Here is a 72,089-nt window from a genome sequence, read left to right as displayed (position 1 = left end):
GTTAATATCACGTGTGACCCCTCTTCTGAGGAGTGATTGCTGGGTATTGCATTGAAGTGATCCATATTAATTATAAACTTAGGACCCCCCCTCACTTTATTTGCTTTCATCTCTTCTTGTGAAACTATTCAAATCTTTTTTTTTAATAAATTTCTGCCCTATTTACTTACCTTCGAAAGTTTCAACCTAAATGCAATGTTATATGTGAATCATTATTTGAGCCTTGATTGTTTACTTGTAAAGTCATAATTGGAACATGGCCAGGAACCACACTAGTGGATCTTGAAGGGTGCCTAACACCTTCCCCTCGAGATAATTTCTAGCCCTTACCCGAACTCTGGTTTTCCAACTCAAACTCTTAAACAAAAGTGTCCTAATGCACTATAATCATTAGGTGGCGACTCTTCAAATTCCAAAACCCAATTCTCAAAAGGGAATAGAGTTGTCCTTCCCAATGTCGTATACCCGACTTCTGACCCCACGGTTAGAGGAAAAGGGGGCGTCGACACCATATTCAATCCCTTACTAATCGTCTTCCTAAATGTAGGCATCGTCATATTATGAATAAGATAGAGTTTAAGAAGGTGAGTTCTTACAACTAAGCTCTACCACACGATCTAGAGTAAGAAGAAAGAGTGATAATCCTAAATACCCTGTAACCTCCTTCTTATAAGTGTGGTGCACAACACACCCCATAAACAAGACTCTACTAGGCACGGCTTGTAGACTCCCTAGGACAAAACTTCTCTGATACCACTTTTGTCACGACCCAAACCGAAGGGTCACGATAATCACCAGGTGTCTTACTCAACCGAGTACTAGAGTAACATATCTTTCCTATTGTACTATCATTGGTAACTGGGCTAATATGGCCACAACTCGTAATGTATAACTATAAATGGGAAAACACTATATCAGTGAACCATATTTCTTAAAACATGAATACATATGGGCCGTCAAGGCCTCTGACATACAGTACAAAATGAACTTTTGTCTATGAAACCTCTAAGAGTATTAGACATCAAATGGGATAGGGTACCAGCCTACCATTAAGTCTGTAGCAAAATTTGACACGATAACTCATAGACTCGGCTATACTCCAAATGAGGTGGAGTCTTACCGATCCTTCACTGAATGCTAACCTCGTCTACTATGAGGGCTCATCAAACTGATTGTCTATACCTACAAGAATGAATGTACAAAATAATGTACCGAGTATGTAAGGCAATAAAATAACAAAAAGCTGAAACTGATAATATAATAACTGAAAGTAACTAGGAGTCAAAGATAATCTGAGATATGCTTACCCGCTGATACAGACTCAGCTCACTCATGAGGCTCGATTTGTGTAACTGCTCTACCATAGTAGGCTCACTCATAGGCGCTTGGTCATACAAAGCTCTGTATCTCAGCCATTCTAGGCTCGCTCATAGGTGCTCGGCCATAGTAGGCTCAGTATATAACTTACCATCTGATTAGAGGTTTCCCAATAGGGGCCTGCCCATCGATTATAGCTCGACGATGGTAAAAATACTATAATACTGTATATATATAGGCTATCCGATCTCTTGGCTGGAAGGAGACAATACTTAATTGAATACAAAGTCCCGATAAGGGAGAATACTGTGACATATGAGACTAGGATAATGTATATAAATTCGGGAGTATGAACTTCTCTTTATGCCTCGTTATCAATCACATGTAATTATGAGATCATGCCAAAATTAAGGAAGGGCTTAGCCTTAACATACCCGAGCCGATTCTCTTGACGATCCTTCCAACACCCGTCAAACATGACAAAACATGTAATGGCGGATCGAAGTAGGGAAAAATCCGTATGATGTTCTTGAGAAAGATTATACCGGGCTCCCTTAGAATTGCAATTCTTGTTGCTATTACGTAGTATAACTTCTTAAGAAATTTTATTGTAGCAACTCCAGTTGCTATCATCTAATCTTGTATGTGCACATATGCGATTCTTCTCTCCTCTTTCCTCCCTCTTTTAGCTAATGTCTAGGCCCCACATTGTGAACATATGGATAACTATAACAAGTTGCCCCCTAGGAACCCATAGGTGTACTAAAGTTCTTCTTTCGGTACTTTGTTGAACTTACGAATATTGTTATACCTAATTTCATAGACCCTTTTTATCCATCCGTATGACTTTATTGCATCTAGGTAGGTTATATTATACCATAACTCTTACTTCGATTTATCGTTATTGAGGTCTGCTACCAAACTTCAGGTTACTCTTGTTGCTTATGCTATATGCATAAATCTAGGTACATTAATGCTTCTTCATTACTGTTCATCTTGAGAATGATGGCCTAATCTTATCTCATACTTTGTAGCTTTTATCCATCCATTTTTGATTCATGTCAATGTTGATCTGCAATCTACTACTTATAACTTAACCTTTTTATGTAACACTGCCACTAGGGCTCACGTTTCATAGTGGAACATTTGAAGTGATTTTCTGATCCACCTGGGGGTGATGCGATACTATACTTCCATAACCATTTTTCATAGCATCCCAATGTGGTTTACCTTACGTGGGTATTTTAATCTTGTATAATTCATGAAATCATTACTCAATCGAAGGACCAAACATCATCTTTTATCTACCATAATTACACCCTCATTCTACTACCAGGGCATCATTCCATCTCTTTTAAAAGCTACTAGTTTTAGACTCCTTTGAGTTCATTCAGGCTATACTGAGCTTTCTATAAATTAGAGAAATCTTCAGCTCTCTTATTCTTATGGGCTTAATCCCAAAGACTTATCCATTCTTGACACCTTCTCACTCGCCTTTTCTTATCCTTACTCCTGCCGTCCTAAACCCTTATCTCTTTATCATACTTTAGCTTGCGACCTACACATATCTATTTATATTACTCACAACCTTTCTTCAACTTTCTTACACCATAGATTTCCTTGTGTTATTTTGGAACATCAAGCGCGACATCACATCGTCTCTAATTCTGGTTTACTCTCTTAACTAGATCTCTTGGTACCTATAAACCATAGGCTAGAAGATATGCCACTGACGCCATCGCTATCATTCCTGGATACTGAATCCCCACAATTCTAGCCTTTTATCTGAAGTATGGACTATTCACAACCTTTTGCATTTGAGTATCTCGTACGTTATTCACATTTTCCTTACTTACCTTAAAATCTCGCATTATATCTTCTATCTCTTTAATGACCTCCCTTCCACATATGTGTAATTCACATCCACAACTTGAAGCTCTTTGATAGAATATATGAGTCCACCAAACTCTATAAAAACCAGGTCCTATATAGGTTTCCATAGAGAATGCTAATGTAACAGTAAGTAAATGGAACAGGGAACATTTACATGGAAAACTCCATGCTCAAGGGGATAAAAAACACGACCTACACTGGTAGGATGTCAACTTCACTATGAGAAAGCTTTAGATTACAACCTATACAATCTAGGAATTAAACTTTTAATCCCTCAGTAACTTGTAATACACTTATTATAAGCCACTTTGCAATACACCTATTACAAAGACTTCAACTCATGACTTACACTGAAGGTTTATGGCTTTCAAGAGGCTCCTAATTAAAGCTTCTAGATAAGCAAAGTAGTAATTACAATGATGAATAATTACAAAGTTACAACTCAACTAAGTACATACAAGAGACTAGCTGTAGAAACTGGTCCGTAGTAGCGTTGTACTTTGTTCTTGATGCACTTGAAAATTGAATGCTTGATTGAGTTATGGTTGGAGAGCTTGAATGAATTATCAAATGTTCAAGTGATGTTTTGTTGTAATACTCTTTGTTAATACAACTTGGATAACATCATTTGAATGATGTAATTACTTAGTTGGTCAAAGGGGAGTGTCTGCAGTACTGTGCTACACTATTTGCGTGTACAATGCAGGCAATCACTTTTCAGCTGTAGATAGTTGACTTCGTACTGCTGTCAGGGAAACACAAGGGGATCAGGTCCCTGTGTTGATTCTTTATCTTCTGAAGTCATAACAACTCATATTAGCTCGAGTCCGTTGATTGAGTTATGTACCAACTGTGACAAGTCACTTATCTGGTGTTTTGACAGTAAGTTTGTTAGATCATCAAAACATAAAGCTAAGGTACTGTAAACCATCACTCTATTATAACATTTGCACCTTTAGTGCATATACAATCCGGTGGGAGCTTCATACTGACTTCTTATAAAGTTGGTACTCTTCTAACTAGCTTTACTGTAAGCCGTTATATAATATGGCTACTGTATTATCTCTCTTGTACATCTGATATTAAGAGTGGTTCTGAAATGTTCTCAATCATGATGTCTATAATTTTTTGGGTCCAATAATCAAACTCCTAATTTACTTATGGTTGGAGAGCTTGAATGAATTATCAAATGTTCAAGTGATGTTTTGTTGTAATACTCTTTGTTAATACAACTTGGATAACATCATTTGAATGATGTAATTACTTAGTTGGTCAAAGGGGAGTGTCTGCAGTACTGTGCTACACTATTTGTGTGTACAATGCAGGCAATCACTTTTCAGCTGTAGATAGTTGACTTCGTACTGCTGTCAGGGAAACACAAGGGGATCAGGTCCCTGTGTTGATTCTTTATCTTCTGAAGTCATAACAACTCATATTAGCTCGAGTCCGTTGATTGAGTTGTGTACCAACTTTGACAAGTCCCTTATCTGGTGTTTTGACAGTAAGTTTGTTAGATCATCAAAACATAAAGCTAAGGTACTGTAAACCATCACTCTATTATAACATTTGCACCTTTAGTGCATATACAATCCGGTGGGAGCTTCATACTGACTTCTTATAAAGTTGGTACTCTTCTAACTAGCTTTACTGTAAGCCGTTATATAATATGGCTATTGTATTATCTCTCTTGTACATCTGATATTAAGAGTGGTTCTGAAATGTTCTCAATCATGATGTCTATAATTTTTTGGGTCCAATAATCAAACTCCTAATTTACTTAGTTGATGTAACTCTTTAGTTTCCTCTCAAATTTGGTCAACCTTTATGTAGGCTTGAGCTATCTTCCGATCTGCAGCTCCTGGTATTAGTTATTACTTTAACCTTTCGTGGATGCTATAGAATATCTGTCACGACCCAAATCCCGGTCGTGATGGCGCCCAACACACTACTAGGCAACCCTGACTATTAGTCACACTTAACCCAATTTGTCAAAAATAGCGGATGGAAATATCAATTAATTCACGATCAAAGTACTGAAGAGTTTACCAAAATACACGACATGATCTCTCTAGGACTCGGTGTCACGAATATGAGCCTCTAGAATACAAAATATCACCCTAATACATAGTGTATCCAAAGTCTGATAATGCAGAAATAAAAAGGATAGGATATAAGGGAAGAAATCAATGTTGCGAACACTGTGCAGCTACCTTGATACTCCCGAAATGCTGGAATCCGTTGATCAACTAGATCTACTATGCCTGAGACTGCCCTAGATCTGCACAAAAGGTGCAGGGAGTAAAGTGAGTACTCCGACCCAGTGAGTAGTAAAAGTAACTAGAGTCCGAAGATAAGAAAATCCAGTAAATACACAAAGTAAGCTAAAATCTAAATATACAGCAACATATGGAACTGAACAGCTAAACAACAGTATAAAGGCAAATACATGAAAGCAATGCAATGCATATGATGGTACATTCCAATACCCACTGTGGCGTGCAGCCCGAGCCATCCATATTTATTTATCGTCGACGACGCTCACTGGGGGGTGTATACAGACTCCGGAGGGGCTCCTACAGCCCAAACGCAATATCTTGATCAGTCATTGTTACCTGACCGGTCAGCCATTGTTACCTGACCAATTTATATCACACAGTGCCATTGTTACCACTGTTCCAAGTATATATTACAGTGTCATTGTTACCACTGTTCCAAGTATATATTATAGTGTCATTGTTACCACTGTTTCAAGTATAACATACGGTGTCATTGTTGCCACTGTTTCAAGTCACTTTATAATCCGTCCAGAAAATAATATAGTAATCCCCTTGGGCATTTACAAAGTAGAAGTTCCCAGCCCGAAATACATTTAAAATGTCATTTAAGTTTTCAACACTTAGAATTATGGCTGAGTTTGCAAGGCAGCATTTAAAACCTTGGACTGAAATTAAATGATATGCAAATCATGCTAAGTAGTAATGTAAATCCTCGAAGGATTTTTCAAGTCAGCACAAGGCCCCAAACACGGCATCAAGCCCAGTAATATCAATAAAGTGTGTGTATCAATCACCAGTATAGTATAAACATCACACGGGATGGACCAAGTCACAATCCCAATAGTATCCGACCCCGCACTCACCATGGAGTGCGTGTCACGCCTCAATATAGCTTTACGATGTGAAAGTCCGGGGTTTCAAATCCTCAGAACATCATTTACATCTATTACTCACCTCTAACCGGCCGTAGACTAGTTCGCAATGCCCTTTCCTTTTGAATTGACCTCTTCGCGCGTCGAATCTAGTCAAAACCACAACGAATACGTTACAATAGGCTAAGGGAATATAACCCAATCGAAAAGACTCGAAAAATGTCGAAAATCACAAAATTAGCAAAACTCTAGCCCCGGGCCCACGTCTCAAAATTCAGAAATTTTTACATCAATACGACCCTTATCTCGCCACGAGTCTATACATACCAAATTCACAAAAATCGTAGTTCATTTGACCCCTCAAATCACCATTTAATTCTCTTAAGTTTCAAGCCCTAAACCACCATTTTTGTCGATAAATTACTTGAGTTTTCAGCTCTAATCCATGTATTTAACTTGGAAATAAGTAGAAACAACTCACCTTTGATGCTTGATGAAATCCCCCTTGAAATTCTCTCCAAAATAATCCAAGCCAAATGAAAGAAATGAAAGAAATAAGCCAAATCCGTGTTTAAAAGAATCTGCTCGTGCTTCGTCGAGTTGTACCTTGCACTTGTTCTATACAAGTTGTACATCATATTAAAAATTTTCCTTATCGGACACCTTCTGTTTAAACACCCATACCGTCTTGTATAAATATCCAAATGACAAACGGTTTGATAATTTAGAAACTAGACTCGAAGATATTTAATTTGATAGGTTGTACACCATATAAATCTTTATATATCACGAGATATGAGCTTCTAAAGTAGGCTCCCCGAAATCAGAAAATTCTGGAGAACGAGCTCCACCAGTCATATTCAATCGACCGTAACATTCTCTGCAGATTTCCAAATTACGATTTCTTTAGCTTTCTGGAAACTAGACATGAAGGGCTACAACTATTGTTTTTAAACCATCTCAAAGTTCCTTATATATCAAAATATATAGGCCTCCGAAGTATGCTACACGATTGCATTTTTGCTGTGCAGAGACAGCTTCTGCAACAGCTTTTCTTCTTTTTTTCGTTTTGGTCCGAATTTCATTTCGTTAACCTTACGAAATCCACTCGAGGCCATCGGAACCTTAACCAATTATATCAACATGTCCCACAATGTCATTCAAACTTGTTCCAAACCTTCGAAACACCCAAAATAACATCAAAACATCAAATCATCATCGGATTCAAGCCTATGAACTTTGAAACTTCTAACTTTCACATCCGATGCGGAAAATGTCAAAACTAGTCCGAATGACCTCAAATTTTGCATACAAGTCAAAAATGACATAACGAAGCTACAACAACTCTCGGAATTCCATTCCGACCCTCGGATCAAAATCTCACCTATCAACCGGAATTCGCCAAAATACTAACTTTGCCAATTCAAGATTAATTCTACACCGGTCATCACAAAAATATTCCGGACACACTCCTAAGTCCCAAATCACCTAAAGAAGCTATCCGAACCATAAAATTTGCATTTCGAGCTCTCTAACACATAAGTCAATATTCGGTTGACTTTTCCAACTTAAGCTTCCTTAAAAGAGACTAAGTGTCCCAAACCTTAACAAAATCATTCTGGAATGACCTTAAATTTTGCACACAAGTCACATTAGACATTACGGACTTGCCCCAACTTTCGGATTCGCATTCCGACTCCGATATCAAAATTTCCACTTCTGGTCGAATTTTTCTCAAAAACCTTCAAATTTCTATACTTAGCCAAATGACTTCAAAATGACCTCCGGACATCCGAATTCACTTCCGATCGCGCTACCAATCCTTAAATCATCCCCTGAAACTAACCAAATCATCTGAAATCAATTCCGAGACCTCTAACTCACAAGTCAACTTCCGGTTGACTTTTCCAAACTAATTCTTCATTAAAGAGACTATTTGTCCCAATTTCTACCAAACTCGATCCGAATTGACTCAAATTCACCAAGTACACATATTGAAGCATGAATAAGCATATAACGGGGAATACAGGACGGAATTACAGGAGACGACGGGTCGGGTCGTCACAATATCCATGATATAATCTTCTAATAATTCAATCCTTTGTCTATGACCTGAATCTATTCTTTCTTTTAACTTATATTGGAGTCTTCTACGACTGTATGATTGTCAACATATATGCTGCATGAATAATACTCTGAAATCTTGAGTCCATTCAAAATGTAACTAACTCTGGATCATTGATCGAATAATTCATTCCATTCCTTCTCAGCTTTCTTTAAATGTAAGCTATTACTTTTCCTGATTTTCCCGCCTCCTTGTTGCGTGCATATTTAGCTTATCTTAGTTCCCACACATGCCTGAATTTTTGTGTAACTCATATGATCTCGAATATTACTTTTGATTTTTCTTATCGTTCATTAGCCACGGTAGGTGCCATTTTTTTATGGAGTGCATACAATGTTGTTGTGATATTGTTTTTATAAAACCATTTCCTTTTTATGTCACTATGCTTAGGTTGAAGCCTTCTTTCTTATTTCCTCGACTAGTCTTTCATTGTAGTACTTAGGGAGGACCCACTAACTCTTGTAAAGCTGCGAGCTTATTATATCGTATTCCCGATAGAATTTTTGATGTTCGTACTCACTAGTAATTATTCCTAGTTAGTTACCTCCACACTTATCTCCTCATACGGATGCTTCTGAACTGAAGTTTTGAGTGTCTTCCTAGTGGAACTCTCTTTTCTTTCTGTAACACTCATACGGTACCTTTAACTACCCCAACTCCTATTTGAATTATTTCTCAAGGGTCACGATGTCATCTGCAAGGCTGACTTCCTCACGTTGGGGTTCACTATATTTATCTTGCATGACCTATTGATTTGTTTGTATCCTCTTGTCTACCATAACTAGGCTCTTCCTGAATCAACTACTAACTAATCGTTGGCCCGATTTCATATCAGTATTTCACGCAATCATTCTTAGGTTATTTCTTTTGTGTTAACTTACCTCTCGTACTAGCTCCTTATTTATCAAAAACATCCTGGGCCAGAACCCTTACTTCCTATTCTTGACTTCGTGCTTGCATAATGTTCTGGAGTCGTAGCAAAGTTGTAGGATTTGAATAAGTTCAACTCATTCCTTTCTCATATTTTTATCGAATTCTTCCTTTACTGATAAAATTTAAGGGTCCACCAAATTCTACAGAGAACCAGGTTCTCTATTAGTTCCCACAAAACACACACACACTGCAGTAAATAAATGATACAATGGAGTTTTACGTGGAACAATCCCAGCACACGGGATCAAAAACCACGACCTATCCTTGTAGGATTTCAACTTCACTGCTGAGCAACTTTAGATTACAACCTATTGTAACCTAGGAATTAACCTCTTAAATCTCTCACTAACTTGTAACACTCTATTACAAGCCAATTTGTAATAACTCTATTACAAAGACTTTAAACCTAGGAATTAACCTCTTAGTCCCTTATTAACTTGTAAAACTCTATTGCAAGCCACTTTGTAATAACTCTATTACAAAGACTTTACAACACGACTAACTCTAGCCAAGACATAAACATAAGGGTTTATGATTTACAAAGACTTCCTACACAATGCTTCTAACTAAGCTAAGTAGGATTTACAAGTAGAGTGGTTTAACAAAGGTACAACACAACTAAGGACATGTAATAACTTCAATACATGGAACTAGTACTTGGTTATGTTATTCTTCGTTCTTGATGCCCTTGAGAATCACTTGCAAGATAGACACAGACTTAAGAGAGTGCTTGATGAGTTCTTGAATGTGCAAGTAATTTGTTTTACCTTTGTTTGATGTTAATATCTTGTGACATCACTTGAATGATGTAAGCAAGTTAGGTAAAGGGCATTTCCCATAAAATTGTCTACTGCACTGTTTCTTTACTATAACGTGTGCAGGCAGCAACTTTATATCTGGGGCAGTTGACTTGTACAATCTCCCCGGGAAATGGTAGCTATCTGGTCCCTCTGTTGTTCCCTCTACTGTTCCTTTGACTCTGAAGAGTTGACTGTCTCTCCAACTGGAGACTTGGTGATCTTTAAGTTCCTGAGGTTGTGTATCATATTCCTTATCTGGTTCGTATTAATAAGTTTGTTAGACCATCAAAACATAATAGGGATACAAATATATTCTAGCATTTCCCCTTTTTGATGATGACAAACTTATAATTCAAGTCCCCCTTAAGAACCAAAATGTCATTCGCATTTCCTGTATTCCCCCTGAATCTGTTCTCCATCTTGTTCCCCCTCAATTATTTTTCCGCCTTTTGGCATCGTAAAATATCATTAACAAGCATTAAGCAAAAAAAGGTCCAGCTTGGTCAACTTATGCTACATGTGTGCACATAAACATGACTGAAAACAGAACATAAGAGCAAGGCATACACAACAAAAGGAGGAAGATTTCATTAATTTTAGATAATTAAGAATGTAGCAGTTCCATTGTTTCCAGACACATCCACAAAATAAAAATAGCAAAAACAATGTAACAGTCATAAACATCATCAGAACTAAAATAGAGGACAGACACTAAGAACTTGACACTTGAGAAAGGGACACTATTTAGCGAGCACTAGAAGGGAAAGGCATAGATGAGGAGGCAAGGGTTCAAAGAAGGATGTCCATTCAAGCATTGGCTGAAACCTGCTCGTTGAGCAGTCTCTCCTTCAGGTCCTCAACCTGTTTCCTGAGGTCGGCATTTTCTCTTGTCATATGGGTAACCACTGTGCTTTGAGAGTGACGTGCCGGAGAATTTCGTGACATTTAATATAAATTGCTTAGATTTACCTTGTTTTAAATGCAATAATCTTTTATACTTATGTAATTTTATTGTTTTTGCAGTGTATGAGGTTTAAGGACTTAAGATCATGGAAATGAAAGCAAAAAACAAAAAAAGGACAAGAAAAGAGAAAAATACATCGCAAATGTGGAAATGCGGACCGCAAATCCAACATGTGGGCCGCATAATGCGCAAAGGAATCGCAAACTGCAACGGTTTGTTGGCCAAAGTCTAGTGCAAGAAATGTGGTCCAGTGTGTGATCTCATAATAGGTGTACGGGCCGCATAATGGACCGCAAACTCATTGTAAAAGTTGTTGAAGGTGGAAAAAGCGATGAGAAATGTGATCACACATCTACAATGCCTACCACAAAACATGAATGCGATGAAGGACTCGAAACTAGGTTTTGAAGATGCGATGGCCATGACGAGAATGCGGACCGCATGTCTGTTATGCGACAGATATGCGGTCTCATAATTGACCTGAAAGGGTATTTTTTTCCGATTTGTTTCCCGATTTTTGACCCACTATAAATAGATTTTTTGGGGTTTTATAGGGGCATCTTGCCTGGTTTTTGAGCTACAATCCAAGTTTTTATTACTCCTCTCTTTTGGAAGCTTTTGAAGGAAGAATCTTACACTTTGTAAGCCTTGGCATTAAATATTCTCCTCCTTTTGTATTTTAGCATGTCGCTAACTTTAAATACTAAGGTTATGGACCCTAAAAGGGTGTTATGTTAATGGGTGTTTAACCTTGAATATATGTATAATGATTTTTTGATATATATTTATTTCTCATTCTTCATTTATTGTTGGTGGTTGCAAACATTAACAAGTGCCATTAAATTCTTTCTTTACTTGGAAAAGTGAGTTAGGATTTGGTAGAGATAAATATCAAAGACTCAAGGCTTTAAACCTTGTTTAATAGAATCGCTTAGGAATAAGTGGGTTTTATTTGGCATATATTGATTGCTCTTAATTGCATCTCTTTTATATTTGGAAAAATCATAAAGAGGAAATACTACCCAACTATTGAAAAATATTGGGTAGTCATTTAGAAATCATTTGCATATCTAAAGAACCTTCCATTAGAAATATATCATATTAACACCGATAGCACTACACTTCATTGAAGGGCACACAACCTTGGTTTCCATAATCAAATTATTAACATTCTCAGCATTACAATTAGTTGTTTCTTCAAACCAAAATCATATCATACTCTTGTTACAATTAACCGAATAGAATTACGACTTTAGTCAAGTAACACACTACTTGAGTAACTTTTTCACGCCTATTCCCTGTGGGATTCGACCCCAACCTTGTTGGGTTATTATATGTGACACCGACCGCCTTACACTATTTAATTGAAGTGTAATTTGAGCGTATCAAATTTTGGTGTCGTTGCTGGGGCATAAGTGTAGGACCCAAGCCCCTCCAATGCATTTACCGATTCCATATATCCTTCAATATCTTCACCATCAAAGTTCACCAAAATAGCCGTCAACGCCTCACCGAGGCATTTTTCTTCCATCTTCATTTCAACCGCATCTTCCACTTCATCAACAACATCAATCACTGCGATACTCTCATATTCATGTGGTAGTTTCATACCCTTGCTTGCTTGGAATGTGACCTCCTCATCATTCACATGAAATTTGATCTCATTCCGTTCCGAATCCATTAGTGTTCTTCGTGTGGCTAGGAATGGTCTCCCTAAAATGATAGGGATCTCTTTGTCAACCGCACAATCAAGGATTACGAAATCGGCAGGTAAATGAAACTTTCCAACTTTAACAAGCACATCATCAACAATTCTCACCAGTCTCTTTATGGAACGATCGGCCATTTGCAATCTCATACTTGTGGGCCTTGGCATACCAAAGCCTGTTGAAATGGCAAGAGGCATTAAGTTGATACTAGCCCCATTATCACAAAGGGCTCTTTTACAATCATGTGCCTCAATAGTACAAGGAATGTTGAAAGCTCCCGGGTCTTCTTTCTTTTGGACGGTGGATGTTGCAATGATGGAACTAACCCGGTGAGTCACATTCACCACTTCATTTTTGGTGGTTCTCTTCTTGGTAATCAAGTCTTTCAAATATTTACCAAAACCCGGTATCTCTTGAAATGCTTCCACAAATGGAATATTCACCAATAATTGCTTGAGAATTTCATAGAACTTTTCGAGTTTGCTGTCATCAACCTTCCTAGCAAGTCTTTGAGGGAATGGAGGAGGAGGTCTTGGAATAGGTGGTAGAGTTTTTGGTGTCTCTTTTACCTTTTCCTTTACCTCTTCCCGGTTTTCTTCTTGCACTTTCAATTCTTAAGGAACCTTTTCAACTTCAACAACACTTGGTTCTTCAATCTCAACCTCTTGTTCGGACTCTTCAACTACAACCACTTGTTCACTCTCTCCTTGTAGTACCTTCCCACTCCGAGTAGTAATTGCCATGACATGAGAAGTTGGACCACCCCCAGTACTCTTTGCGTTCGCAATTGTGTCAATTGTAGGTGTACCTTTTTGCTTTGGATGTTGCTCTCTAGAGAGGTGTCTCATTTGCATTTCTAATTTTTGAATGGATGCGGTATGAGAGCCAACAAGCTCAGTCATATTCTACATAGAAGTGTCGGACATCTCTTGATTTTGCAATACCCGTTCAAGCATGCTTTCCAACTTGGAATCACTTGAGGAACTTTGATTTGAATATTGACCCTTTGGAGGAACATACAGGTTTGAACTCCGATTTGAGAAGTTGTTGTTGTTATTCCAATTTCCTTGATTTGAGCCACCTTGGTCATTTCACCACTGTTGGTTGCCTTGCCCTTGCAGGTGAGGCCTCCATTGATTTTGTTGTCCTTGACCTTGGTATTGTTGCCTTTGATAACCTCCTTGAGAGTTGTTGACATAGTCTGCCTCCTCAAAGTCTTCATTTGATATAGGTTGCACATACTCCACCACATTTACCTTCTTCGTTTGGCTTTCGGTGAACGTCTTTGTCAACACATTGACATTTGTGGCAAGCCCTGCAATCACTTGATCTCTCTCTTGATTTTCCTTGATCATGGTGGTCAAGGAAGGAGAACCATATGCAATCCCACATGTGGTGTCTTCTGAGTGCCATCCTTGATTATGTTTTGCCATTTTGTTAAGTATTTGTGTGACTCTTGCGAATGATTTGTCCATGAAAGATCCATCTGCTGCATTCTTGGCTATAAATTAGTTCATAGGATCCAAACCCATGTAGAAGTTTTCCAACAAGATAGAATCCGAAAAACCATGTTTGGGAGACCTCACCAAATATAACTTGAATCGATTCCATGCCTCATGTAGATGTTCCCCGTACTTTCTTGAAACAGAAAATTTTATCCTGGTGCTCAGACTTCTTACTTTGGGGGAACCATTTAGCTTAAGAATGCTTGGACAAGTTCAGGCCTAGAATGAATGGAGTTTGGTGGCATATTTTGAATTGCGTCCCCAGCTAGTGAGTACTTGAACACCCTCAACCTTAGGGCATCATTAGAGATGTTGTTTTGCTTGTGCATTGCACACACACCCAAGAATTTCTAAGATGTTGTGTCGGATCATCATCAGTGGAATTCCTGAAAAACCCCTCCGTTTTGAGCATAAGGATTAACCCATGTTCCACCTTGAAAGTTGCAGCGCCAATGACTGGAGGTACAATTACATTCCTAATTCAATGACTTTGATTTGATTTGAGAAAATATCTCTACCTAAATATGAAAATGTAAACTAACCTAGAAAGAAAGTAAAATGATCAACGGCTACAAGCGTGGATGCATCAGGAATTACACTCAAGTAACGATCCAATGTATTTCACAATTTTAGAAATATGAGCAAGTTTATGTTAATTAGACACGGATAATAATTCTTAATTAGCTTCTTCCGAAGGCTAACAAGACTTCCTAATTTAATTATTCCTAACCCAATTAAGATATTAAGCATACCCGGAATGGCTACAAGTAAACCCTATTCCTAGTTATAATCTATAAAATGAGGGTTAAAGCCTCAAGTTCTTGTTAATTGATCTTTCCCAACCCCAAATTTTCTTTTCCAAAATTAGTTTGGAGTTAATGGGCGAGTCCTAGGGTTAGTTAATCCCTTTGGAAACATTAAAGAACAAGAATAATTAAATAAACAATAACTCACTTCATAAAAAGATAAAAATCATTCAATACATAAGCACAACAAGGTATTTATTCCACACTTTAAGCAAGAATATTTCCATAAACAAGATTCAAGTTTTGGATAAAATACTACACACTTAGATATACAATACAAAGCGACGAAATGAAGAGATAAATATAAATGGTAAAAAAACATAAATGGGTAAGAAATCCTTAACCACAAGCTTGAAATCTTCAAGACCAAAGTGTGTGTGCAAACTCTAGCTTCCAAAACTTATTCTCTCTAATTCTAGCAACTGAAAATAAGCCAAAGATCTCCAAAATATCTGCTAGAACGAGTATAAAAATGGTTTGGGTTGAAAACATGTGAAATGCCTGAATTGACCAGGTTTGATGCCCGTTAACCGCACCTGTGAAAGAATCCTCGCAGGTGTGGCTCTACAGATGCGGAGATTCCATTACAGAAGCGAAATGCTAACTAAATCTCTGTAACCGCAAATGTGGTTCACCAAGTGCAGATGTGCCACCGCAGAAGCAGTAATCTAACCGCAGATGCGGTTTCTTGCAAGCTCAGACAATTCCACAGAAGCGATTCTTTTCTCGCAGAAGTTGTGTCGCTTATGTGACCATCCTTCTGCAGATGCGGAATCACATGGGAGTTTTTGCATGGTTTCACCCTTTTTTTGCTCAATTCCACTCCAATTGAATTCAAATCACTCCAGGCATCATTTACCTGAAAATCTAACAATACACACCATAAATGACCTCATATTATAGTTAAAAGACATAAAAGCTAAAGAAAAGAGACTAGAATGAGTGGTAAAATCACCACTCATCAAAACCCCCAACTTAAAGCTTTTACTTGTCCTCAAGAAAATCAAAACCAACACTTTAATGAGGATTTACCATTTATAACACAATTGGTATTGTTATTATTTACAAATTAGATTACTCAATTAAGCACCATACATATGGATTTGGTTGGTACTAATAATTAGGCTCAAGTATGTGCATTTTTCCCGAATGACTCCCTCATTTAAAAACAACTTCAAGAATGTGCAAGGGAGTTTCAAAATAATCAAGTGACAAGAATAAGCCTCAAGAAGTGACTCAAAAGCACTAGTCCACTACATATGCTCAACTTACTCAATTTCATCAATCCTTCTGACAAAGCTCTCTCTTGACTCGGAGAATAAAGCCACTCCTCACGCAAAGCCTTCTATTATTGAGCCACGCAACTAGAGCTCAAACCACTTCCACCACACTTGAGTTATAAATTCCTTGGCTCGAATGATACTTTACAGGTAATCGTTTCTTCTTTGTTGAATGATTTGCAGGTAGAACAATTGTTGGAAGTCTTGAAGGAGCATAGGCAAGCTATTAGATGGACAATTGCAGACATCCGAGGGATTCCCGCCGGAATTTGCGAACACAAGATCCAATTGGAGAGTAAGACGAAACCAAGTGTGGAACATCAACGATGATTGAACCCGTCCATGCAAGAGGTGGTAAAGAAAGAAATAATCAAGTGGTTAGATACTAGGGTAGTCTACCCCATTGCTGATAGTTCTTGGGTGAGCCCGGTGCAATGTGTGCCGAAAAAAAGGAGGAATGACCGTGATTGAAAATGAATAAAATGAGCTCATCCCAACAAGAACGGTAACCAGATGGAGGGTGTGTATGGATTATCGGAAGCTCAACAGTGCCACATGCAAAGACCATTTCCCTATGCCTTTTATTGATCAAATGCTTGATTGGCTAGCGGGAAGGTCATTTTATTGCTTTCTTGATGGATATTCCGGTTACAACCAAATCAACATAGCATTGGAGGATCAAGAAAAGACAACATTCACTTGCCCTTATAGAGCTTTTGCCTTTTTTCGGATGCCATTTGGTTTTTGCAACACTGCGGCTACTTTTCAAAGATGCATGATGTCCATTTTCTACAACATGATGGAGGATTTTTTAGAGGTTTTCATGGATGACTTTTCGGTGGTAGGTGACTCTTTTGAGCATTGTCTCAACAATCTTAGACAAGTGCTTAAGAGATGTGAGGAGACCAACCTTGTGCTCAACTGGGAGAAATGCCATTTCATGGTGGATGAAGGAATTGTATTGGGGCATAAAATTTCAAGACATGGAATATAGGTTTACCGGGCAAAGATTGAGATCATTTCCAAGCTTTCTCCACCTACTTCCGTTAAAGGTGTCCGATGTTTCTTGGGGCATGCCGGGTTCTCTAGGTGGTTCATCAAGGATTTTTCTAAGATTGCAAATCCTATGTGCAAACTCCTTGAGAAAGATACAAAATTTGTGTTTGATGAGAAATTCCTCAAATCCTTTGAGGAATTGAAGCAAAAGTTCACCACGGCACCTATTATTGTCACACCCGATTGGTCTCTTCCTTTTAAGCACATGTGTGACGCCAGTGGTGTAGCTATTGGAGCAATGCTTGGACAACATCACAAAAAGGTTCTTCACCCGGTATATTATGAAAGCAAGACACTCAATAGAGCTCAAAAGAATTACACGGTGACTGAGCAAGAACTTCTTTCCATTGTCTATGCCTTTGAGAAATTCTGGGATCCAAGGTGATAGTGTACACATACCATGCTTGATAGATCTTAAATACTATTACCTTATATTTTGATGATCTAACAAACTTACTATTAAGAACCAGATAGGGAACCTGACCTACTTAGATTGCTGCAAACTTTAACGGACTCCAGCAAAAGATGAACTGCTACAGATTAAGGAGCTAGGAACCAAACAAGGACCTGATGCTCAGGTGGTTCCTATATAGCAGTACAGAGTTACTTAACAACTGGAACTGAAGTGACTGACGGCACTGTTTCTGCCACACTGCATCACACTGTCACCCCACTCATTCTCTAACCAAACAAGTGATGTGATCAAGATGTACCCAATGATCTTTATACAAAGACATAATTGAAAGGTTTCTGTTTCTCATTCAAGCCTCTTGCAAAAATAGAAAAATCATCCTCTCAAGCTTGAAGAACAAGGTTGAACGCCACTACGGACCAGTTCCTAAAACATTGATTATTGCTATCCTATTTGAGTTATAACCTTGTTATTGTACTTACTATATCTCCTAAATCTCTTACTTAGAAGCATACTGATTAGGAATCCTCTAGTAAATCCGTAAACTCGTTGAGTTTAGGTTGTGACTAGATTTAGTCATAAGGAAAAGCCTTTGTAATTGTAGAATTACAAAGTGGCTTGTGGTGATAGCATCACAAGTTAGAAAAAATCATGTGCAACTAGGATAGTCACAAAGTGGCTTGTGGTAAAGGTACCACAAGTTAGTTGAGTAAATCCTTTGCAATAGGAAGTATTGTAAAGTGGCTTGTAATAGGTAAGATTACAAGTTAGTGAAGTTAAAAGCCTACAGGTGTAGGTCGTGGTTTTTTTATCCCCTTGTGTGGGATTTTTCCACGTAAAAATCCTCTGCCTCATTTACTTACTACTTTACTAAGTGCTCTCAGCAGAAACTTGTAGAGGACCAGGTACTCTACGATTCGGTGGACCCATACAATCTAACAATTTGTATCAGAGCAGGTTCTTCCTATCAGGCTAACACCTAGGAAGGATCCTCATGACAACTCCACTAAATTTTGAAGAAGGTCAATCTATATACCACCCACCCAAGTTTGATGGAAAATGCTATTGGTGGTGGAAAGCTAGAATGCATGATTTCATTATGGCTGAGGATTATGAGCTTTGGGATGTCATCTGCGATGGTCCGTTTGTCCCCATCAAGGTACTAAATAAATTTTCATTTTCAATAAAAAAAGACTAGCAGAGAATACACTGAAGCAGACAAGAAAGCGGTGGAGAAAAAATTTTGGGCCAAGAAAATTTTGATATATGGTTTGGGACCTAGAGAGTATGATAGAGTATCTACATGCGACACTGCCAAGGAAATATGGGAGGCTTTGGAAATAGCTTATGAGGGAACTACACAAGTAAAGCAAGATAAATCTAATACTGATGATAGTTCTACGATGGCAGTTGAAGGCGAGGAGATTGGATATGACTCAACGCTTGCTTTGATGTCTCAATCAGACAATGATGAAGACAATGGCAACGAATAGGTAACCTTCAGGGATGTTCAGAAAATCTGATATCCTATTCTATAAAAAAGACTCATGTATTTAGCTGATGTTTGAATTAGTGCCTTTTGTAGTCTTGCGAAGGATAAGGATTCCTTATTCTTAGAACTAGAAGAATTACCACAAGGAACAAGACCAGGCTAGTGGTTCAATGTTACAATCAGGAGGAAGGGACTATGATGAAACATTTGTTCCAATGGCTCACATGTGAGCCATTAGAATTCTGGTCGCCTTTGCTTCTTATATGGAATTCACATTGTTCCAAATGTATGTCAAAAGTGCATTTTTGATTGGACTACTTAAGGAAGAAGTCTATGTGAAGCACCACCATGGGTTTGAATGTCATGAGCACCCTGAATATGTGTTCAAATTGGACAAAGCCATGTAAGGGCTAAAGCAGGCTCCTCGAGCGTGCTATGAAAGATTGTCAAAATTTCTCTTAGAAAATGGCTTTAAGAGAGGGAAAATTAACAAAACTCTTTTCTTAAAGAAATAAGGAAGGAGCCTGCTCATTGTTCAAGTCTATGTTGATGATAGCATATTTGGAGCAACAACTGACTCTCTGTGTGAAAAATTCGCAAAAATTATGGGGAGTGAATTTGAAATGATCATGATGGGGGAATTAAATTTCTTGTTGGGTCTTCAAGTAAAATAGTCCCCAAAGGGTACTTCCATTTGTCAGCAAAAATACATCAGTGAACTCTTAAAGAGGTTGGACATAGAAGCATCAAAAGTGATAGACACTCCCATTGCAACTGACACTCGACTGGACATGGATGAAACCGGATCTCCTGTGAATCAAACAATGTATAGAGGCATCATTAGGTCTCTTCTCTATCTCACTGCTAGTCGACTTGATATTGTTTTCAGCGTGGGGCTGTGTGCGAGGTTTCAATCAAATCCCAAGGAATCTCACTTGAAGGCTGCCAAAAGAATACTGAGATATCTCAAAGGAACGCAAGGCATGGTGCTATACTATCCATCAGGTGACAATTTTAATCTAATTGGGTATGCTAATGTAGACTATGTAGGTTATCTTATGGACAGAAAAAGCACTTCTGGGATCGCTCACTTCTTAGGATCATGTCTTAACTCTTGGGGTACAAGGAAGCAAAATTCAGTGGCTCTTTCAACAGTTGAAGATGAATATGTAGCTGCAACATCCTATTATGCTCAGCTCCTGTGGATCAAGCAGCAACTGGAGGATTTTGGTGTTCTATGAGAGTGTGTCCCTCCTATGTGACAACACCAGTTCACTCAACATGGCAAAAAATACAGTTCATCATAAAAGGACCAAACGTATTGATGTGAGGCATCATTTTCTAAGAGATAATGTGGAGAAAGGGTTGATATGCATGAAGTTCTATAGCACAGAAGATCAAATTGCAGACATTTTTACCAAAGCACTAAGTAGGGAACAGTTTGAAAGAAATAGAGTAAAGCTGGGATTGTTGAGGCCAAATTAAGAACCTGATTCCTTTTTGAGTTGGCTCATATTATTTAGAAATAATTGGTTCAAAGTGTTTTCTGGCCCTGTCTAACTCACTTCAATACCGTTGCAGGTAAACACACATGATGAGCATAGAAGCAGTAGATGCAATACATGACTGATAAAAGAGGATTAAATCTTTTCAAATAAAGGGTGGGGGGTTGAAGAAAATGTCTTTCAAGAACCAGGTTCTTGTACTAAAGGTTAGTAGTTCTGTGCATCCTTTAATACACGTCTTAAACATAAAATACAACTACCATGTCATCAACTTTTCAGATCCTGATGTCACGTCCCTTCAATTCAAAACGTTCCATATCCCTCTGAAACGTCACAATTCTCCACGCCTAACCGCCATTTAGAACCGGTGCCTATTCTTCTCCATTCATAATTATCCTCTTCATTTAAAAAACCCTCTCCTCTGCCCTTCTTAACCATAAGCCCTATTCTAGATTCACCCAAAAGAAAAGGATCATCACACCACATCTTCCAATGGATGAGAAAACTTCTGATATCTCTACCTCAACTATAACCACCCCTGACCCATCTATGGAACCTCTCGCCATCACTAAGTTTGTGTCACCCTCTACCACTCCTACTGCTACAATCATACCTTCCCTAGTTTCCCAACCTCTTCCCACCTCAGAAACCCCTGAAACTACTATTTTGTCCTCTCCGTCTTCTACTGCCCATACCAGTTAAACCCTAAGTGGAAAATAAGGTCAAAATACTAAGCTCACAAAAGGCTTTGTCATTGTTGCCGTCGAATCCATGGTTGTGGACACACCTGTTGAAGAAGAAAAGATTGTGTTTGTTGTATCCGCTGATAGAATATTACATGAAGTTATTTCATAGAAACAAGAGTCACAAAACGTGTGGGTAGAAGGGGCCATTATGGATGATGAAGGGGATGTAGTAATATACACTTCTGGGGTATCACATGAGGAACCTGATCCCTCTTTGGAGGACCCAGGTCAGGACTCTCATCCCCAAGATAGTGATGTACTTGCATTAGATGTTGTGCCCCTAGAAATTCAAGCACCAGAAATGCGATCTAGTGATGAAGAAGACATGGACAACATTGCCCTAGATGCATTCATAAGTAAGCGCAGGGTTGTCACCACCCCTGAGTCTGAAATTAAGCGACCTACTACCAGGCTTCAAGTCAAAGTGGCCTACGATTCTGTACCCCAAAAAGAACAAGAAAAGTAGCAAGAAGAAAAGAAGAAAGTTGGTAAAGAATAGTGTACCTGTAAGTGATGAAGCTCTCACTGTAGTTGTGGTGGAGGAAGGAACTCCTGAGGAACTTGGTTCCCTTGTAAGGCAATCCTCGAAAAGGGCTGAGTCTATTTCTATGGAGAAAGGTTCTACTTCTAAGTCCAAGATGAAGGAGGTAGTGAGTGATGAAGATATTCTTGTCAAGTCCAAGGGGAAAGGCAAAGTCAGTGGAGAAAAGTATAGGAAATGCAAGCTTGAAACACTTGAAGAACCTAGTTCTGGAAAGAAAGCAAGAAGTGACATTTGCCTTGGCTCTGAGCATCTAAGGCATCAAAAGGTTCTGTTGGGTCTTACGTTTTACCCAACAATCTCGGAGATGGCCGGAATGCGTCAGCTTATAGAAATGGTGGAGTTTCAGCAATGGCCGCATCTATTCTACGTTGATGCTCCCAAAGTGTATGAGGAGGAGGTACAAAGTTTCTTGGCCAGTCTCTTTCCAATTGATGCTGACCATGTTTGTGCTTTAGTTAGTGGGGTGGATATTGTCTTCGACGTGAAATTGCTTGGAGAAATTTTGTAAGTTCCTACAGTTGGTGTGTCTAGTGTACGATATGTTTGTCAGTACAACTTCCGAATTGTGGTGGTGAAAGATAATTCTAATCAGAAAGGGGACCAGGTTTACAAGAAAGAATTACTTCCTGTCTACTAGTTGTTGTTTGAGCTGGTTAACAAAGTCATGTTGCCTCGAGCAGTAAGGCGATATGTAACTTCAAAATCTGATTTATTCTTAATGGAGCAATTGGACAATTTTAACCCTGTGAGTCTGCCTGCCATAATGATTGAGCAAATGCAGAAGGTGGCTGATTTCAAGGATGGAAATCACGGGCTTCCCTATGGATTCTTGCTCATGCAAGTGCTCAAATACTTTGAGGTTCCACTGGGAACAGGTAAAGTAGGGACCTGTAAGCAGACATTCTCACAGATAACCTTGTAAGAATGCGAGTGTATTGAGAAGTATGGGGGTGTAGGAAGCACTTCAACTGTGTCTCAGCTCATCAATGACCAGAATAGTGCAACTGAGGAAATACATCGATTGAAGGCCAGGAATGCTATTTTGGAAGGCCAGCAAGCCCGAGCAGTTCCCATGTCGAATGATGAGGTGATCCGTTTGACTCAAAAAAATGTTGACCTTAGGGTACAAGTTGCGAACCTAAAAGCTGAACTGCTCACCGAGCAAAAGTCAGGAAACATCCGAATAGACCTTGTTCTCTACACATTTGCTGCAGTTTTTCAAGCCTTTTCCTCCTAGTGCCCCCTAAGATTCCCTTCAGTGACCAGTTTTCTGGATATGTTCTTTTTTTCTTGTTGATGGTTAGTGGATGTTTTTGTTGTTTTTTTGTGGTTAAGATGTACTACTACTACTGCTCCCGTGATCAAGTCCAATGCTGCCTCTTCCTTTTTCAAAGGAAGAGGCATATTCAAAAATTATTAATATGAATCCTCTTTTATTTGGTCTAGTACTTTCTCTTTGTGTTCTATTCTTTCTCATGTTTTGTGTGCACATATGTGGCATAAGTTAGCTTAGCTGGACTTCTTTGTGTTGTTGTTCTTTATAATGATGCCAAAAGGGGGAAAAAGAAAGACTAATATACTCAGGGGGAACCACATTGGGGAACTGGTTCATATGAATTGCTCTATTACTTTGACCATGAAAGATTAAGGCATCATCTCAGGGGGAACTATTTGACACTAGTTTTTTGGCAGCCTTAATTCTGAACCTATAATTGTTTAAGTTTGTCATCATCAAGAAAGGGGAAATTGATAGATCTTAAATACTCTTGCCTTATATTTTGATGATCTAACAAACTTACTGTTAAGAACCAGATAGGGAACCTGACCTACTTGGACTGCTGCAAACTTTAACGGGCTCCAGCAAAAGATGAACTGCTACAGATTCAGGAAATAGGAACCAAACAAGGACCTGATGCTCAGGTGGTTCCTATATAGCAGTACATAGTCATTTGGACATAGCTGGAACTGATGTGACTGACGGCACTATTTCTACCGCATTGCATCACACTGTCATCCCACTCATTCTCTAACCAAACAAAGTACTCACATCACTTCAAGTGATATGATAAAGATGTACCCATTGAGATTTATACAAGGACATCACTGGAAGGTTTCTTTTTCACATTCAAGCCTCTTGCAAAAATAGAAAAATCATCCTCTCAACCTTGAAAAACAAGGTTGAACGCCACTATGGACCAGTTCCTAAAAGATTGATTGTTGTTGTCCTATTTGAGTTGTAACCTTGTTATTGTACTTACTATATCTCCTAAATCGCTTATTTAGAAGCATACTGATTAGGAATCCTCTTGTAAATCTGTAAAATCGTTGAGTTTAGGTTGTGACTAGATTTAGTCATAAGGAAAAGCCTTTATAATCGTAGAATTACAAAGTGGCTTGTGGTGATAGCATCACAAGTTAGAAAAAATCCTTTGTAACTAGGATAGTCACAAAGTGGCTTGTGGTAAAGGTACCACAAGTTAGTTGAGTAAATCCTTTGCAATAGGAAGTATTGTAAAGTGGCTCGTAATAGATAAGATTACAAGTTAGTGAAGTTAAAAGCCTACAGGTGTAGGTCGTGGTTTTTTTATCCCCTTGTGTGGGATTTTTCCATGTGAAAATCCTCTGCCTCATTTACTTACTACTTTACTAAGTGCTCTTAGCAGAAACTTGTAGAGGACCAGGTACTCTACGATTTGGTGGACACATATAATCTAACAATGCTGCTCTTCGCTAGCTCATGACAAAGAAGGATGCAAAGCCTAGGTTGATTTGGTGGGTCTTGTTGTTGCAAGAATTTGACTTCGAGGTCAAGGATCGCAAGGGAACGCAAAATCCAGTAGTGAATCATTTATCAAGGCTTAAAGAGGCAGAGAGGCTAAAGGCAGATCTTAAAATCAATGATACATTCCCGGATGAACATATATTGGCACTATCTAGCACTTTTGCTCCTTGGTATGCTGATATTGCTAACTACTTGGTTAGTGACCTTATTCCGGATGGATAGGAATCCTATCAAAAGAAGAAGTTTTTGAGAGATGGTCGGCAATACTATTGGGAAGAACTATTCTTGTTCTATGTTTGTGCTGACAACATCATCAGAATGTGTGTTCCAGAAGAAGAGATTATGCCAATTCGAAAGGCATGCACGACTAACCGGTTGGGGGTAACCATGGGGGAAATCGAACGGAGGCTAAGGTGCTTGAATATAGTTATTTTTGGCCATCGATTTATCATGATGCCAATCAAATGGTCAAGGCTTGTGACTAATGCCAAATGCAAGGATCAATCTCCAAGAGGCATGAAATGCCAAATGCACTTTGTGATAGAGACAGAAATCTTCGATGTGTGGGGAATTGACTTTATGGGTCCCTTTGTAAGCTCTTGTGGGATGAAATATATCTTGGTGGCTGTGGACTATGTGTCCAAATGGGTTGAGGCAATTGTCTTACCAAACAACGAGGCAAGTAGTGTGACCACATTCTTAATGAAAAACATATTCACTCAGTTTGGCACTCCTAGAGCCACTCTTAGTGATGGTGGCTCTAGATTCTATAACAAGGCTTTCACGGGGCTACTAGAGAAATATGGCGCCCAGCATAAGGTGGCCACACCTTATCATCCTCAATCAAATGGCCAAGTTGAAGTTTCCAACCGGGAGATAAAGAGCATTCTAGCAAAGACCGTTAACGCAAACAGGATCGATTGGTCAAAGAAGCTAGATGACACATTGTGGGCATACCGCACGGTGTACAAAAACTCCTATTGGCACTTCTTCTTATCGGTTAGTCTTTGGCAAGTCTTGTCATCTACCCGTAGAACTGGAGCACAAAGTCATGTGGGCTTTAAGAAGGTTGAACTTGGACTGGACTGAAGCTGCAAATTTGAAGTTAACACAACTCAATGAAATGGAGGAATTTCGTTTCCATGCATATGAAAGTGCAGTTGTGTGCAAAGAAAGGAAGAAGTTCATCCACGACAAAAAGATCTTGAAAAGGGAGTTCAAATCGGGTGATTTGGTTCTGATCTTCAACTCAAGGCTCAAATTGTTTCCGAGCAAGCTCATATCGAAATGATCCAGTACGTTCAAGGTGGTCAATGTCTCTCCTTTTGGAGCTGTGGAACTAGAATCGGAGAATGGGCTCTGAACCTTCAAAGTGAATGGCCAGCGAGTCAAGCATTACTTGGGCACAAAGGGAGAAAAACACCTGGTGGAGCAGTTGGCTCTCAAAGATAGTTTGTGCCCGACCAATGAGTGAATCCAAAGAAATGTCAACTTCATCGTGATGCGACATTAAATCAAGCGCTTCATGGGAGGCAACCCATGTGTGGTAACACCCTTTTTGTCCTTTAAAATTTTAATTTTTGTTAGATATATTTAATTGAGAAATTTAAAGTGTGTGTTAGAGTGCAGGGGTTTTAAAAGATCATAACACTGGGTAAGATTGCATGTAAAAATGAAGAAAAGTCACCCTGGGAAGTTTGCTACACATATGCGATCGTATTTTAACTAAGTTGACCGCATTGTGGTCGCAAACCCAGATAGTGTGTTTGGAAAAAATTGATAATAAGAATGCGGCAAGGAGGTGCACTTTGCGGACCGTATTTCCATTATGCGATCGCATAGTGCACCGCATTTTGGCCCTCAAGAAACTCAAGTTGAATCTGCTGCATAACACCTATGTTGTCGCATAATGTGTTATGTGGTCACTAACCCATCGCAATTCTTCCAGGTAGGTACCCTCGCATATCTTCAGCATTCAAACACTTTCAAAACAAAACAATATAAATTACTTTTTTATCATAAAAAAAGGAGAACACGAAATAAAACGAAAAAAATAAAAAGGGAGAAAAACGGCTAGTTGAATCCAAGAAAGTAAGCAAACACCTGAGAACTCATCTCCCAAGTGTGCTCGTTCATCTATCACTGGTATGTTCTTCCTTTCCCGTTTTGTTCCATGTAAATTTTTAATTTAAATTGTATTGTGTTTTTCTATTTTTGGTTTCTGTTAGTTTCGTTCATTTCTCCTCGTGTGTGTTCATAATGTGAGGGGCTACTTGGATAGGTAATTTGGTTTGGGGTGTTGGGCAGTGAAAACTAGGTCCACCATTAATGAGGGTTGATGTCTAAGGTTGAGAACAATAACGTTTGCAGACCGCATAATGGATATGCGAACCGCATAGTTGCTGTAGAAATAAACCCTAGATGGCTGAAGAAGATGACAAAATGAAGTGACTTTTCGATCGCATAATTGATATACGGACCGCAAAGTCACCGCATACTAAGACAGTTTCACTGGTTTTGTAACACGTTGTTTGCGACTAATTTGTGATCTCATATCCAACTTTGCGGTGGACTTTGCGATCACATTTTGTGATTAGATTTTCTAAGCATTTAAGTATGAGATGGTTATACGAACCGCATAATGGATATGTGATCGCATAATCCATCGCATACCTAAAACATTTTAGCAGGCAGAGAGTTTGCGACAAGTTTGCGGTCCGCATAGTGGTTATGCAACCGCATAACCTGTCGCATACTTGAAATTTTTGGTATTTTTTCTATTATTGCCTACCATGTTGCTCACATTTCATTTCTGTGCAGATATGGCTCCCAAGAAACATACAGCCTCTTCCTAGAAAAGGGCCTCCATCTGTCGTCAAGCTCAGCAAGCAAAACGTTCACGACTGGACCCTACTGTAACACTTCCCTCCTAGTCTGATGAGGAGGAGACCATGCCCTTAGTTGACCTACAAGCTGAGGCAAGAAGGAAAAGATGAAATGACTTCCAGCTCAGGTTTGGGGTCGAAGGGTCTAGGGAGCTATATGGAGATGATCTATCAAAATGTAAAATCCTGGCCGAAAAGTAACTGAGTCTGAATGGGCTACAAGAGCAGTACCCCCACATATGGGACAACATCAAAGCAAGAAAATGGGAGTGCTTTACTGAGCTTCTTGATGACTATAATGAAAAACTTATCCGTGAGTTTTATGCGTCGTATGGAGCTTCCAGGACTACTCACCACAAGCATAATAGGGTCTTTTGTGATACTGTATTAGTTCGGGGGAAGCAAGTGTTCTATAGCAGTGAAACCATCAATGAAGTCTACTTCCCTGACTGGAGTCCGGGCACAGCAGAGTATGCCGCCAAATGGGCAAACCGGGATAATGAGTGTAGCTGGATAACGTTAGTGATAGCCAAGGGGACCCCTACTTGGATTAGCCCTTTGCACAAAATATTCAAGGAGGATCTCACACGAGAGGGCAGATTCTGGCTTAGCTTTGTCACCTCTCAATTATTACCGTCCAGAAATGAGACTGATATAAGCATTGAGAAATCTTTTTCATTGCATGCATTATGATTGGGATCAAAATTGATGTGGGTGATTTCATCTTTCGGGAGATAGGGATCCGAGAAAAACAGACAGCCACGTCACTTCCATTTCCATGCTTGATCACAGCCCTCTGCAAGGCTGTGAAAGTCCCTACCATGACACACACTGACAAGATGGGGAAGCGCTGAAGGATATTGATATCACGTGCATTAATGATGCAGTTATTGTTGCTCCCCTAGAGGTTGAGACTCAGGTTCCTGTTGACGTAGAGCAATCAGATTCCTAGACTCTTGTGACTCCTCATGCTCTAGTTGCATCCACTTCCACTTTACAACCCACCTCTCAGTCCACCATTGCTCAGCCTTCTGCTACTCTATCAGTGGTTTCGAGGCTTGGTCTCTTAGCTCAACATGCCAATGCTAAGGTAGACCAGCTCCTGAAGAACCTCCCTGCCCTCATCAAGCAGATATTGACCCCTATCTAGTCCTCATTGACGGCACTGCAACAGCAACAAACATCTCATGGGATCGCTTGATGTAACTTGAGGTGCGGGTTGAGAAGATAGAGCGGGGTGAGGTTACTGACTTGCCAAAGCTCTGGGAGGAAGTTTCCACTATGAAGTCTGAACTCCACAAGATGCAGACTTTGGAGTTCGATCTATCATCCTTACTGCACAAGGAAGGTGAGTAGGGAGCAGAAACAGCAGTACATGGCCTGGATCTTGACTACTCTACACTGATGACAAACACTGCACCTCAGACTGACGGGGCTTCATAGCCTCCAACTCCCCCTACACGTATTGACATTCCTTCCGAGGAGGATTCCGGCCACTCTACAGAATCCGAATGTGGGGAGGCAGACGAGGGAGAGACTGAGGAGGATTCATGGTCCGAGGAGGATGATGGCCCTCAAGAGAAGGGTAAGCAGATTTCTGCCTCTACAGTTGAGGATGAAGAACAAGTATCCATTCAGAAGGCGATAGAGCATTCGCTAGCCGACATGGTCGCCCCAGCAGATCCATCGACCACTCAGCCATCAGTGAGGAGGCTAGCAGCTCACAGGCCCCAGTTCCAGTGTTGGGCCATCTAGAGATCCCTCCTCCATCAATGGAGGTCACTCCTTAGGCCGAGATCTCATCGGTCCCAGCTTCAGCATCACAGGGTGACCCCACCATCATTCAGCCGGCTTCCGACTCCCATAGTGCTTAGTGAGCCTCGGGGATCCCCTAAACTCTATTTTACATTCTTATGCATTGGGGACAATGCATGTTTTTTAGTTGGGGTGGGATAGCCTTTTATAAATCATTGTGAATCCAACTGTTGTACATGTTTATGTTTTTGTGCTATATAAGTGTTTTGTGATTCTGTATATATTCGTGTTTTGTAGTTTCAGTACATAAGTTATCTTTGTATATAAAAAAAACAAAAACAAGTAGATAGTTGTATGTTCATCTTTAGTAATTAGACATGAATCCTCCTTGGTTTTTCTTCGCCGGGTTCTTTTCCAAGGGTGTAATAGTAGAACCAGGGCAGTAGAATGAAACATGTTGAACGGTCTGGTGTAATTGTCTAGTTTCAAGCATGTGTGCCTGTATATAGTCTATAACCTTCCATTAATAAAAAAAGATTTTAACTGTGTGAACTTGAGGCTCGCTCTTTGACTCTATGTCTACCTAGAGTTATACGTGTAAATATGATGAAAGCTTTGAGTTTCCAAGTGTTGACTCGAGGGATAAAAACTATGTTGAGCCAAACAGTTTGTGTGCCATATGTGTGAGTCTTTGTGTAAATAATTCATGTGTTTACTTCTGCCATCTAGAACTTGCCCGTTTGGTTTTTCGATGCTTATAATAATTACATTTGGTTGGAGAAATGCCTTAGGCCGTCTTTGTGATTTTGGAAAACTAGTTAGCCTATCAAGCTACCATTGTACAGATAGTATCACAAGTCACCCAACTTGAGCCTTTAACCTTTTCTTTGTCCACCTCATTACAAACCTTTCCCTTTTTTGTAAAATAATTCTCTCTTTTGAACCCGTCCATCCTTGAACATTGAGAATGAGGCTAAAAGCCTAAGTTGGAGGTGTGGTGTCATCCTGGAAATTGGCAAGGTTGTGCAGTGAGTGTAGGATAGTGTACCTCAAGGTATGAAACTACTCAAGCTCCAAAAGCAAAATATATATAAAAAAAAAGTAAGGTATAAAACAAATTTTGCAAGAGAAAAGAAAAAAAAGAGTTGTATGTATATATACATATGGAGTTTTTAAGAGAATTAAAGAGGTAGTTAAGGTGGCTCAATGTTTGAAATGTAGAAGCTAATGAGGGCTATGTGGTTTGAAAAGAAGCAAAGAGCAACAAGAAAGAAAAATGTGAGTGGTGTTCAAGGAGGGTGTAGTCACATGTACCCAAATGCTTATCTGACCCTTCCCTAAACTTACATTACAAGCTTAAAAAGTCCTTATGGGATCTCCAACCGAATGTTCTTAGAATAAAGCGATGAATTAAAATAAGGGCAAGCCTATGGTATGGTATGTTGTAACACTTGAAACTCTTTTTGAGAGTGAGTGTATTGGTGAATTCGTCCCTTTTTGTTGTCATTGTAAATATTGTGAGTTTGAGACTTTCTTTCGAATGAGGACACATGAATTGTGAGGTTGGACAGAAGTTGACTTTTTGAGTCAAATGCAAGTGCAATCAGCTGAGGGTAACATTTTGTCAAAGTGGTTGAGGCTCAAAGTTTCACAAGTTGATTAGTTTCTTTGTAAATATTGATGGTTCAGGAAGGGTACAATCGAAAATTCATGCTTGTAGTACTGAAAACTAACACCGTCCACGGTCACTACTATTTCATATCGTTTAGATGGAGTCTAGAATAGGATAGTGTAGTTTTAGTTGCTTGAGGACCAGCAAGAGTTTAAGTTGGGGGTGTTGATGTGCCGGAGAATTTCGGCACATTTAATGCAAATTACTTAGATTTTAGCTTGTTTTAAATGCAATAATATTTTATATTTATATAATTTTAGTGTTTTTGCAGTGTATGAGGTTTAAGGACTTAAGAGCATGGAAATGAAAGCAAAAAGCCACAAAAGGACAAGAAAAAAGCAAAATGCTTCACAAATGTGGAAATGCGTACCACAAATCCAACATGTGGGCCGCATAATGCGCAAAGGAATTGCAAACCGCAATAGTTTGTTGGTCAAAGTCTAGTGCAAGAAATGCAGTCCAATATGCGATCGCATAACAGGTTTACGGGCCACATAATGGACCGCAAACTTGTTGTGAAAGCTGTTGAAGGTGGAAAATACGATGATAAATGCAATCGCACATCTACAATGTGGACCGCAGAACATGAATGCGATGAAGGCCTGGAAACTAGGGTTTGAAGATGCAATGTCCATGACGAGAATGCGGATTGCATGTCTGTTATGCGATAGATATGCGGTCGCATAATTGACCTGAAAGGGTATTTTTGTTTTATTTTTGTCCCGAGTTTTGACCCACTATAAATAGATTTATTGGGATTTTGTGGGGGCATCTTGTCTGGTTTTTGAGCTACCATCCAAGTCTTTATTACTCCTCTCTTTTGGAAGCTTTTGAAGGAAGAATCTTGCACTTTGTAAGCTTTATGGCATTAAATATTCTCATCCTTTTGTATTTTAGCATGTGTAGCTAACTTTAAATACTAAGGTTGTGGACCCTAAATGGGTGTTATGTTAATGGGTATTTAACATTGAATATATGTATAATGGTTGGTTGATATATATGTATTTCTCATTCTTCATTTATTGTTGGTGGTTGCAAACATTAACAAGTGCCATTAAATTCTTTCTTTACTTGGAAAAGTGAGTTAGGATTTGGTAGAGTTAAATATCAAAGATTCAAGGCTTTAAACCTTGTTTAATAGAATCGCTTAGGAATAAGTGGGTTTTATTTGGCATATATTGATTGTTCTTAATTGCAACTCTTTTATATTTGGAAAAATCATAAAGAGGAAATACTACCCAACTATTGGCAAATATTGGGTAGTCATTTAGAAATCATTTGCATATATAAAGAACCTTCCATTAGAAATATATCATATTAACACCAATAGCATTACACTTCATTGAATAGGACACAACCTTGGTTTCCTTAATCAAATTATTTACGTTCTCAACATTACAATTAGTTATTTCTTCAAACCAAAATCATATCATACTCTTGTTACAATTAACCGAATAGAATTACGACTTTATTCAAGTAACACACTACTTGAGTAACCTTTTCATGCCTATTCCCTGTGGGATTCGACCCCAACCTTGTTGGGTTATTATATTTGACACCTACCGCCTTATATTATTTAATAAAAGTGTAATTTGTGCGTATCAGAGAGCTGCTGGAACTAGGTGCCTCCTGAACCTGACTGAGCTGACCTTTGAGAATGACATTCCTTGCCTTTAGCTTCCTTATGTACGGGCCCACATCACCTTTTGTTTTTGTTTTTTTTAATTTTTTCTTGACAGCGTCCTGGGTGTCACCAATCTTGGTCTTCTTGGAGGAACCAGGTTCCTCACTGGCATCAACCTTCCTTTTCATTGATTTTCTTACACTCTTGCCTTTCTTTGCTGATTTCCTGGAGATCTTCTCAGCAGATTCCTCAGCCATTTTTTCACATGACTCCTTAACCATTTTCTCATCCTCTCGCTCACCAGATTTTTCATCCTCAACCTTCCTCAACTCCTTTTCACTCAGATGACTCCCTCTTGGACTTTGAAACAGTAAGTGTCTTTAAGGACTTACGAACCAAGGGACCAGGTTCCTCTTCTACCTCATTATCCACATTCTTGACTAGTGCAGGAGCCCCAACCTTATTTTCCTTTTTTTACTTTTCCTTAAGACGGACTCAAGTTCTTCCTTCTTTCGCAACCTCGTGATGGGTCTCTTAGACGCTGCCCCCTGGGGAGGTTCCTTTCTACTCCTAGTACTAATAAAGCTCGCCAAAGCAACATTATCATAATCTTCTTCTTCACTATCCTCCTTCTCCTCCTCAAATAAAGATCGCATCTCAGGAACCACAATTGTTAATGGCTCAGCATAGAAATGAGGAGAGGGAGATGGATCAGTACTGACTTGGGGTTCTTGTGGAGAACTAGGGGTTTTATCACAAGTGGAAGTAGAGGGCTCCTCTTGGGCAGAGGGATCAGGTCCCTTAACTAGTTCGCTAGTAGTACTGTCAGGTGCCAAAGTTTCGACAGGCACCAGTTCCCTACCCTTGAGATCTACACCACTTCTTCCCCCCTGAGGCTCAAATACAACCTCATAACCTCCAACCAGAGTTCCCTTAGAAGCTATTGACAACATCCTTTCTTTAGCCTCATGTTCTTGTAAATGATTTTCAGACATGGTGGAGTGTAGTGGGTTGAAGAAAGTTTTTTTTTTATTTTTTTTTTTTGTTTGAAGAAGAAAACATGAATTTTGGATTCTTTAATGTGAACAGTTATGAAAGTGACTGTGGGAGGAGTTATTTAATAGGAATGAGAAACCGTTTAGGAATGGATATCAATTCCGGGTAGTCTGGTCGCTTCAGATGAGATGTTTGGGTTCAAAAAGCGGGAAAGAGGGAAACTGACAATCGAATGACATGGAACCATTTCAGTCGTTCGAAAAATTATGCATGAGAGTACAAAAGAACTACTAACCCGCGTCAAGGCAACCAGGTTCCCTAACATATTTTGCAATTGTAAGCCTCATCATTTGATCAACGTGCAATGCATTAGCAGCTTGTTTGCTCTGTAATCGTCATGCGTGTCTACATATAACGATATAGAGATGAGTTTTACTTTGCCAGAAAACACTTTTTAGCTAATTTTACCTATACATTTCTTTCATAGCCAATCATTGAGGGACCAAGTTCTCAGTTGGGTTTTATCAACCCCAGTGTCAGGCGATTTCTTTCAAAATGCCCTCTGCTTAGGACTTTGGTGAATATATCTGGAATTTGATCTTCTGTGCTGTAAAACTTCATGTATATGTGCCCTTTCTCAACATTGTCTCTGAGAAAGTGATGTCGCACATCAATATGCTTTGTTCTCTTTTGTTGAACTGGATTCTTGGCCATGTTGAGTGCACTAGTATTGTCACATAGTAAGGGCACGCACTCAGAGAACACACCAAAATCTTCCAGATGTTGTTTAATCCATAACAATTGAGCACAACAAGATGCAGCATCCATATATTCAGCTTCTACAGTAGAGAGGACCACTGAGTTTTGTTTTCTTGTATCCCATGAAATTAGACAAGAATCCAGAAAAAGTGAAATGTCAGAAGTGTTTTTCCTATCCACATGATACCTAGCATAGTCAGCATCATCATACCTTATTAAGTCAAGGTTATCTCCTGAGGGATATTAGAGAACCAGGTCCTGCATCCCTTTGAGATATCTTAGGATTCTCTTGGCAGCTTTCAGATGAGATTCCTTTGGATTGGATTGAAACCCAGCATAAAGACTCACACTAAAAACAATATCTGGTCTGCTACATAAGTGACCCTATGATACCTCTATACATGGTCTGATTTACAGGGAAACCAGGTTCATCCATGTTTAGACGAGTAGCTGTGGCGATAGGAGTGTCAATGAATTTTGATGTCTCCATGTCAAATCTCTTCAGCAGCTTCTTGATGTACTTCTATTGTCTTATCATTGTCCCCTTGGGAGTTTTCTTCACTTGTAAATCTAAGAAGAGATTCAGTTCCCCCATCATACTCATTTCTAACTCACTTCCCATGAGTTTTGCAAATTCTTCACATGGAGAGTCAATTGTTGCTCCAAAGATGATTTCATCAACATAGATTTGTACAATGAGCAGGTTCCTTCCTCGTTTCTTCAAAAAAAGAGTGTTGTTAATTTTCCCTCTTGTAAAGCCATTTTATAGAAGTAATTTTGACAATCTTTCATACCAACCACGGGGAGCTTGCTTTTACCCATACAAAGCCTTTTCGAGTATAAAAATGTGCTTCCAAGCTCATCAAGTTTGTTTCTGAATACCAACCTGGTTCCTATAACAGTTCTGTCACCAGGTCACGGGACCAGGTTCTATTCTTCTCAAATTGACGGAGCTCTTCTTGTATAGTTGTAATCCAGTCTGAATCTTTCAATGCTTCCTTGATATTCTTGGGCTCTATTTGAGAGAGAAAGGCTGAGAAGACAATTGATTTTCTTGCCTTTGATCTTGTTTGAGTTCTTGAATCAAGATGAGTGATTATGTTTTAAAGAGGGTGTTAGCTCTTGTACTTCCAGTTGGACACTTGAATCTTATTAAGAGAGGATCCAGGTTCTTCTGGATTTTATCCATGTGTCATGTTCCTCACCTAAGCAGTTGGAGTTTCCATGTACATCATCCACAACTCTGTTTTCTACTTCAGATATTGTGATTGATGGACCAGGTTCCTCTATGTCGGCTAGACTCTCTTCTTCAGTTCTGAGGAACAAGGTCCATGTAAATCTGGAGTAGTCGTCCACAATGACGAAAATATATACCTATTTTCTCCTCTACATGGCACCCTCATAGGTCCACATAGATCCATATGGAGGAGATAAAGTGGACTTGAGACGCTAACTTCCTTTTTGGGCTTGAAAGAAGATCTGACTTGCTTTCCTTTTACAGATGCATCCTTGAAGCTTGACTTAGGCAGACCATGAACCAGGTCCTTCTCGGCCAATTTGTTCATCAGCGTGAAGCTTGCATGACCCAGCCTTCTGTGCCATAGCTCAGCATTATCATCAAGAGCACTCAGACAGATAAGATCCCCTTATCACAAATTTGGGAAATACTCAGCAAGCTATACTTCAACCCCTTCACGTAGTATGCATTTTCAATAAAGTGGGAAAGAGACTTCCTGATCCTTCCAACTCCCAGAATGTATCCCTTCTTTCCATTTTCAAAGGATACACTCCCTCCGTACATGTCCTTTAGTGAAAGGAAGTCATTTGTACTTCCAGTCATAGGCTTCGACCAGCTGTTATCCATGTACCCCTATTTACTACTCCCTTTCATTGTTCCTTACACAAGGAAATCAAGGGTTAGACATAGGAATCCAAACAAGTTTGGGTCATTTGTCATGAGGAAAGGGGTGAATGAGGGCTCTTTTGGTCCAAGCAGGCATTGTACGTTTTTTATGTGAAGGATCAGGTTCCCTAGCAGCAGTTACCTTTTTAGCAAAAACTTTGTTTTTCTGTTGAGACTGAATTCTGGCCTTATAATTTTCTTTAAAGTGCCCAGTGTTGCCATAGTGAGTGCAAAGTCAATTGTCAGGTACAGTAATATACTTGCTATGAGGGTTGTAAGGAGTCTTTTCCCTTTAGAATCCGATTCCCTGCATGTTTCCCCCATTGTTTGTGTACAAGGCAGTGATAGCATCAGAGGACCAGGTCCACTTAAGTGATTTTTCAAGATCGCTCTTCACTCTTCCAAGTTCTTCCTGAAGTTGTTTATTTTTCTCAAGCTTGACACACAAACTAGATTTCACTAATCTTAACTCATTTTCAAGATTAAGGTATGCCTTACTTGCAACTTCCTTTCCCTTTTGAGTGTTCACATGCCTATTTTCCCTTCTTAGTCTTCAGTGAAAGGAAATCATTTGTACTTCCAGTCATGTGCTTCGAGCAGCCGCTATCCATGTACCACTGTTGACTGCTCCCTTTCATTGTTCCCTGCACAAGGAAATCAAGGGTTAGACTTAGGAATCCAAACAAGTTTGGGTCACTTGTAATGAGGAAATGGATGAATGAGGGATCTTTTAGTCCAAGCATGCATTGTACTTTTTATATATGAAGGACTAGGTTCCCTAGCAACATTTCCTTTTTTAGCAAAAACTGTGTTTTTCTGTTGAGACTGAATTCTTGCCTTACAATTTTCTTTAAAGTGCCCAGTGTTGCCACAGTGAGTGCAAAGCCAATTGTCAGGTACAGTAACGTACTTCCTATGAGGGTTGTAAGGAGTCTTTTCCATTTGGAACCCGATTACCTGTCTATTTCCCCCATTGTTTGTGTACAAGGCAGTGATAGCATCAGAGTACCAGGTCCACTTAAGTGATTTTTCAAGATCGATCTTCACTCTTCCTAGTACTTCCTGAAGCTGTTTGTTTTTCTCAAGCTCGGCACACAAAGTAGATTTCACTAATCTTAACTTATTTTCAAGCTTAAGGTGTGCCTTACTTGCAACTTCCTTTCCTTTTTGAGTGTTGACAGGCCTATTTTCCCTTCTTAGTTCCTTAATTGTTTCCTTTAGGTCTACAACTACCACCAATAGGTCATCCCTCTCGTGCTCTATGTTTACAATTCTCTTAGTCAAGGTATCTTTTTCGCCTTTTAAACTCTCAATAGTCTCTATTAGATCAACCGCAACCACCATTAGATCAGCTCTCTCGTGTTTTATTTCTCCTAGTTTCGTGGTTAGTGCATTTTTATCATTAATGAGACTATGATAAGCATCAATTAAAATACTTTCCAAAGATAAAAGATTCTTTTGAGAATAGGATTTCAAATTTCTTTGAACATCCAGAAGGTTTACCTCATCATCCTCGTCGTCATCTCCATCATCATCAAACTGCGCCATCAAGGGTAAAATAGAGTCATACTCAGCTGCTTCACTTTTCACTGCCATCATGGAGTTGTCACCTTAACCATCATCTTCTCCGAATTTGCTATAAGAGTCTCCCCATGCAGCAGAGCATGTTTGACAACGTTGTTAGCAGCGTCTTTTCTTTTAAATCTTTTGTTAGGAACCTAGTTCCTCTTAGTTGCTTTATCAGTGTTGTGTTTGCATTGATCTTGCTTGAGAAGAGAGCAATCCTTGATGAAGTGTCTTAGCTTACCGTACTTATGACATAGGTCATAACCTTTTTGCTTGCTGGAGCTGCCCCCTTTTGGAATGTCTCCATTTCTGTGAACCCTTTTCTGAAACCTTTTTGTCAAGTAGGTTGTATCAACATCCTCACCACCTGAGTCATTTCTGTTTGTCTAGGGGACTAGGTTCTTCTCCCTTTTCGTCTCTCTTCTCTCATTGTCCTTCTTCTTCTTCTTCATTTCATAAGTCTTTAGATTGCCAACAAGTTCGTCCATGGTTAGCTTTTGCAGATCTTTTGCTTCTATGATAGCATTTACCTTGCTTTCCCATAAACTAGGTAATACACTAAGTATCTTCTTGATGAGTCTGTTCCTGGGGATGATCTCTGCCGGTGAGTGAAGCTCATTGATGATAGATGTGAAGCGAGTGTACATATCCTGAATGGATTCGTTATCCTTCATTCTGAAAAGCTCATACTTTGTGGTTAGCATGTCAATCTTGGACTGCATTACCTGTGTTGTCCCTTCATGAGCTATTTGAAGAGCTTACTAGATCTTTTTAGCTGATTGGTATGCTGAAATCCTATTGTACTCATCAGGACCAATGCCACAAGAATTTTCTTTGCACGAAAATTCTTTTCTATGGACTTTCAGTCAACATCATTGAATTCTTTTCTTGTTTTGGGAATAGTTACCACTGTGTCATCACTGGTTTTTTGTAGGGACGACAGATCCATCACAGATGGCATCCCAAAGCTCAGAATCTTCAACCATAATGATGTCGTGCATCCTAGTCTTCCACCCTATATAATATTGGTCGTTAAACCTTGGTGGCCTGTAAGTAGACTGGCCTTCTTCGAAGATTAGAGGAGCATCCATGAGGATTCTTTCTAGGTGTTAACCTAATAGAAAGAACTTGCTCTAGTACTAATTGATAGAATTGAAGGGTCCACCAAACTCTACAGAGAACCAGATTCTCTATTAGTTCCCATTGAACACACACATATTATAGTAAGTAAATGGCATAATCGAGTTTTATGTGGAAACCTCCCAGCACACGGGATCAAAAACCATGACCTACCCTTGTAAGATTTCAACTTCACTGCTGAGCAACTTTAGATTACAACCTATTGTAACCTAGGAATTAACCTCTTAATCCCTCACTATCTTGTAAGACTCAATTACAAGTCACTTTGTAATAAATCTATTACAAAGACTTTAAACCTAGGAATTAACCTCTTAATCCCTCACTAACTTGTAACACTCTATTACAAGACACTTTGTAATAACTATATTACAAAGACTTTACAACTCAACTAACTCTAGCCAAGACATAAACACAATAGTTTATGATTTACAAAGATTTCCTACACAATGCTTCTAATTAAGCTAAGTAGGAATTACAAAGAGAGTTCTGTAACAAAGGTACAACACAACTAAGGACATGTAATAACTTCAATACATGGAACTGGTCCTTGGTTATGTTGTTATTCATTCTTAATGCCCTTGAGAATCACTTGCAAAATTGACACAGACTTGAGAGAGTGCTTGATAAGTTCTTGAATGTGCAAGTAATTTGTTTTACCTTTGTGTGATGTTAATATCTCATTTGTGACATCACTTGAAAGATGTAAGCAAGTTGGGTAAAGGAAATTTCCCATAAACTTGTATGTTGCATTGTTTCTGCATTGTAGCATGTGCAGGAAGCAACTTTATCATTGGGGCAGTTGACTTGTACAATCTCCTCGAGAACTGGTAGTTATCTGGTCCCTCTGTTGTTCCCTCTACTATTCCTTTGACCCTGAAGAGTTGACTGTCTCTCCAACTGGAGACTTGGTGATCTTTAAGTTCTTGAGGTTGTGTATCAGGTTCCTTATCTGGTCCTTATCAGTAAGTTTGTTAGATCATCAAAACATAACAGGGATACACATATAACCTATCATTTACCACTCCATAGTTACTAGAATAACTTAATGTTGACTTAATGTCGCATCACTCCATATTCCCCCCTTTAGGGGAGTACTATGATTTAGTGCTACGATGATCTACATATAGATGTTTTACCCTTCATCTTTGACATTTTTTCACATCATCGATGACCCTTACTTGCCTTGCGTTAATCTTTCTGTATCAAGGATAACAAAATTTCCTTACTTGTGAAGGTGACACATAGTGTAACTGGCACATATAGTCCCTTAAGCTTAACCTTGCTCACATTGCTTACTTTAGGGAAGCGTCTTCCTAAATGACCATTCTCTGAATTTCTCATGAATCTTCTTCTGTGGTCTACTCTATTATTGCCAAAACGAAATCTGAAATTCTCATGATGTCGATCATTATCAAATCACTAAGTCCCTGATCTTTTTTTAGTTTATCTTGTTCGCCAACCCATATTGATTTTTATTACTCTGAGGGTCTAGCTTTTCCCTTTGTTAATCACGTTAGAGTCACAAACGTATTTCTCGAAATAATGATATGACTTTATGGCCTATAATCTTTTGTTGTCTCAAGGCCTATCACCTCTCGTTTCTTCCTTTACCTGACTATAGACTCTATAATACTATCAATTTTTTCTACTGTTGACATCCATGTATTACTCATAATGCTTCCATATCTCTCTTCTTATTTCCCTACTAATATTTTTGCCTATCACTTTCTTTTAAAAACTTCAACAAGACATTCTTTTGCTTTTAGCTCCCCTTTATTCATCCATTGGCTCTTCGGGTTGCCTCTCATTCTCGCTCTACTAGGGATGGAAGCCTTACTAAGGTAATATTTATTCCTTCCAGGATTCCAGTGCATGTCTTTAAACATTCTAGTATTTATATCTAGTTGTACTATTCTAGAGTGCACCATCTGGGTGTCTCATAAGGAGATCTGTTAGCACATTTGCAATATCCTTCGGAAATGTCAACTAACGCAAACAATCCATCCAATATTTTGGGTTACTTTAACCCCAACTAGATCTTGATATCCCGTCCTTCTCTTAAATATATGTTGGCTCCCATGGAGCATAACTGAGATGGGTGTGGCCAATTGTACATACCTCTGTTACAATTGAAGGTAACTCAAAATACTTAAATTTCTTTGCTTGAATCGTAAATATTGTTAATCTTCATTAACTGGGTACCTCGTACCCTTTATAACTTGCTACTTTTACTTGTTGAAACTTGTATCTATCTTCTGAATCTCTAATTTCTTTTTACCATAAGAGTGGATAGATATTCTTGCCTTAGGGATCCTTATCAAGAGGCTTACATGTCTTAGTATCCACATGTTCTGCCGGAGACTTACATTTACTCATCATAAGCATGATGCAAAATCGAGTTCCTCTTACTCAATTCTTCCATAGCCATAATCAATCCCTTACCAACCGTCTTCCTAGATGTAGGCATCATCGTATTATGAAAAAGATAGAGTTTAGAAAGGTGAGTTCTTACAACTGAGCTCTACCACACGATCTAAAGTAAGAAGAAAGAGTGACAGTCCTAAATGCCATGTAGCTTCCTATTTATAAGTGTAGTGCATAACACACCCATAAACAAGACTCTACTAGACACGGCTTGTAGACTCCCTAGGACAGAACTGCTTTGATACTACTTTTGTCACGACCCAAACCGAAGGATCACGACAGGCACCCGGTGCCTTACTCAACCTAGTACCAATGTAACATATCTTTCCTATCGTACTGTCATTGGTAATTGGTCCAGCATGGCCATAAATCGTAATGTATAACTATAAATGGCAAAGCATTATATCAGTGAACCATCTTTCTTAAAACATGAATACATATGGGCCATCAAGGCCTCTAACATACTGTACAAAATTAACCTTTGTCTACAAAGCCTCTAAGATTATTAGACATCAAATGGGATAGGGTACCGGCCTACCCATAAGTCTATAGCAAAATTCTGACACAATGACTCATAGACTCGGTTGCACTCTAAATGAGGTGGAGTCTTACCAATCCTTCACTGAATGCTAACCCCATCTACTATGAGGGCTCGTCAAACTGATTGTCTATACCTTCATGCATGAATGTAGCATCCCCAGAAAAAGGGATGTTAGTACGAAATAATGTACTGAGTATGTAAGGCAATAAAATAAAAGAAAGCTGAAACAGAACTGATAATATAATAACTGAAAGTAACTGGAGTCAAAGATAAAATGAGATATGCTTACCTATTGATACTGACTCATCTCTCTCAATATAGTAAGTAAAATAGTTGTCCGTCCATATAAGGCTCGGTATGTGTAACTGCTCTGCCATAGTATTCTCACTCACAGGCGCTCGGTCATACTAGGCTCTGTATCTCGTCCATTATGGGCTTGCTCATAGGCGCTCGGCCATAGTAGGCTCGGTATATAACTTACCATCTGATCAGAGGTTTTCCAATAGGGGCCTGCCCATCGATTATAGCTCGACGGTGATGAAAATACTGTATATATATAGACCCTCCGCTCTTTTTACTGGAAGGAGACAATACTCAACTATCAGACTAGGATAATGTATATAAATTTGGGAGTATGAACTTCTCTTTATGCCTCATTATCAAACTCATGTAATTACGAGATCATGACAACATAAAGGAAGGGCTTAGCCTTAACATACCTAAGCCGATTCTCTTGACGATTCTTCCAACACTCGTCAAATGCAACAAAACATGTAACATTGGATCGAAGTAGGGGAAAATCCGTATGATGTTCTTGAGAAAGATTATACCGGGATCCCTTAGAATTACAAATCTTGTTGCTATTACGTAGTATAACTTTGTATGAAATTTTATTGTATCAACTCATGTTGCTATCTTCTAATCTTGTATGAATTTTGTGGCTTTTTGTTGCTTGTCTTGGACATACTTTTGTATATGTTTGCTGAAGAAAATCACATTTCCATCTAAGCCTTGTAAAGGATTCATATGACATCCTTCTTTGACAAATTCCATACGTTACTTTGTAGTAAGCATCTCAATATTGTAGTTGAGAGAAGCTTTGTATATTAGTGTGTGTGGGCCCTACGTTTGGAGATTATTTTATCCAAATATTCTCCTGACATGCCACCAATTTATAAAGACTAATGAGTCATTTGGTTGATTATCCCATGCTGCCATGTTTGGGGTTCAAGCATATCCAAAATATTTTAATTAATTGCTAATCTTCCCCCCCAAAAATTTACAATTAACCAAATATTCATATAATTAAGAATTATCTCAAATTACTTAAAATACTACTCACTTTTAACACATTTTATACATCTTTCTATCATGTTCATGTGGTACCTTATATGGCATTAGTCCATAAATACGAGGTATTATAGCATGGACCGTATTTTATCCCAAATTGTCAAACTTTGACGAAACTCATTTTTTTCGATTTGCTTACCCTCTCACCATAATGAATTTACTCATCACTTGTTTGAAGTAGCATAACGCTTATAATCTCAAAATAATCTCATTCTCGGACTTACGTCGATTAACTTACGATGAAATTTTAACGTACGACAATGCCGGATGTAACATTTCATTATCCGAGATTCCATCAATTTACTTGTGGTGTACTTTCACATAGGAAAACATGGGGTGTAACAACGCCATCCATCGTTAGGAAGAGTCACCCGGTTCACACAAAACCCATCTTTTGAAAGAACCGTGGAATTAAGAAAACCAAAGGCGTATTGTTTACTTAAACACAAAAAGAAGCCTACCAATTCAAAAAGAAGCTATTAAATTAAATAAGAAGTTATACTACTAAGAAAAACAAAGTAAACAAGCTAAGAAATAAAATACTGAAAGTAAGACAAATGAATATACAAACCGAGGGGAATAGAATATATACATCAAAAGAGAGGGAGGAATATATACATATTGAAAGAGAGAATAATGATAAAAGAAAAAGATTATTAAAGTTATTACAAGCCAATGTCATATCAAATCAATCAAAATAGACCACCCCCTAAATAAGAACAAGCATTGTCCTCAATGCTTAACAATTAGAATAAGGAATGGTAGAGAGTTAAGAGAGCTCCCTATGTGGTCTCAGTTTGCATGGGGTCATAAGCATTCTTGGGATCTGCCAACTGGATCTCATCATCCTCCGATCGGGGAATAATAGGGTTTGAGAACATCTGCAGCATCTCCTCAGTAGTGTGGGCAGCAGGGTCTGGCTCTTCAGACTGGCCAGCTGCTGCCTCTTATGCCTCAGGTATTGCTGGTATTGACTCTATCAGCAGATCAAGTGGTATATCTCCAGCAGATTCTATCTTGGCCACTTCTTTTGTCAATTTATCCACTGAATTCTTCGAAGCTTGAGATTTTCACATCTTCTTCACCAGTTTTCCTAACTCCTCAATGACTTCCCCATGTGCGACCTGAGTATCCACAATGGTCTTCTAATTTTCCAGGATCTTTGACAATATTTCCCCCACTGACGGAGGTACCTGTGATGTTGTTGGGACTGTGCTGCAACAACACTGGATATGTCAGATAGCTTTGAAGTAGATGTTTGCATCTAGTTGTTGAGACTCACCAATGTCTGGGAGACTCGCAGCGCAGTGAATGGATATGTGGATGAGGCAGGCATTGGTACAGATGTAGATGGTCTAGAAGATGGAGGTGGTGGCATGTCAGCTATCTCGGTGGAAGGACTGACTGTTGTGGAAGGTGTGGAAGCTGTAGCAACCACCACCATTGGCTCATCAGATTGGCCGCTGGTGGTAGTTTCTTTACCCTTGAACTTTGGGTTCCCCGGTCTTGCAAAAAGTACCATGAGAAGGGCTTTTTGGGGTGTATAGACTCCAAAGGGGCTCCTTCAACCCAAGCGATATATCGTTTGTTGATACCCAATTTTTTCCTATATATTTTTCAATATACAAATTACATTCAAAGTAGCATATATATGCATATATAAGCATGTCCAAATGTTTAATTATTTTTTCATAATTTTTAAAGGTTTTAAAATCAATTTATTTCCCCCTTTTATCCATAAAACCCCAATAATTATTTTCAAAGTCATTATTTTGGTAATTTATTTATTGAACTTTTATATTTATGCTAAAATATAGTTAACATATTTTTTGCATATTTTTACAAATTTATTTAGTATTTTTTAAACTAAATTGCATATAATTACAATATTAGCCCTTTTAAGATTCAATTGTATTTTATACTCATAAAATTAAGTCACATATTTTTAAATTGTCAATTATATGTGACAAATGATTTTAGTTCTTTCAATTAGTTTCTAGAAATTACTTTACTATTGTTTATAATTTTAAAAGGAAAAATTGGTTATTTAGGTAATAGCCCAATTGCATTTCAATTGTAGCCTAAATCTGACCCCAATTTAAACCCAATTTCCCGGCCCAATTTGAATTAAACCCGACCCCAACCAAATTAAACTGACCCAAACCCGGATTCCCCACTTACCCTTGTAAATCTAGGTCGTTGATCATTTAGATCAACGACCACCGTTCCCTCTTACCTTTTTTAACCTTAAACGACACCTTACCCTACCTCATTCTTCACCAAACATTGCCCTTGAATTCCTTTTCCCTCTCAATTCTCTCTGAAACCCTCATGAACCCTAGCCGCCACCATCTAATCCCACCCTAATCCACCGTAAACCCTGCCTAATCCATTGCCTCCCATGGCCATTGGAGATGTGTAGTGGCCTCCTATGGCTCCTAGTGTTCGTTTATGTGGTTTCTTGCTCGACTTCTGTTCATGGCCTTTCTCCGGTCATCCATGACCTTTCTCCGGCTAGCCATGGCCGTTCGAGTCAGATCATTGACTCTCCTGGTTAGATCGGTAACTTTCAAGGTCTTTCTCACCTTTTCTGGGACTTTCAAAACCCTAATCTTTAAGATCTTTTGGTTTTCATTCAGATCTGCCATAGATCTGTGCTTACTATGAATTTCTTAAGTGTTTTCTCGAAGGTTCTTCAACTTTTCTTTTAAAACGACTCTTCATTTTTTGACGATTAGGGTTTTCCTTTAAGTTATTTCAAAAGATCTCTTCTCTGCTTTGAATGTGTTTGTGATTTTGCTATGTTTTGCTCATGTTGTTCTTCTATCTGAGTCAGCATGTTGAAAACCCTAATTCCTTTTTGATCTCATTCGAGTTCTGAAACTGTTTTCTTAGATGTGTGTTTGTTCGATTAAGTTCTCCATTCTTGCTTGACTTATCTGATTCCGAGTTTTACCATCTTTTAAACTCTATTATTTTGGAAAACACTAGGTCTTTTGGTCTGAAATTGCTTGTTTTAATGTATACTTGACTCGATCAAAAGTTCCTTGTTTCAAACTTTCTTTTCTTTATGTGACTTATCTAATTCTGAGTTTTACTATCTTTTAACTCGACTATTGGTGAAACCCTAATTTCTTAAAAGGTTTTCCTCACTTGATACTGTGAGACCTTTATTTATTTCTGACTCTCTTTACCTGTTGCTACGTTTTCTTCACTGTTCATTCTATGTGATTACTTGACATACTTGACTATTGTGCTTCAAAGATCTTTCTTACTACTGAATCCTAGCTTGTTTCTGCCACTACTGTATGATTGTGTTATCTCTTTTGCCAATATGTTTGGCCTCTCATGTCTGATGCTTCTGTACACTCTATTTATATACTGAAGTGTAGAATCATGTTTCTTTCTTGATTGATCTTGATCCGATGACTGATTGCAAAAGCTTTTCTTTTATGACCCCTAATTTCACTCGCCTATTTAAAATTAATTGATTCTTTTCCCTTTATTGTGATGCTTTAACTTGCTGAATCTTTTCTAAAATGAGCATATCTTTGTACTTAGACTTGATTGTTTACTTCATGCTTTTACTGCCCCTTTTATGCCAATAATCAATCTATCTCCAAACTAATTTTCTTTCCTTAATTAGACCTGCTGCTACCCGTTAAACATTGATTCCTTAAGAGAATCACTTGTGGTAATTGATTCTGACTTGTGATTGTTTCCATGTTTGTGTTAAGAATTTACTTATTACCTTATTCTTCACATGTTTTCAAAACTATAAATACCCACCCTCTTCTCTTTCAAAGACACGAACCATCTGAGTTCAGAACACACATTTCACTCAAAACTCTCTCTTTTCTCTACTACTACTTGTGCTACTACTTTGTCTAGCTGGCTGAAAGCCAAGGCTAGGCTGTGGAAATTTGCTTAATTTTCCTTTCTGCACTTTGTTTCTTACTGGTATGTCCTAGTTAATCTTCAAGCATCAACAACAACATGTTTTTTTAGTTGTTTCAGTTTCCTTCACTCTTGTCTGCTTCTGCTTATGTTTATTCAATCAAGTTACATTACTAAGCATGATGTAATCTGCTCCCTCCCCTTCTAAATTAATGTTTTCCCTTATGTATGTACTTTTTCAATCACTTGTTAAGTGATTTGCTGACTTATGAATCCCAAACCCCCATATCCCCTATGTGTTTGTGTTCTCTGGCTGGTTTGTGGGCATGCCAACATCATCTATTGATGTGCATGTCCAAACCTGACCCTTCCTAGGGTCATATGCTTCATGCTATGTATTCCCAAAACCCCTGATCCCTTTGTGCAATTACTAATTCTGTGTAGTTTAAGTTTTACTACTACCGTTTTCAAATCATGTTCTAATCAAATTTCATTTCAAATTTCTTTAAACAATTCCAGAAAATAACTTCCTTTAAAAATTCATTTCTCGGGCTTGGGAGCTCGAAATTCGATTCCAAGCATACGCCCGAGTCCCATATTTTCCTACGGACCCTCCGGGATCGTCAAATCACGGGTCTGGGTCCGTTTACCCAAAATGTTGACCGAAGTCAAATTAGCTCGTTTTATAATCATAACTTATCGTTTTTCACAAATTATCATATTTAAGCTTTCCGGTTATGCGCCCGGACTGTGCACGCAAATTGAGGTGGCTCTAAATGAGGTTTTCAAAGACTCAGAACACGGAAATTTTGTTTTAAGACAAGTGGTGACCTTTTGGGTCATCACATCCGGACACGCTCCTAAATCCAAAATCACGTAACGGGGCTAATAGAACCATCAAAATTCAAATCCAAGGTTGTTTACATATAAGTCAACATCCGGTCAACTTTTTCAACTTAAGCTTTCAATTAAGAGACTCGGTATCTAAATACACTCTGAAATTTCTCTGGACCCGAACCAACTAATCTGATAAGTCATATAACTATTGTAGAGCACAAAAGGAGCAGAAAATGGGGGAACAGGGCTACAACTCTCAAAACGATTAGTTGGGTCGTTACATCCTCCCCCTCTTAAACAAACGTTCGTCCTCGAACGACTCTAGAAACATGCCTGGAGTCACAAATAGGTGTGGATATTTGCTCTGCATCTCCCACCCGGTCTCCCAAGTAGCCTCCTCCACAGGCTAACCTCTCCACTGCACCTTCACTAAAGTTATATTCTTTGACCTCAACTTTCAAATGTACCGATCCAAAATGGCTACCGCCTCCACATCATAAGTCAAATTACCATCTAACTGAACCGTGCTAAAATCCAGAAAATAAGACGGATCGTCGATATACTTCCAGAGCATAGAAACATGAAATACTGGGTGCATATTCGACAAACTAGGTTGCAAGGTAAGCTTGTAAACCACCTCCCCAATCCTTTGAAGTACCTCAAAAGGTCCAATGAATCAAGGGCTCAACTTGCCCTTTTTTCCCAAGCCTCATAACACCCTTCATGGGTGAAACCTTCAGCGGAACCTTCTCCCCAACCATGTAAGACACATCACGGACCTTCATGTTGACATAACTCTTCTGTTTATATTGTGTTGTGCGAAGCCGCTCCTGAATCAATTTAACCTTGTCCAATGCACCTGAACCAAGTAAGTACCCAATAGCCTAGCCTCACCCAACTCAAACCAACCCACCAAAGATCTACACTGCCTCACATATAAAGCCTCATATGGACCATCTGAATGCTCGGTTGATAACTTTTGTTGTAAGAAAACTCCGTGAGTGGTAGACTGGTCCCATGAACTCCCAAAATCAATGACACAAATGCGTAGTATATCCTCTAATATTTGAATAGGGTGCTCGTACTGTCCGTCTGTTTGAGGGTGAAATGTTGTACTCAAATCCACCTGAGTGCCCAACTCTCACTGTACGGCTCTCTAAAACTGCGATGTAAACTATGTGCCTCTATCTGAAATGATGGAAACTTGCAGACCGTGAAGCCGAACAATCTCTGATGTAAATCTCAGCCAACCGATTTGAAGAATAAGTAGTACCAACTAGAATGAAGTGTGCGGACTTGGTCAGTCGATCGACAATCACACAAATAGCATCGAACTTCCTCGAAGTCCGTAGGAGCCTAACTACAAAATCCATGGTGATTCGCTCTCACTTCCACACTAGAATCTCTATCCTTTGAAGCAAGACACCTGGTCTCTGATGCTCATTTTAACTTGCTGACAGTTAAGACACCGTGCTACAAACCCAACTATATCCTTCTTCATTCTCCTCCACCAATAGTGATGTCTCAGGTCCTGATATATTTTCGTGGAACCCGGATGGATGGAATACCGCGAGTTGTGGGCCTCCTCAAGATTCAACTCTCGTAGCCCATCTACACTGGGCACACATATCCGGCCATGCATCCTCAACACCCCATCATCTCCAATAGTCACATCTCTGGCATCACCGTGCTGAACCTTGTCCTTGAAGACAAGCAAATAAGGATCATCATACTAGCACTTTCTGATGCGATCAAATAGGGAAGACCGACAAATCACACAGGCTAGAACTCGATTGGGCTTCGAAACATCTACTCTCACAAACTGGTTGGTCAAGGCCTAAACATCAATTGAAAGAGGTCTCTCACTAATAGGATTGAATGCAAGTCTACCCATACTCACTCCCTTCCTACTCAAGGCATCGGCCACCACATTGGCCTTCCTCGGATGATACATAGTAGTAATATCATATTCCTTCAGCAGCTCCAAGCATCTCCATTGTCACACCTCCTTTTTACCACCCAAAGGGGATATAAGGGAGTTTTTCCAATTAAAGTGACATTAATCGAAATGGGATTATTTAATTTAATTTATCAGAGTCGTCATTTGGGATAATTCATTTGGTGTCTCAAGTCACCGGTTATTTTAAAATCCTAAATCGAGGAAATTTGACTATATTTAAAAGTCTGCAAACAAGAAATTCTAAGAAATGAATTCTGTTAACCTAGTAGAATGTGTTAGGCATTCCCGGGTTCCGTGGTTCTAGCGCGGTTGCCTTAACTATTATTAATCGGCCTATTATCTGATTTACTACATATTTTAAACCTATTATGCATTTTTAGCTTTATAACCGCTTTTAAATTATTTTAACCGCTTGTTATGATTTATGGAATTATTTCTTGAACAATTTACGATTGTCGTACACTTGCCATTTTGGAACACACCGCAAACCACGCTACATGAAATGCACCCGCGATTCACGACATATTTATTTTATTATTATTGAATGTTATTATGATCGGGTCACATGAAATGCACACCCGAATTGGGGATTACGTATCGTGATTATGCCACGGGAACCATACCCATAGTCACGATAATAATTTTATTAATCGCGCCTAAAGCGACTAACATGTTTGTGAGTTATTGGAACTAAACTTTCATGCTCCATTTCATTTCATTGAATAATTCCTAAAGCAACCACAAATAAGCATATCACGATGATGGACACAAATGACAAACAAACAAACATAGAATTAAATAATCCATTAAATAGACATGCAGACCATTCAACAAAACTGAACAAATACATATCTAGATAAGATAACAGAATACTAAACTAAATAAGTCAAAACTGTAGGGAGAGACATTAAAGATTTCTTATTACTCTAATTCTTTCCTAGTCTATCAATGTGTCATACCTTAGAATCCATACTAACAATATTAGAAATGGAAAACTCTTACAAAAGAAATCTCAGATTTCATATTCTCATGCTCATCTTATCAACTTTCAAGGCGAAATTAGCGTACGCAAACTAAATTTTCAACCAAAGAGAGACAACTAGATCTTAGTGTGCACATTCATGAAGTCACAGCAGGATGAAGGTCTAGTGACACTCTTTAACAGAGCATAATTACTAATAGAAATAGACCTTCACAAAAGCATAGAACATGACAAAATAACTTCAAGCATCACTAAACTATATGGTAGCAAAGAAAAAAACGAACCTTTTATATGTGAAAACGTTTCAAACACAAAGATAGAAATTTGACAAGAAAAGTTGACGAAGCTAAATCGGGAACAAAAGACTCATCGGCAACCTCACAAACTCGACTAAAGAACCACGGGCGAGCAGGAACATGAACGGAGTACTTGAATAGAGCCTCGCCGATGACCTCGAAACTTGCCGGAAAACTCGAATCTTGACAACAGTAGGTCTTTGGTGAAGAAAGCAACATGTTTTTAGAGGTTTTGGGGGTGCATTAATGGCAGATTTTGTAGTTGTTGATGGATGGTTTGGTGCTATTTCAGAGCTTTTTGGTGGAGGTTTTCAACTCATTTTTTTGGGCTATTTTTGTTGCTTTTAGACTGATTTTCGCTGAGCTTTCATGGGGGCGTCAAGGTGTTTAATGGTGTTTGAGATGGTGGAGAAGATGACTGAGTTTTTTTAGCACTTGCTGCTGCCTTTTTATCATCTGCTGCTTTTTTGTGTGTTTTTTCTTAGTTGCTGATGCTTTTTTTATGGAGAGGAAAGTCCTTAAAGGTTGTCGTATGGAGAATAAGATAGGTTTTGGGGTCGTTTTTAGTGTCTCAAGCACTAGTTTCTTTCCGTTCTGCTCTCGTGGTCTCTATGATGCCCATATGCCCGCCCCTCTCTGTTTTGTGTATTTGTGAGTGAGAAAATGGGTAGTACCAAACCGTGTGGGGCCCTTTGTCAATAACAGATTTTGAGAATCAATCTCATTTATCGAGAATATAGATGGATTTTAAAAGGCATCTCTATGCAATGCCTTTAACGTGTGAGGAAAATATGGAAAGATAATTTTTGTATGGAAGGTGCATGTGAGGGAATATTCTTAAGTCATGCCTCAGAATTACGGAAAGGATCAGATGAAATTATTCTAGTTAGGCAAAGTGGCATTTTCCATTGACTCTTCTTTTTGATGAACTTCTTTTCTTGATAGTAAATAAATAATAGAAAATATACTCCTATTAAAAATAGAAAAGTAAAATTACTTCATACTCCATATCTTATTTATTAAAACCTCTAACTTAGAAATTAAATTAATACTCTAAAAACGTAACTTTTTTCTGTTGTAGTTTTTGCTTTTATCAAATAAACCTAACTAAAAAGTGAAATAAAGACTAAAATATTAATACTAAACTTATCAAATATTTACATACAAAAAGGTGATGAAAAACTCAAATGTAGTCAAAAATTAGGTGCTCACACCTGCCCCTCTTTGCTTGAAAACATGAAGAGTTTTCAGGCAAAGACAAAGTGAGTCATGTGACTAATTTTTGATCACATCGTTATTCAAAAGATGAAGAAAATAAAAGAAAAATGTGCAACCGAGTCCTGATTTTGCACAGTCTACATATATCGGGTTATAAGGGAATCAAGTCGCGTGTAGTTCAAGGAGAATGATGGAATGCCGAGTTCGAGAGTCGAGTGAGGTTCCATCGAGGCTCCGATCTGTGGTCCTTTTATTACATCAAAATCAAAAATGAAAAAGATTAACTATGCCTATCAGCTACGAGTTACAAGATTCCTATCTATGAGTCTTCTGAAGTTTGATCTTGAGTCTTTGTTGGTTCTTCATGTGGACTCTGATCTGAATCTTGATGCTTGTTAGCTGCAGGTGCTGGTTCTTTCCTTTTTCAACTTCTCGGATCAAGGCGGGACATGCAAAGCTTGTAACTTCAATCGCGTCTTGAGTAGTCCACATCTTTTCTCCGCTTCTGGACTTTGAGTTCACTTCTTTTCTTTTTCTTCTTTTGTCTTTATTCCGGATTGAGACTTATTCTTTTGGTCGTCTCAAACCCTGTGCCTTGAGGTAAAACCTGCTCAGACACCAAAACAAACAAACGAACAAAATTTTTCTGCCCCAGTTTTCACTAGAAAAATTTCGTGAGTTATTGTAACAAAATTCTAAACTACTTCTTTATTGAAAGCAATAAAAGTCAGGATTGTGTATCATTGGGAAAAAGAGATTAGGGAGTGGAGACCATATATCTAAAATGAAATCAACTGGGGATTGGAAGCCCTAAGTTAGAAAGATTACCAGGTTATGCTAGCATCAACTAAGGAATGGGACCCTATGTTGGAAAAAATTGACAGGTTATGCTGGCATTAGCTAGGGAGTAGGGTCATATGTTGGAAAAGATTACCAGGTTATGCTGACATCCACTAGGGAGTGGGACCCTTTGCTGGAAAAGATTACCAGGTTATGCTGGCATCCTATGTTGGAAAGTGAAACTACTGAATTATGTACCTATGCTAAAATGGACCAAGAAGGATTTTATTTTTTTTGAGAAAAATAATATTTTTAAACAAATTGCCTTAGGACTTTTTTCAAAGGCTTAAACAAAAGACCTTTTTTTTAATCGAGACATCCTCTTTTCTTTTCTTTTTTTTTTAAATTTTCCTAGGAAAAATTCATCAGACTAGATTTTTATATCTTAGGAGAAAAATTCATCAGACTAAGACATTTATCATAGGAGAAAGTCCAACAGACTAGGTTTTCTAATTTATTATCTTAGGAAAAAGATTCATCAGACTAAGATTTGATCCTAGGAGAAAATTCATCAGACTAGGTCTTCTATCTTAGGAGAAAAATTCATCAGACTAAGATTTTAATCCTAGAAAGTTCATCAGACTAGGTCTCTTTTTGTTTTTTAGTATCTTGGGAGAAAGATTCATCAGACTAAGATTTATATCCTAGGAGAAAGTTCATCAGACTAGGTTTTATATCTTTGGAGAAAAATTCATCAGACTAAGATTTTGATCCTAGGAGAAAGTTCATCAGACTAGGTCTCTTTTTGTTTTTGGTATCTTAGGAGAAAGATTCATCAGACTAAGATTTCTAATTTAAGAGAAAGTTCATCAGACTAGGTCTTCTATTTTAGGAGAAAAATTCATCATACTAAGATTTTGATGTTATCTTAGGAGAAAGATTCATCAAACTAGGTTTTCTATCCTAGGAGAAAGATTCATCAGACCTAAATTTTGATCCTAGGAGAAAGTTGATCAGACTAGGTCTCTTTTTTCAGTATCTTAGGAGAAAGATTCATTAGACTAAGATTTTTATCCTAGGAGAAAGATTCATCAAACTAGATTTTCTTATCTTAGGAGAAAAGTTCATCAAACTAAGATTTTTATTGAGAGGAAAATCCATCAGACTAGGACTTTTTATCCTAGGAGGAAAAATGTGGAGAACAATGACAAGAGTTTATGCACAATAGCAAAACAAATAAAGGCAAAGATTTGAGAAACTTCTCTTTGTCGGCTCTTCTCTTCTTCTTATTTTATTTCTTTTTTTTCTCTTTTTTTTTTTTGTTTTTTTAACCATTTTCCTTGCACTGCTTTGTTCATGTTTCATACAAAGAAATATTTGTCAGTTTTGAAAATGGTGGTCGGTTTGTAGCCTTGAGTCCTTGGGCAGCTTCAGTAGGTTTCAAGAGACTTTTACTCTGCATCAACCCTGATTGTTTCACACCCATTACCATTTGTATTTGTGGCTCAATCAGCCTTATCCCAATGGGAGATCTTTTCTTAGGTGACCTTTTCTGATATCTTGAATGACTTCCTGCTTTTGAGCAATTTGTCTGTTAGAGAGAATCAAAAATATCTTTGCTTGTGCCAAGTAGGCTGACAAGAATCTTTTGGGGGAGCCTTTGCATGAATCCTCAAGGTATATTGACAGTAACAACTAAGTATGCTGGCAAAATTTACTTTATACAACTGAAAGCTGGTAGCAAATTTTGAAAGTTTTTCTTGTTTGTTTTTACAAGGACTGACTCAGAGTGAAGGACACAATGATGCAAAAAAAGTATTAAAAAGAAATGCCCCTGTCGAATAGACAGACGGAAGAGTTTTTTTTAATTTTCTTTTTCCTGTTTTTTTTTCTTTTTTTTCAATAACTAGCCTTAATGATCATGACATGAATTTTGGACTCAACGGCCTGATCTATCAAACTAATTTCTCTTCCCTTTTACCATTCTTATGATCTTTGAAGTCGGGCATGTTCGTGCTGATCCTTTGCATTGGCTTCATGACTCACTTTCGACTAGTGGTGCCCCGAGGAGTTTTCACCAACAAGTTTCTCTCATTTATTCATCTCTGCTTATCGTCATCTTACAGTGCCCGTGAAGGTTTTCACTAGTAAGACTCTCTTATTTTCTTTTATTTTTATTTTTCTTTTGCTTTCTTGTGTGAGCAACCTGACAGTGGTCTATGTCGCGTGACAACTGTTGCTCATTGCATGCGTCTCTTGGCATTCTTAAAGGTTGATCAAGAGGTCTTTATTTGGAAGGCTTTTGGATATGGGTAGGAAGAAAGAACATAATGAAGGCTCAAAATAGACTCAAAGTAAAGGGGGTTTTAGACTTACAACTCTTGGAATCGAATCTTTCAAAAGTGAAATAAAATCTTTGCCCCAGTTTCAGCTATTGGGGATTTTTTGGATTTTGTTTTGAATTCTTATATGGTTGGACCGAACCGTGAGGCTGCCTACGTATCCTTTTTTCTTAAGGAATCAGGTCGAACGTAGTTCAAACATCTGACCTAACTATTTTTTTTCATCTTTCTTTCTTTTTCGTTGTACTTTTTTCCTTTTGTTTTTTTTAAAACAAGTTGCCCCCGCTTCTATTTTTTGGGGGCAAGGACCTTTGCCAGTTCTTTTCTTCTTCATTTTTTTCACTTGAACTTTCTAAGAATTTTCCCAGTTTGTACTCTTGGAACATGGACTTTTTTTGACTCTTGACTCTAAACTTGATTCCAAAAGAGGGTGGTCAAAGAAAATGACATAGGCTCAAAAGGGGTAGCGAAGGATATAAAGTGTTTGGATAGCAGAAAAAGGGCCTCCCAGCCTCGAGAACGCCAAACATAACATCCTTTCACAATCACGACATTGATGAACATGTTTATCTTCTTGGTGTGTCGTGGTCGAAAGACACTTTCCATCCATTAATGCCAAACTTTCGACCAAGCTTCAATTGATTCAATATCCTCAAACCCCATTTTCACAATAATTTGTAGGTGAATTTTACTCGATTTTAATTCCAAAGTATTTCAACCCTTTTTCATCCTCAAAAGTGTCTTTTTCTCAGTTATCCAATTAAAGCTTAAATCAGTTTTCTAAGATCTGGCCAAAAATTCTGCATGCATGTCATGTCACTAAAACTAGCGGGAAGAGAACTAAGCAGGGAAACACACAAAAGGTCAGGTTGTATTTCATTGAGTAAACAACAAAACAAATAACTTAAAATTCGAGTTACAATCCTAAAATAACCTAGCTAATGAAAATAGCAACAGAACAGACAGACAGGACTCATTCAAACAGAATGGAGGGACAGAAGTGTTTGACTCAATAAAACAAAAAATATTTGGATCAAAACCATGAAATAACCCAGATAATAGAAAAAACATCAGAACAAGCTACCAAGATTCCTTCCTAGTTAGGAGGGAATGACTTTTCAATTGCTAGGCTTGACATTTAGCCACAAATTTGCTCATTAGAATTAGCAGAGCCTTCTCCAATTTCAAAATCATTAACTTTAGTTAGCAAGTTCCTGAGAGGATTCTCATACTCCCTGTCACCACACATCATCCCCACAAAGTTTGCATCATCATGTGCAGGTAAAGGATTCTGCGCGATATTCTGGGTGTCACTATCTTGGATCACAATCATGTTTTCCTCGATCATCCTTTCTATTTCTCTTTTCAAATCCCGACAGCTTTCAATATTGTGCCCCTGGGCATTGGAATGGTATTCACACCTTTTAGAAGGGTCAAAGCTTCTTGCACGTGGGTCCACATTATTTGGAGGAATAGGTGCAATCATGTCATAATGCTTTAATTTCTCAAACAAGCTTGCATAGGACTCTCTTATTGGTGTAAAATTATCTTTCAACCTTTGTTCCCCTCTATACCCCTAGCTTGGTTGTGGGTTATAGGGCATTTGAAAATTTCGTGTATGCTGGTGGAGATTTTGCGGTGCTTGCGCTCGCCTTCTAGGGTGTTTTGTTGGCTGGGCAACATACTAAAGTGGAGCAACAGAGTATTATGGGTTCTGAGGTGGATAGTAATTCTCAGGGGAGTTATCGAAAAACATACGAGGCTGGCCATACCTTCGAGACGTTCTCCTAGGACCTCTTCTCGACCCAGATGTCATCATGATTTCTTTATCCATCTCATTAGTGTCACCAGATTCAATTTGGACAGCCTGAGTTGCAGCTTTGAGAGTTGCTTGACTTATAATTTTGCCTGTCTTAAGTCCATTCTCTACCATTTCTCCCATTTTGATTTCTTCCGAGAAAGATTTGCCAACTGCGGACGTCATGTTTTGAAAGTAATATGATTCTTGTGCCTGAAGGAAGACAGTTATTAGCTCGCGGTCATCCATGGGTGGCTTAACTCTAGCCGCTTGCTCTCTCCATTTAATAGCATATTCCCTGAAACTTTCACTTGTTTTCTTCTTCAGGTTTGAAAGGAAATTGCGGTCTGGGTCAATGTCGATGTTGTATTTAAATTGTTTGACAAAGGCCCGAGCCATGTCATCACAGACATTCCAGTGAGAGGTATTTTGATCCATAAACCATTCGGAGGCTCTTCCCGTAAGGCTTTCCCCAAAATAAGCTATTAGCAATTCTTCATTTCTTCCGGCACCTCTTAGCTGATTGCAATACCGTTTTAAGTGGGTTATGGGGTCTCCATGTCCATCATACTTTTCTAATATGGGAGTCTTGAAACTATGTGGAAAGTGGACATCGGGGAACATACATAAATCCTTGAAGGCAATGCTCTTCTAACCAGCCAACCCTTGCATGTTTTTCAACTGTTATTCTAAGCTTTTCAGTCTTTGGGTCATTTCTTCATGTGCCATCTTTCGGGCAGGCTTCTCAATGTTTGCAGGAAGATCAAACAAGTACGAGTGGTACTCAAGAGAGTGGTACTGCTCTTACTGGGTAGCAAATTGTGACTCATGAGCTTTCCTCTGCACCACCTTCATCAGTGGGATGGTAAAGACAGGCATAACAGTAGAGGTTGTCTAATTGATTGTTAATGACAAACTTTGAGAGCATGAAACAGAAGTTCCAGTTGTAGTCGTATAGTTGGGATAAGGAGTGAACCTAAGTGGATAGGATTGATTAGACAATGAGACCGAAATGACAGTAGTCGAGATGGGTGTGAACTCTGGAAAACCATGAGAAGAAAAGGGCGGTCCTTGGCCACTGGCCCATGCTTGACACATTTCAGTCATTTTCTGTTTCAATATTCTATTTTCCTCAACCACAGTAGACTCTTGTTGAACCCTCTGACCCTGAGTCTCTTGAGCATTTTTAACAGCTTCGATGTCAGTTGTCATTGAAATATTTTCCTTGGATCTAGTGTTGCCAGCTTACCACAAACCAACCACCTTAAACTTTCTTCATAATTCAAAACAAGAGACATGTTAGAATGGACTCAGTCAGTCCTTATTATTATCAACATTTTTTCATTTTTTTTTCTTTTATTCTTTTATTTTTTTTCATTTTTTTAATAGTGATCGAACCTGATGTGGGTTGCATATGTATCATGTGGGAACACGAATCAGATCTTGCGTAGTTCGGGAAGATCGGGAATAAAGTAAATCCACTGACTCTCTTTTTGAATTTTGAATTTTTTTTAATTTCTGAAGAAAGACTTATAAAGAAGAAAGAAAATATTTTTGGATTTCGATTTGTTTGTTTGTTTGTTTGTTTTGAGAATTTTTGAAAAGAATGACTTCTAAAGAATAAAGAAAATATTTTTGAATCTTAAATTTTCTTTTCAATTTTCGAAAGAAAAACTTCTAAAGAATAATGAAAATGTTTTATGGATTTTTATAAGAAATTAAAAGAAAATATTTTTGGATTTTTTTTAAAAAAAAACTGGGGTCTTAAAGAAAAACCTTTCTAAATAAGGAAGCAAAAGAAAATATTTTTGGATTATTGAAAATTTGGGTCTCAAAGAAAGACTTTTCTAAAGAGGAAGTAAAGAAAAATATTTTTGGATCTTTCGAAAATTATGGGCCGGAACCTATGAGGTTTGCCTACGTATCTCACATCCGGTGAGAATTAGACTCGCGTAGTTCGGCCAGTTTTGATGCAACAGGAAAATATGACTTATTTTGAAATGACTTTTTCTCTTTATTTTTCAAAATTTCGGTAGATTTTTAGGATAATTCAAATACCTGCCTCTCACTGTCTTTTCTTTTTTTCTCCTTTTTATTTTTGATTTCCTTTGTTTTTTCTTTCTTTTTTAATTTTCTTTCCCTATTCTAGAACCCAGTAAACATGCAAGTTGAAATAGACAGATACGCAAGTAGCACATAAGATGCATCAGGATGGTCTTTTAATTTGAGTACACCTGTCCTAGACGGACCCAACCCCTGTGTTGAGTTCCCAAAGTCAAATGCACGTGATGAAAATAAATCGTTCCTACTAGGGATCTGGCATGAGGCTATGTTAATTCTAGGTTTAAAACCTGGGTATATTGTTCTAGACCTGGCTTACCCAAGTAGACAGCCGGGGGGGGGGGGGGGGGACAGCGTATCGGTAATACAGAAGTTTCACCAGCTTTGCAACTTGTCTGAACCTCATTCTAAAATTGGGATATAACTCTAACAGAAAAGAAGTCACACGAAGTGCACACTTCCCAGATGATTTAGAAGACTCAGAGAGAAGAGGGGTTTCGTAACAGTTTATATACAGTTCAAGCAATATCAAAGCGGTAAAAAACGGCATTTAGCACATTAGGTTCAAACACGTAAAAATCAGATAATAAATAAAGTCAACTATAATAGTTATTCTAAGCTCGAATTCTAAACCCTGAACCAGAGATTCTGGTTCTTGTCCCCAGCAGAGTCGCCAGAGCTGTCACACCTCCTTTTTACCACCCGAAAGGGGATATAAGGGAGTTTTTCTAATTAAAGTGACATTAATCGAAATGGAATTATTTAATTTAATTTATCAGAGTCTCCACTTGGGATAATTTATTTGGTGTCCCAAGTCACCGGTTTATTTTAAAATCTCAAATCGAAGAAATTTGACTTTATTTAAAAGTCTGCGAACCAGAAATTCTAAGAAATGAATTCTGTTAACCTAGGAGAATGTGTTAGGCATTCCCGGGTTCCGTGGTTCTAGCGCGGTTGCCTTAACTATTATTAATCGGCCTATTATCTGATTTACTACATGTTTTAAACCTATTATGCATTTTTAGCTTTATAACCGCTTTTAAATTATTTTTACCGCTTGTTATGATTTATGGAATTATTTTTTGAACAAGTTACGATTGTCGTACACTTGCCATTTTGGAACACACCGCAAACCACACTATATAATATGCACCCGCGATTCACGATATGTTTATTTTATTATTATTCAAAATATTTATGATCGGGTCACATGAAATGCACACCCGAATTGGGGATTACATATCGTGACTATGCCATGGGAACTATACCCATAGTCACGATAATAATATTATTAATCGCGCCTAAAGCGACTAACGTGTTTGTGAGTTATTGGAACTAAGCTTTCATGCTCCATTTCATTTCAACGAATAATTCTTAAAGCAACCACAAAGAAGCATATCACGGTGATGGACACAAATGACGAACAAACAAACATAGAATTAAATAATATATTAAATAGACATGCAGACCATTCAACAAAACTAAACAAATACATATCCAGATAAGATAACAGAATACTAAACTAAATAATTCAAAACTGTAGGGAGAAAAATTAAAGATTTCTTATTACTCTAATTCTTTCCTAGTCTATCAATATGTCATGCCTTAGAATCCATACTAACAATATTAGAATTGGAAAAATCTTACAAAAGAAATATCAGATTTCATATTCTCATGCTCATCTTATCAACTTTCAAGGCAAAATTAGCATGCGCAAACTAAATTTTCCACCAAAGAGAGAACTAGATCTTAGTGCACACATTCATAAAGTTACAGCAGGATCAAGGTCTAGTGACACTCTTTAACAGAGCATAATTACTAATAGAAATAGACCTTCACAAAAGCATAGAACATGACAAAATAATTTTAAGCATCACTAAACTATTTGGTAGTAAAGAAAAAGTACGAACCTTTTATATCTGAAAACGTTTCAAACACAAAGATAGAAATTCGACAAGAAAACTCGGCGAAGCTAAACCGGGAACAAAGGACTCATCGGCAACCTCACAAACTCGACTAAAGAACCACGGGCGAGCAGGAACATGAACGGAGTACTCCAACAGAGCCTCGTCGGCGACCTCGAAACCTGCCGGAAAACTCGAATCTTGACAACAACAGGTTTTTGGTGAAGAAAGTAGCAGGTTTGATGGATGGTTTGGTACTGTTTTAGGGCTGTTTGGTGGAGGTTTTCAGCTTGTTTTTTTTAGTCTATTTTTGCTTCTTTTGGACTGATTTTCGCTGAGCTTTCATGGAGGCTTGAAGGTGTTTAATGGTGTTTGAGATGGTGGAGAAGATGGCTGAGTTTTTTTAGCTCTTGCTGCTGCCTTTTTTGTGCGTTTTTTTCTTAGTTGCTGATACTTTTTTTATGGAAAGGAAAGTCCCTAGCGGTTGTTGTGTGGATAAGAAGATAGGCTTTGGGGTCGTTTTTAGTGTCTCAAGCACTAGGTTTTTCTTTCTGTTCTGCTCTCGTGGTCTCTATGATACCCATATGCCCCCCCCCCCTCTCTATTTAGTGTATTTGTGAGTGAGAAAATGGGTAGCAAACTGTGTGGGGCCCTTTGTCAATAACAGATTTTGAGAATCAATCCCATTTATCGAGAATATGGATGAATTTTAAAAGGCATCTCTATGCAATGCCTTTGACGTGTGAGGAAAATATGGAAAGATAATTTTTGTATGGAAGGTGCTTGGAAGGTGCATGTGAGGGAATATTCTTAAGTCATGCCTCAAAATTACGGAAAGGATCAGATGAAATTATTCTAGTTAGGCAAAGTGGCATTTTCCATTGACTCTTCATTTTGTTGAACTTCTTTTCTTGATAGTAAATAAATAATATAAAATCTACTCCTATTAAAAATAGAAAAGTAAAAATACTACATACTTAATATCTTGTTTATTAAAACCTCTAACTTAGAAATTAAATTAATACTCTAAAAATGTAACTTTCTTTTTGTTGTAGTTTTTTTCTTTTATCAAATAAACCTAACTAAAAAGTGAAATAAAGACTAAAATATTAAGACTAAACTTATCAAATATTTACATACTAAAAAGTGATGAAAAGCTCAAATGTAGTAAAAAATTAGGTGTTTACATCCACTGCCTCAAATTGAGATCCTTCTATTTGAACAAGTGTTGGAGGCTCCGATGATCTATAAATTCCTCACAAGACACAACATAGAGATAGTTCCTCCAAATCTTCAACGCATGAACAATTGCAACCAACTCCAAATCATAAACAGGGTAGTTCTTCTTATGGGGCTTCAACTGGCGTAAAGCAAAAGAAATCACTCTACCCTCCTGCATCAAAACACACTTAATATCGATTCGAGAAGCATGAGAATACACTTAAGAACCAGAAGTTGATGGTAGAACTAGAACTAGAGCTGGGGTCAAGGCAGTCTTGAGCTTCTGAAAGCTCTCCTCACACTCATCCGACCACCTGAAAGGAGCACCCTTTTGGGTCAATTTGGTCAAGGGTGATGCAATAGATGAGAAACCACGCACGAAGCAATGTTAACAACTAGCCAACCCTAGAAAGCTTTGAATCTCCGTAGCAGAGGACGGTCTAGGCCAACTCTGAACCGCCTCTATCTTCTTTGGATCCACCTAAATACCCTCACTAGACACCACGTGTCCCAAGAACGCCACTAAACTGAGCCAAAATTCACACTTGGAGAACTTGACATAAAGCGACTCCTCTCTCAACCGCCACAACACAATCCTCAAATGATGGGCATGCTCCTCCTAGCTACGAGAGTACACCAAGATATCACCAATGAATACAATGACAAACGAGTCGAGACAAGGCTAAAATACACTATTCATCAGATGCATGAAGGTTGTTGGGGCATTAGTCAGCCCAAACGACATCACAAGGAACTCATAATGACCATAACGGGTCCTGAAAGTTGTCTTATGAATATCCGAGTCCCGAATCTTCAACTAGTGATACCCTTACCTCAAATCAATCTTGGAGAACACACTCGCTCCCTGAAGCTGGTCAAATAGATCATCAATACGTGGCAAAGGATACTTATTCTTGATTGTGACTTTGTTCAACTGCCTATAATTAATGCACATTCCCATAGTGTCATCCTTTGTCTTCACAAATAGAACCAGTGCCCACAGGGCGACATATTAGGCCTAATAAACCCCTTATCAAGGAGTTCTTGAAGCTACTCCTTCAACTCCTTCAACTTAGCTGGTGTCATACGGTACGGAGGAATAAAAATGGATTAAGTGCCCGGCACCAAGTCAATACCAAAGTTAATATCCCTTTCGGGAGGCATGCCCGGTAGGTCAGCACGAAACACATCAAGAAAATCTCGCACCACCGAAATAGAATCAATAGCAGGGGTATCAACACCAACATTCCTCACAAAGGCCAAATAAGATAAACAACCCTTCCCAACCATCCGCTGGGCCTTCAAGTATGAAATCACTCTACTGGGAACATAGTCTAGAAAACCTCGCCACTTAATCCGTGGCAATCCTACCATCGCCAACATTACTGTCTTAGCATGACAATCCAAAATAGCCTGACATGAAGACAACCAATCCATACTCAAGATCATCTCAAAATCAACTATACTAAGCAGCAAGAGATCAACTCTAGTCTCAAATCCCCCAACAGTCACTACACACGACCGATATACACGGGATAGTATACCCCCCCCCGGCGTGGATACATGAATAGATGAAACTAAAGACTCATGGGGCATATCCAAATAATGATCAAAATACGATGATACATATGAATAAGTGGAACTAGGGTCAAATAATACGGGGCATTCCTGTGGAAAACTGAGACAATACCTGTGATCACTGTGTCTGAAGTAATAGCATCTGGTCTTCTCTTCCCCTCTAGGGCGACCCCTAGTTGACTGAGCTCTACCCCAAGCTGGCTGGGCGAGAGGTGCAGTAGCTAGTGCTGAAGCCGTAGGCTGGCTCCTCTACTGAGCTGGACCTCCCACTAGGCAGGGACACTGCCTCCTGATATAACCAAACTCTCCACACTCATAGCAACTCCCTGATGCTGTTGGCAGGAACTGAAAGGAGCCCCGAGCACCGGGATAACTGGTAGAAGGACCTGACATAGATAAGCCCTAAACCGGTAGAGCACGGGACAAACTCTGAGTAGGTAGGGCACTGAGAGATGACTGGCCCTGATGAGAACTGTGGGACCCATGGCCAGATGATGCAAAACGGTGAGATGGATGAGTCGTATGAGCATGCCTATAGGGACGACCCCTGCCATAGTGGAACTGACCTCCAGTAAGAACACTGCTAAAACCACCTGATCAACGAGACCTCTTGGCCTCCCTCTCAACCCGCTCCTAGTTGCGGATCATCTCTATCTGACGAGCAATCGCAACTGAAATGTGAGGCCATCAATGAACCTCCTGATCCTCTCCCTATCAGGGCCAACTCAGAAAACCTTATCTCGTACTGCATCACAGACATATCATCCTGATGTAACTGCTCAAACTGTATACAACTCTTCTCTGCGAGACTACGGTACGAACTTCTCCAAGAAGAGAATGGAGAACTCCTGCCAAGTAAGTGGTGTTGCACCAACCGGCCTACGCCTCTCATAAGCCTCCCACCTGAAGGCAGCCTCAGAAAACTGAAAAGTAGTGAACGAGACCCCACTAGTCTCCACAATACATGTTATACGGAGAATCCTCTGACACTTGTCTAAGAAACCCTGGGCATCCTCCACCTTTGAACCACTGAAAGATGGAGGCAAAAGTCTCCCAAACCTCCCCAATCTCCGTTGCTCATCATTAGACATAAGAGGAACCACATGGGCCTGAGCAGCTGCAACCGGTTAGGCTGGCAGTGCCCCCGGTGTCTGGAGTCCCTGCATCACCTACTCTTGTGTGCAGGCGGCAGGAGTCTGAGTACCTCTCCCGGCCTGAGAAGTTGCTACTGCGGCCGGAACAGATACCGCCTGAGAAAGACTCGGTGCACATAGTTAGAATATGAGCTAAGGCCTCATGAAGGCCTGGAATCACAATGGGCATGGGTGGTGCCTGAGCTGGCCCCATGGGCTCATCCACAACTGGAACCTGCTCCTGAACTGGGGCAACTGGTAGGTCTGTAGGTGCTGCCCTAGCTATTGTGCGAGCTGCACCTCTACCCCTATCGCGGCCTCTACCACGACCTCGGCCTCTCGCGGCCCAGACTAGTGTTAATGGTGGTTGTCCATCCTACCGAGTAGTATGTATCCTCACCATCTGTGAAAGAATAGAATAATAGAAGTTTAGTTACCAGAATCAACAGATTCGCACGACAAGAGTTCAAGAATGTGAAGTTTCCTAAGGGTTCGGCAGCCTCTCAAAGATAAGTACAGATGTCTCCGTACCGATCCGCAGGACTCTACTAAATATGCTCATGACTCGTGAGACCTATGTAACCTAGGCTCTGATAACAATTTGTCACAACCAAAAATACTAACCCGTCGTGATGACGCCTATCGTGGTACTAGGCAAGCCGACATTTCCAAAATACTTCTAATAATTAATGAGAATGAAATAAGAAATTTTAAATAAATGGAGTTTTCATAAAAACGGGGTAAAACCCAAATACAAGTGCGGAAAATGACTCCCAAATCAGGGTGTATTGAGCTCATAAGCATCTATACAACACCAGTCTAGAAAAGAAATGTCTACGAGAGTCTGTATCAAAATACAAATAAAAAAAATATAGAGAAGGAGAAACAAGGACTGCGAATGCCAGACAGCTACCTCCTAAATCTCTAAAAATCAACTGTGCACGATATCAACGCCCACCGTGTTCGGAAACACCTAGATCTGCACACAAAGTGCAGGGTGTAGCATGAGTACAACCAACTCAGTAAGTAACAATAATAAATAAGGAGCTTAAGATTGTGATGAGCTACACAGTAATAATCCCATTTTAGTTGTTTCAACAAGAAAGTAGTCATGCTTTCAAATCCGGCAATTTGAATCAATTCAGTTTATTCCTGCCAATTCAAGTAAAAACCGGATATAATATCTCCAAAAGTTTCAAAATAGTAACTATAGCAGCTAAGTGCAACAATAATGAAAGCAAATACAACCTCTTAGGGCAACAATCACTTAGTCTTTCTCAATAACTCATCACTCCACACCCAACCCTCAACACTCACACTCAATAGGTACTTGCGCTCACTGGGGGTGTACAAACTCCACACGGGCTCCTTCAGCCCAAGCGCTATATCGCTGCAGCATGCAGCCCGATCCCATAATATATAAATAGCCACAATGCTCGTTCCAGCGTGCAACTCGATCTATATATATATATATATATACATAAGGCTCGTTGCGGCGTGCAACCCGATCCATATACATATAACCATAAGGCTCGTTGCGGCGTGCAACCTGATCCATATACATATAGCCTTAAGGCTCATTACGGTGTACAACTCGATCCATATATATATATATACACACACACACACATACATATATATATATATATATATAGCTCACAGCTCGACACTTAGGCCCTAACTTAGTCCCTAACCTCTCCACTCTCTCGGGCTCTCAGAAATCATAAAAATCAGCCCAAACAGAGATAATATAATGTATCAACAAGAAAAAGAAGAGAGTGAGATATGATATGCAAGTAAATTCGTTACTGAGTACAAAACATCAGTTAGCAAATAATTCAACAAGTACACGACCTCGGCGGGTCTCAACAGTGTCAACACATGGCCTAAGCATAATTTCTAACCTGATTTGCAGTCAAATTCTATAGCACAAGGAAAGCATATAGCTATCAACAAGTTATTCAACTTCACAGTTCCACAGAATGGACCAAGTCACAATTCCTATGGTGCATGCCCACACGCCCGTCACCTAGCACGTGTGTCACCTCCAAATCAATCACATAACGCATAATCCGGAATTTCATACCCTCAGGACCATATTTAAAACTATTACTTACCTCAACCCGCGCAAAATGCTACTCAAATATGCCTTTGCCTCGCGAATCGGCCTCCAAATGTCCCGAATCTAGTCACAAGCAGTAAAATACAATCAATACGGGTTAAAGGAATCGATTCTACAATAAATTATGAAATTATAGCTCAAAATCCGAAATCGGCTCAACCTTGGCCCCCGGGCCCACGTCTCGAAATCCGACAAAAGTAACAAAACCCAAATGTCATTCACTCACGAGTCTAACCATACCAAATTTATCAAAATCCGATACCAAATGGTCATTCAAATCCCCAAATTCAATCTCTAAATCTGTAGCCTCAAACCCCTAAATTTCACCTCAAAAACACACCAACTAGGTGGGAAAACATAATTATTGAATGGAAAAAAACACAATGAGATTACCTCAAGAAACTCTTCAAAAACCCTCTAAAAAATCTCTAAAATCTTAGCTCAAAATGTTAGAAATGGCCAAAAATCTTAGAACCTCGCTTATATAGGTTCTGCCTAGGACTTCCGCACCTGCGGTCACTTAGCTGCATCTGCGGCTTCGCAGGTGCGAACAAGTCACCTGCTTCTGTGAAAACTACCGCTCCTGCGGACCAAAATCCCTCTCCTACGGGCTCACTCTTCTAAGGAAGTATCTGCTTTTGCGGAGCCCAGCCCACAGGCCAATATCCACTACTGCGGCCATTTTGCCACTTCTGCGGTCACACAGGTGCATGAAAACCATCACACTTGCGGCAATCTACTACATCACCTCAACTCCGCATCTGCACTGCTCCTCTCCGCATCTGCGAGCTCGCACCTGTGGTTCCCCATCCGCAGGTACGATTACACCAACAGAGACAACACTTCAGCCATCCTTCAACATCAAACTTCGATCTATTAGCCACCCGAAATCCATCCGAGGCCCCTGGGACCTCAATCAAATATACCAACATGTCCTAAAATATGATACGAACTTAGTCGAACTCTCAAATCACCTCAAACAACATCAAAAATATGATGGATTCAAGCCTAATGAACTTTGAAATTTTTAAACTCTACAAACAACGTCAAAACTTATCAAATCACGTCCGATTGACTCAAATTTTGCACACAAGTCACAAATGACCCCACAAACCTGCTCCAACTTCCAAAAATCCAATCCGACCCTGATATCAAAATGTCCACTCCCGGTCAAACTTTCCAAAATTCCCACTTTTGCCATTTCACGTATAATTCTACTACGGACCTCCAAATTACAATACTGACACTCTCCTAAGTTCAAAGTCACCTGACGAAGCTAACGGAACCATCAAAATTCAAATTCGAGGTCGTTTACACATAAGTCAACATCCGGTCAACTTTTCCAACTTAAGCTTTCAATTAAGAGACTAAGTGTCTCAATTCACTCTGAAATCTCTCCGGAACCAACTAACCCGGTAAGTCATATAACAGTTGTAGAGCACAAAGGAGCAGAAAATGGGGGAACGGAGCTACAACTCTCGAAACGACCAGCCGGGTTGTTACAGTGACAGGCATGTGGGCGTGCACCGTATGAATTGCAACTCTATTATTTCTGTGGTACTGTGTAGTTACTTGATCTTATCTGTAACAATGAAGTCTCTATGTACTAGAGCTATTGAGCTGTGATCCATGTTAGAAACCATGTCTAGGCTACATGCTTATTCTGTTGGGACCCACTGAAGTCATTTCTGCTGTTGAATTATTTGCTTACATTGCAATTACATACTCAGTCTTACGCATTCATATGCATATCATATCTTTGTCTCTGTTAACATTTATTGATATATCACATCATTATTTTTGGGCTAATTTTTTATGATATTTTGAGCCCGAGAGACTGGAGATATCTATGATTGAGCGAGGATGAGGGCTTAATTGTGAGGATATTGATGAAATCAGGCTGCACGCCGCAACAAGTATTATTGATTTATGATGGGAGTGGGTTGCATGCCACAACAAATGTTATTGAGTTACACCATGATTGGCTTATTATATCACTTGGGCTGAATGAGCCCCTCCGGAGTCTGTACACACCCCAGTGAGCGCAAGTAACTACTAAGTGCGAGTACAAGTGCGAGTACCGAGCGTGAGTACCGAGTGATTGGGAGGATTGACTTATTGTGAGGACTGAGTGGTTGTAAGGACTTAGTGACTATGAGGATTGAGGGATTGGGAGGACTGAATGCATTGATACACCGAGAGGATGCATATGGTTTTATCACTGCATTGTATTACAAATGGCATGCATACATTGACATATAGGCATGGAGATGTAATTTCCTCATGTCATTTGATAATGGAACATCTTACCTATTGTTGGAAGTTTCGGGAATAATTACAGTTTTACAAACGTACTCATATTTTGGTGATTTTGGTAAAAGAATTTAGTTTTCACTAATATACTTGAAAATCATGCCTATTTTTTCGGAACTGGAAACGAGTTGAGAATCATATATCTGAGTATGTTTCTTGTACCATTATTATTGCTTTGTTATGAACTATTGTTGGCTATTGATGTGGGACTCTGATCCCTGTTCCAGCTCGTCACTACTTTCAATCTAAGGTAAGGTTTGTTACTTATTGAGTACATGGGGTCGGTTGTACTCATACTATATTTCTGCACCTTGCGTGCAGATTTGGATGTTGACGTTGCTGTGTATGACAGGATCTATCATTGGAGGCATACCTGCGTTCCGGTTATAGTTGCCTCTTGTTCATGGTAGCTCTCGACTTATGAAAAATCTATTTATGTATAATTCGGGTAGATGAAAGATTTATTTTACACTAGCTTTGTAAACTCTAAATCTTAGAAGTTCATGCTTTGTACTATCAGTCCTTGGGAATTCTTTGTATAGTAGTTCAGCTGTATTATCATTTCTTCTCTTAATAAATCTCATTTGAACTGGTTTATTGTTAACTGGCTTACCTAGTGATTTGGGTTAGGTGTTATCACGGCTAGTTGGATTTTGGGTCATGACAAGAACTAACTCCTTGATGTTAGTCCCAAAGTTGTCTTTAAACAATTATGAAATTCTGAATTTTAAAATAGAATTATTTCAATGATCTAAAACATGTAGTGTATTTACTTGTGCAAAAAAAAAAAATTAAAGGATAGAATTCTAGCATACCTTAGCGTAGCTTTTTCGCTCCATTGAATTTGACATAGAGATGGCCCAAACCATGGTAAGCAGAATAAATTTGTTGCAAGAGAAGCAATTTCAATGCCTTGTTAAAGTGCATTCCCACTCCAGCTCCTCTTGCATATGTATATTTCTCCAAAAAGTTTTGTAACTCTTCAAAAAATAACTCCTTAGGCATAGGGAAAGGAAAGTTGTTTGCCTTTTCTAATGTTAAATACACATTAATCCCATTCATTATGGCAGAAGGGAAAAATAAATGCTTAGGATTTTTGAATTTTATGACATATCCATTTTCATTTCTTAAACCTCAAATACTTCTTATTTGTGGGTTCCTTATAGTGGCAAATGTCAACTACTAAATCGTGTACCATGTGTTTGTGAAATTTTCCAAACGAAATTTTGGGGTGTGAAGGTACTGAGAGTTACTCATTAAAGCAGTTGAAAGTAACTATTTTCCAGTTAATTCGCTCTTAATAATCCCAGGAGGTTCTAATCGACAGTTAACAAAACTTCAACATGTTGTTTACTACATAAATGCCTGATCAAGTATGGAGTTCTCAATGTTGACTCGACTAATTTCACATCATCCATGTTGGGAAGCTACTGAGAGGGTCACTCCTTTATTTTCCAAAGATTTTTTTATCGTGGTAGTAGAGGTGTTGTAATTCCTATATAAACCTTCCGCTAGCTACAACAACAGCAAGGTTTACAGCGCCAGAAAGAAAGAATATAATCAAAAGAAAAAAGAGCAGAGTACTAGTGGGGATGAAAGATATGGAGGATATTAAATTATGATTGTGGGTGTTTTTTCTGTTGGTAATTGCGGCAAATGGTTGTTGGGAGGCAGAGAGAAAAACAAGAAGAGCGTAAAGGCAAATGAACAAAATAAGACGAAGGTTTGTACAGTCTCTCACTCTAAGTTCTTTTTAGTTCTCTCTATATATATATGTCTTTTGATAGAAGTGTCAAAAATGATAATGTGTAGTGATTGTGTTTGGAAAAAATATTAAACTAATTTATATATCCTTAAATATATTTATACAAAAAAAGTAAATTTGAAAGTGCTTTTACATTATTTTTTAAAAAACGAATGACAAACATGGAATAAAGAGAGAGCTAGAAATTTTGTTTTGAAAAGAATGTTTTGAAAAATACGGATAAAATTGCTTATAAGCTGATCATTTGGTG

At 38.7% G+C, this 72,089-nt stretch overlaps 4 protein-coding genes across 4 annotated transcripts; 1 reads left to right on the top strand and 3 right to left on the bottom strand.

Moving 5' to 3' along the window:
• Window positions 1-12,540: 12,540 nt before the first annotated feature.
• LOC138882902 (uncharacterized) lies at window positions 12,541-14,322 on the bottom strand. Its single transcript, XM_070163544.1, has 2 exons — window positions 14,043-14,322; window positions 12,541-13,493 (listed from the first exon to the last, which is right to left on the bottom strand). Exons 1-2 carry the CDS (start codon window positions 14,320-14,322, stop codon window positions 12,541-12,543), a joined length of 1,233 nt encoding a protein of 410 aa, XP_070019645.1.
• A 5,909-nt stretch (window positions 14,323-20,231) lies between these two features.
• On the top strand, window positions 20,232-20,681 carry LOC138882901 (secreted RxLR effector protein 161-like). The gene has a single exon (XM_070163543.1). The coding sequence runs from the start codon at window positions 20,232-20,234 to the stop codon at window positions 20,679-20,681; it is 450 nt and encodes a 149-aa protein (XP_070019644.1).
• A 12,220-nt stretch (window positions 20,682-32,901) lies between these two features.
• LOC138882900 (uncharacterized) lies at window positions 32,902-33,948 on the bottom strand. The gene is made up of 2 exons (XM_070163542.1): window positions 33,413-33,948; window positions 32,902-33,313 (listed from the first exon to the last, which is right to left on the bottom strand). The coding sequence occupies exons 1-2, from the start codon at window positions 33,946-33,948 to the stop codon at window positions 32,902-32,904; spliced, it is 948 nt and encodes a 315-aa protein (XP_070019643.1).
• A 4,615-nt stretch (window positions 33,949-38,563) lies between these two features.
• Window positions 38,564-38,899, bottom strand: LOC138882899 (uncharacterized). The gene has a single exon (XM_070163541.1). The coding sequence runs from the start codon at window positions 38,897-38,899 to the stop codon at window positions 38,564-38,566; it is 336 nt and encodes a 111-aa protein (XP_070019642.1).
• Between the last annotated feature and the right edge of the window lie 33,190 nt (window positions 38,900-72,089).

Source organism: Nicotiana sylvestris, chromosome 12 (assembly GCF_000393655.2).
Source record: "Nicotiana sylvestris chromosome 12, ASM39365v2, whole genome shotgun sequence".
Lineage (NCBI taxonomy): Eukaryota > Viridiplantae > Streptophyta > Magnoliopsida > Solanales > Solanaceae > Nicotiana > Nicotiana sylvestris.
The sequence above is the reverse complement of the archived record's forward strand: the minus strand, read 5'-3'. Positions and strand labels throughout refer to the sequence as shown.

Bases quoted from the DNA above. Each gene is read 5' to 3' on its own strand.
- LOC138882901 (XM_070163543.1), top strand. From the start codon at position 20,232: ATGGATGAAACCGGATCTCCTGTGAATCAAACAATGTATAGAGGCATC.
- LOC138882899 (XM_070163541.1), bottom strand. From the start codon at position 38,899: ATGCAGTCCAAGATTGACATGCTAACCACAAAGTATGAGCTTTTCAGA.
- LOC138882902 (XM_070163544.1), bottom strand. From the start codon at position 14,322: ATGGCAAAACATAATCAAGGATGGCACTCAGAAGACACCACATGTGGG. The intron at 13,494-14,042 runs GTCAAGGACAAC...AAGAATTGAAAG, and splicing joins TCAAAGGCAACAATACCAAG to TGCAAGAAGAAAACCGGGAA.
- LOC138882900 (XM_070163542.1), bottom strand. From the start codon at position 33,948: ATGTCTGAAAATCATTTACAAGAACATGAGGCTAAAGAAAGGATGTTG. The intron at 33,314-33,412 runs GTTGGGGCTCCT...ACTGTTTCAAAG, and splicing joins AGTAAAAAAAGGAAAATAAG to TCCAAGAGGGAGTCATCTGA.